This window comes from Pristiophorus japonicus, chromosome 13 (genome assembly GCF_044704955.1).
Source record: "Pristiophorus japonicus isolate sPriJap1 chromosome 13, sPriJap1.hap1, whole genome shotgun sequence".
Taxonomy (NCBI): domain Eukaryota; kingdom Metazoa; phylum Chordata; class Chondrichthyes; family Pristiophoridae; genus Pristiophorus; species Pristiophorus japonicus.
Window position 1 is genome coordinate 10,194,899 of NC_091989.1, and position 72,089 is coordinate 10,266,987.

Here is a 72,089-nt window from a genome sequence, read left to right on the forward strand (position 1 = left end):
GCATTCTCCGTCGTTTTAAATGAGTTTCGATTTTAGACATTTGCTTTTTTGGGGGATTTGTGTCTCTGCTTTAACGGGGGCCAGGTGTTAGTTTCGTCTAAAGTAATCTTCGATTTCTTTCCCTTTTCCTCCTGCTGCACAGGTGTATGAGAAAACAGTCGCCAAGGATCACTTTGTGGATTCTGTAATTTAAAGACCAAATCTTGAACTTTTAAAATATATATATATAAATATATATTCTTTTTTTTAATATAAAAAAACAAGTTCGTTCGAAAAGTCTGATCGCGATGGAAGTTGATCAGCCTCGCTGGATGACCCACCATCACCCCGCCGTGTTAAATGGACAACATCCCGACTCTCACCACCCCGGGCTCAGCCATGGCTACGTGGACTCCGCGCCCTATCTCCCGTCCGAAGAAGTGGATGTACTTTTCAACATCGACAGCCAAGCTAACCACGTTGCATCCTACTATGGGAACTCGGTGCGAGCCGTGCAGAGATACCCCCCACCCCACCACGGTAAGATTCAGGCGTCGGCAGCTTTAACACTCCGGCTGCATTCTCAGCCTCGGATATTGTATCACCTCTCCACACAGAAAACCCTTTCACAAAAATCAACCACACAGTGATAAGAAATAATGCTTTTATGGTGAGATTTTCATTTTTTGTTTTAAGAAACTAGAGGCCTATATTGACAACTTTCCTGGGAAGGTGGGGAAATGCAAGTTGACTTACTTTTTAAAATGCCTTTAAAACTGTTGTTCCAAGAAGGCAACTTTTTATTACTAACCCGGGCCTCAAACTCCAGGGACGCAAAAAAAAAATGCTTCCTCGTGCAATTTCTGATCTGAAATTGACATATTGTTCGAGACCTTCAGAAAACAAGGGAGTACTTGGGCCATTTAGTGCAAGCACTTCCCGGATGTACTCGAGTAGTGCTATTTTCTGTGTCACGAAACTATTAAGTTAAAAAAAAAGTAAATTTTGATGTCAATTGAAACCAGTTTTTCTAATCCGTTAGGGATTATTATATTCGCTGTTGCCTATCGCAAAGTTTGACATTTCAAAGCTTGACTGGACACTTGGTACATAATGTTCTCGTTTTTTTGTGTGTGTGACCATTAGCAGCGTGGGCGTTCATTTTGTAACCTATTGAATGCGTTTAAAAGCTGTCATTGGCGGTGCTTGTCCGTGACAGGTTTAGTAGCTGGCGGAGAAAGCTATATATTTTATAAACTGAAAGTACCTTTGTAGACTTGTATTTGACCCTGCCGCTTAGCCTTTTGTGCCACATGCACCGTAAAAACAATTCTTACCTTTTCTACAAAAAAACTGACAATTTGTATCTAAAAGGATGTATCTGGATTCCACTCAGCACGGACCTTCCCATTTGTCTAATACACCAAATCGATCGCAGTGCACGTTATGCATAAAGGACGATTAGTTGAGGGAATTGAATACTTTACAAGCGTTTAATATTGTCTAAAAGGCAGAGCAAAAACGCCTCTTAGCGTCAGCACATGATCCTTGTTGAAAGTTTGGGAATATGGATAAAGCTGAGCGTAAATAATTAAAACAGGCAGCGTCACTACCAAAAGGGGTTCATTTTAAGTTAAAAACTCAGTATCAGACTGTGAGCCGTAAGCATTTATATGATTTAAAATTAAAAAAAATAAAAGTTTTACTGGGTCTGGAATTGCAGCATCTCTGACAGGTCCATTTGAAGAAACATTTCAGTAGGGATTCTGATGAACTGCTATGTTATATACTGATCCATACCTTTATTTTATCATTCTAGGGGGTCAGGTGTGCCGCCCTCCTCTACTTCATGGCTCTCTGTCCTGGCTTGATGGAGGAAAAGCTCTTGCCTCTCATCACAATGCTTCTCCTTGGAATCTGAGTGCATTCAGCAAAGCTCCTCTCCACCACAGCTCCCCGGGAGCTCTTTCTGTCTACCCTCCGTCCTCGTCAGCATCCCTCTCGGCGGGACACTCCAGCCCTCACCTCTTCACCTTTCCCCCTACCCCGCCCAAGGATGTCTCCCCAGACCCTACCATCTCCACCTCTGGGCCCAACAGCTCCAGCCGCCAGGAGGACAAGGAGTGCATCAAGTACCAGGTGTCCCTGGCTGAGGGCATGAAGTTGGAGACGGGATCCTCTCACGCCAGAAGCAGCATGGCATTAGGAGGGTGCTCGTCCTCAGCCCACCACCCTCTGGCCTCTTACCCACCTTATGTCCCCGAGTACAGCTCCAGCCTCTTCCCATCCGGCAGCCTGCTAGGAGGATCTCCCCCTGGCTTTCCTTCCAAAGCAAGACCAAAAGCACGCTCCAGTACAGGTAAGCATCACTCCATTCCTTACCAAACAAGGCATCCAGCACCAACCATGGTGCTGCTCACTGAAACACTTGGCGACACTGTGAAATCAAGGTTACACTATGAAATTGATAATCTTCCCTGTATGTTTATCATCTAGAAATTAGAAAGTAGACACACTTAAAAGTCAGAATTATGAAAGGCATTGTGAACTCATGATAGCTCTTTGGTTTGAACAAATATGTACCAGTGCACAAATAAACACAAACAGAACTCAAATCATTTAGAAAGATTTACATTAAATTAGTAATTAAGACATTCTAGCCTGTATCCAGTACATACATGCAGTTCAGGCAATGGGCGGCACATTGAGTGCCTTAAATGTCCCGATCCAACTTACTTTCGCATTAAAACCATTTTTTTTACCCACTGCGAATTCTTTTTGAATTCAAATTTGTAATAAGTAAAACACATATACTCACCAATAGGGGTTAGTGTTAGCTTATAATTAGAAAAGAAGAACTGGGGCATATTTGCAATAATACATGCATCCTGTGATTATATCACTATTAGTAATAAAGCCTCGAAAGGGACATACGTGTTCTGAATCTGACTAGAAGTCAACTCCAAACACACACAAACTGTGATGCATGTCCTTCAAAAGTACTTCATTGGCTGTAAAGCGCTTTGGAACGTCCTGAGTTTGAAAGGCGCCATTTAAATGCACGTCTTTGTTTCTATGTAAAAACACTAAACTAAACTCTATTACAAAGCAGTACAGTATTACGAATTTACTGCAAACCTATATTATATTGACACAGACTTCAAACCTAAACACTGGAAATCACCTATCTTGTCTTAATATCAAACCACCCCTCCCATTTCCTCATTGAGCCGCACAGGTACAGTACAGGCTGCTTATCAACTGTGCTAGTAGTTTAGGTGTCAGTTTATAGCTCCAACAACCCGAAGGCCTTTAAACAGAGGGAAATAGCAAATGTCTTTCCCTTTAAATATTACATTAAATATGCTTTGAAATGTAAAAGCATAGCTGGTGATTTGTAATCGCGGTTATTGTGTGCCTTTTATTGTTGCATATGAACTCGATTTAATCAAGTGCCTGTTTCCCGGTGAGAGCGATCCGGTGAATCTGCTCAGATTTCTGGAGCTGTGTCGGCGGGAGCAGTTAATGGGGCTGGGACATAGCAGACTGGCCCTTTTCGGGTCTCTGTGTTTTAGTTAATCCAATTATTTTCAGACTGATGCACGCGACAGTTACATTGTTTATCCAGCGCCGTGAACTTTAATAGATTCCGGATGCGGCAAGATACAGGCCAAACAGCAGAGCAGTCGAGAGTGGGGGGGGGGGGGGGGGGGCGGGTGCTGTCGGCTTCACAAATGGAACTGCTGCGCTATCGGTGACTGAGTAAGGCAGCGAGCTACAAATTAGCCATTCCGACACTTGGTAACATTGATCTAATTAATGCAAGTATCAGACATTGACAGTGCAACAGCAAATGCAGGCATGCACATTTATTTGCAACTAGAACACCACCAGGAAATACATTCCTTCATTAAATCCTCAATTATATATATTAAGTAATAACAGGTTAGGTAATATGGATAAAGACACCGCAACATTACCCACAAAATAACATAGAAGTGAGTTCTCCTCGCTCAGCAATATTTATTTTGCAGTTATTCCTTTAATGTTTGATCATGATTTTTTTTTGTTGGAGCTATGCATTTGCATGTTGCATGAATGGCGTTTCGAAAATATTCTGCCACAGTCATATTACGCATGTTGGTGGGATTACTGTGAGATTAATAGCTATTTGTATGGCAGATCAGGTCCTAGGGCTAATTTATTGAAAATGACTTGCATCAGTTGGATTTCTACAAAGCTGTTCTTGTAGTGTGTTGTATGTGGCAGCAGACTAGGCGTAAGTTGATACATGCTAGGGGAAAAAAATGTTTAAAAATAGGTCACTTTTGTCGCTCTGCGTGTATTTTTTTTTACACTATTTATGAGAGACTTTTTAATGTACAAGTTAGGTATTTGCGGTTTCGAAAAGCCCGAACCAACATAAGATTATGCGCAACATTATCCTCTCTTCCACTTATTTAAAAAAATAAAAATGGATGCGGACATTTAAAGGTGAAATAGTGGGAACGTGTTCTGGTTCAAAGGACGCCTTGCCCTCGAGTCTGTTCTTTTCTATAGAGAGCATGTCAAGCTGCAAATTTTGGAAAAAAAACGGTTAGAGCTTGTGGTTAGGGTGCGGATGCCTCCTCACAACGTACGTATTCAATACCCTTTGCTCTTTACAGATTCGCCGTAGTTCTGAAGGGCGACCAGGCTAGAAAAAGAAACATGCAAGGGGAGGGGAAAAAAAGCAGTTGAGGAGGGGGTGGGGGGGGGGGGGGAGTGGTTGTAACTTAATAGTTAAAAGTGGTAATGCAGAAAAAAAATGAAAGGATGAAAAGATCAATAGTGATGCTACCAGCTAACTATTATTTTAACTTGCGGTTCTCACCGCGCACACGCACCAAACTGAATATACAAGAGTTCTGCTGAGGCAACGGGACCTGTTAGTTTCATCATCAACCGCCCCCCCCCCCCCCCCCCGCTTCAGAAAATACACATCTCCAACACTGTCCCTTAAAGCTGCAGTACTCCCCTTTCAAGCTCACTTTATTTTCAGTTGGACAGTGTTTCATGAGCAGCGAGTTTTTGCCTTGTTCTTTTGACGTTTAGCTCAGTTCCAAGTAGATCTCTGGGCTGGGGCGAACTTTGGATTTGTGAAACTGATATTACTTTGAATTTGAAGACAGCACGAGGCTCAGAATCAGTCAGGATTGATCACCATACCCCCTCTGCCCCCACACCCTCCTTTTTTTTGAATGTTTATTAAAAAATCTAATGCACAAAAAAGTCCCTTTTAATGTGTCCTGAGTCTTCTTCAGACTGGCATACAGAATAAATAAGCAATGCATTGACCCTTCCCCTTCTGTTTTTTCAGGGGATCGCGAAAAAATACTTCGTGACTGTAAATTGCACCATTTGGAAGTTGACCGGTCAAGCTGTAGTGAACTGGGGATATGTGCATTCGACATTTTAATAGGTGTGCAACTTTATGTAGGTCAGGACATTGTCCAGTGTGTGGCATATGATTGTCAAAAAAAAGATGTCAACTGTGAACAGCTAGGAGTGCTCACGTAGTGGTTACCAATAGATGGTGTGCATGTTTTTTGCTCTACTGATGGAGACAGCCAGCGTTAGCACAGTTGACACTTTTGCGTCTAGAAATTAAGATTTTTTGCAGTATCCATGGCCATTTATTGACTTGCAATTTTTTGAAAACTGTAAAATGTACAATTATTCATTGTTTAAGTTTGTGTGTGTGCATGTGTGTGTTGGTGTGTGCATCCGTCCTATTTTATAAAGTTATGCATTAATCTGTTTACCTTGCCAGTACACAGAAGGTTGACTCTTGCGGAGTTCACCCGAAGTTGGCAAATATATAACTGGGAAATTGTTTTACAAAACTTGTTTTTGTCCCATTATGTGAACCCATCAGTGCATGTAAATTACTCATTTAGTTATCTATTGGCCCTCCAATGAACATCGACCATTAAAGTTTTGTAATAACCTTTGGCTAGCGTTTACAAATAGCTTTAACAAGATATCCTAACCTACAAGTTAAAGACTGCACTCAGCCTAATGTAATTGTGTCCCCATTGCACTGCAAATAGTTGCCTAAAAAGTGAGTTAGACCACACTTTTCATACTTTGATGTCCTCTGTGGCGCCACTCACATTATGTAGAAATTAAATAAAGGATCGTTTTAAAGAGCATTGCAACGTACTAACCATCATCAGTAATGCTAAACATTTCACATGTACTTTTACAATGTGATGTACTGAAAGATAAAGGAAAACAAAGGGCCCTGCATAAATATAGAAGAAAAGCCAGTGTGATTATGATGGTGTAGCAGAAACACATTGTATACCAGTAACATGTGCCAAAGCATTCTAACTACCTCAGCTTGGCTCACAGAGATAACTTTGAGAGTGGACTAGTCCACTTCCGGCTTCCAATATTATAACACAACCTTTAATGTTTTACAACTCTAATCCTCAAAATCGCTCATTCTGCCTACCCAACTGCGTCCGTGTGTATTGTCCATATTTGTAAAGTTAAACATACTTGCACTTTATGTAGGCCTATAGACAGGCCCAATAGTAAGACTACACACAATATCTATTCTATCATATAAATTCATACAGTCAGCTATACACTCAGAAATAGTACTTAGGCAATTGTTGATGCTGTTTTACCGGCGTGTACATACCTAGATATACTAATATAGACAATATACCTGCTTAGAAATAATAACCATACTTGTTTTCTGAATGCAGACACCTGAGTCTCTGTAGGCACACTGTAAACCAGTGTTGTCCAATAGAAATTGTTGACCAGGTGTGCCATAGCCACATGCACTCATTTTAGTGGAAAACACCTTAATGCACTCACACAATACAGGTAATTGCATCTCACATGTGTATATTGACTTAACAAACATCTGCCAGAAATCAGTAACCAAGGCAATAACGCAGTAACAACTATAAAAAAAACACTCTTTTAACCAACAAACGCTCAGAAAGATTAAAACATAATGAGTAGTGAGATCACACGGCCCAAGAACGGTGTCTTATTATTCACGTTTTTATTTACTGATCAAAAAGGCAATTAGCCACATCTTGATTTCCAATCAGCCACATGTGGCTAGTGGTTACTGCATTTGGACAATTGCTGCAGAGCGGCACCAATGCAGAGTACACAGCGATGCATTGCCCGACCTCTGCCTCGCGCGTGCGATCATTCATCTCCTGAAGTGAGGTGCCTGGAAGTGACTGGCTTGTGATTTGGTTTCAGAAGGTCGAGAATGCGTGAACTGTGGAGCCACCTCGACCCCCCTGTGGAGGAGGGACGGCACTGGGCACTATCTGTGCAATGCTTGTGGTCTGTACCACAAAATGAACGGCCAGAACCGACCTCTCATCAAACCCAAGAGGAGACTGGTACGTAGCACGGGGATCGAATGATCAAACGGCAGTTTTTCATTTCCTGATCTGAGTTAAGATTTTTTTTGGAAGAGGGTGGGAGGGGGGATGGCGGAAATTGACACGACACCTCGACACACCAGCTCTTCGAAGGTCTTGGGGGGAAAAAAAGCGGCTGCGAATCGGCTCGGGTATTTCTAGTGTTTTTCTATCACATATAACGGAGAAATGAACATTATAACCCGTCTCGATTCCGAAGCATTCAAGGTCTTGCCCCCTTTCATTGACAATCTTCAGCTTATTGATGGAGATATCTCAAGTTCAAATGGAAATTACATTGCAGTAAATTAATTTTAAAAATCCCTCTGATATCTTAGCAAGTAATACGTTCCTTAAGTGACATTTTTAATCGCACTCTTGACTTCCTGAATAGCTGACAGAAAATGTACTTATTGGTTTTCCGTTGTCAGTGTTGGAGGTTGGCTATTTTATTTTACACATTGTATCTACGTCATTGAGTGGGACCCAGCAAGATTATATATTGTACAACACACCCAGGCACACAATGTCCTGATTCCATTTTAAACAGATAGAATGCAAGTGTACAAGAATGACAGGCCTCTGTGGGGTTGAACAAACCATTCCATGTGACAGACCTTCTCCCCAGCTTGTTATTGCGGGCACCTCGACCATCAGTATCTGTGGAAAAAGTCATTAGTGAGAGATCCGCCGCCTCTCCAGTGCCCTGGTCATTGGAACCTGGCTGATTCTGGCTTTAATATGTCACTAGTTTGCCAGATACCCATTTCAGACCGTGGTCCACTCCCCCCCACCCACCAAAGGATACACAAAAAAATAAAGTTGATTACAATTTGTTGGGAATCAATCAAGCGTGCATTTCATGTTGTCTCAATTGTATTCCCTTGTCCAAACCATCCCGCTCCCAGGGCACTCTTTTGTCCTCTTGTGAAAATGTTGATTCTAATGACTGACCCCTAATGGAATTCCAATCTTTCACAGCCTCGTTAGGATCGGAAAACTTTCGAGGGAGGGAAATGTTTGCACTGCACTTATTTGGCAGCGGGTCTCCCCTTTCTTCATACTCTCTCCCCCCCACCACCCCGCCTCTCCTGCTCTCTAATGTAAAAAGCTGACTTCCTATCCAAAGGCTGCCGGATATCTGCCGGCTCCAGATAACTGCTTTCTGCAACAATATCGCTTCCCGACCTCCTAACACAAAGGTGTTTGAACAAGAAATCAGGAGGAGGAGGGGGGAATGGAACGATTAAAGTGGGAAGTTTCGGGTGACTTGTCCAAACAGGATCAGCTCGAAGTCTATGTCATCAGGAGAAAAATATGTGGCACCCTATTAGTCCCGACTGTTCTCTGTATCCCTCCTACAATAACACGGATTGAGAATTATTCAATCCAGGCGGCTTTTGAATTGTGTTGATTGCATTTTTTTTAAATGATCAGTGCAGTTCCTAAAACAAATACTTTCACATTCTGTTCCCGGGAAAAGGAAACGGGGAAATCACACCAGGAAAATCACGGCTTAAACTAACGAAACTTTCTATTAAAGCTGAACTCATTAGAAAGATAAGACGAATTTTATGCCCACCCCAGGCTCGCTTCCCAAAGAAATACGAACAATTCTCCTGTCTGAACCTTTACCGGGAAACTCATTTTCCTGTAATGTAGCCCCGTTTTTCTTTTTGAAGACGTTTTATACAATGAACCGCTTGCCAAAGAACCCAAGATTTGTTTAGAAAGTGTTTTTTTTTAAATCCTCGTTGACACTGCAGGGATATGGGAAAGAGCGGGGACTGGGACTAACTGGATTACTCTTGGAAGGAGCCGGCATAGACTCGATGGCCTTCTTCTGAGCTGTACTATTCTATGATTCATAAATTAAACATATAATTCAAAAGCGAACATCTAAGCAGGGTGACATTCTTTTCATATATATCTATAAAAAAACGAAAGGTAAACAGAAATTATAGCATTTACAAACCAGCCCTCGCCCTGCAATTGTTTAATGATTTGTGGGACATTTGACAGGCCTCCTTTAAGAAGTTGCCGTTCACTTGCCTGGCTGTTACTCATCCATTTCAGGGGGGTTTGTAAGACCATCCAAGTCAGTACAGGTAATACTTGCGCTGATTTCGTTTTCGAAGGGTTTAGGCTTCAAGGAGCAGATCCTTATCCAACTATCTAATAACCATGTACAGTAAATACAGCGGGCTTACAGTCAACCATCGCTTGTGTCTGCATTCCCAAGACAGTCACGATCTTTTTTTTAAAGCCTCCAGCATAATACATTAATTTAGAAAAATAGAATTGAAAAGTACTGGAAATAACTTGCATTTATATAGCGTATTTGATGACCTCTAGAGGATTTACAGCCAATCGTCTGTTGCAATGTAGGAAACACGAAAATTAGGTATACATATCGAGTTTAAAAATATATTTTTTTCAGGATTAGATTTATAAATTGGCGAGAGGAAGCACAATATATATATATTTTTTATCAGATAGAGCTGCCTGCACTCAACCCTTGTGACTTTGCTTGTATAGACAGATTTCATGTGTGTGTGTGTGTGTGTGTGTTTTAAAATTCCCTTTGTGTTGTGTTATTTCAGTCTGCTGCCAGGCGAGCAGGGACATCCTGTGCGAATTGTCAGACCACAACCACCACGCTGTGGAGACGGAATGCCAACGGAGACCCTGTCTGCAACGCATGCGGGCTCTACTATAAACTCCACAACGTGAGTACATGCAACCGTGTTGGTCGCAGCCGATCTGTGAAGGTGCCCGTTGGCTCCCTTCCTTCTGCAAACCTGTGTCCCGCATCTTTTGGGGGAAACATTCCAATGTTCCCAAAGGACTGCATGTTAATACCCTGCACCGGCACGATGGGCGGAATGGCCTCCTGTGCTACTACCATCCTAATGACAAAAAGTTGCAATTTTAAGAGGAAGGGATAGAGCGGATGGATTGTGGAGTAAGATATTCCACTGTTTAAAAAAAAATAGCTGCACCTATATCATCACCTCGCACGTATTCTGACTGCAGATAACGCGCAAAACTGATTCTAATCGGAATTGTTAAGAGAAAAAATAATTATCATGAAGGGTTACTTGAAATATAGCGATCCCAGAATAGAGAAATGTTGGAGAGAAATGGACTCCCCGCCCCCACAGATTCCAGGCCAGCAGTGTGTTAATGCCCGAAAAGAATACCGTGAGACAACATTTGAAATTAACAAGTTAACCAACAAAAAAAACCCAGGAGATTGTCGAGATAATTTCGAGTTAATGCAACAAAAATGGAATGGGCGTAGCGACGGGCATTTGTGCTTGTAAACCTGAAAACTAAAGGCGTAGGAATATTGACAGGGCAAAAAGGTTTGATCTATGGAGCTGTCGGGCTAACGAATCAACATTCCCATGTAGAGGGTGAAGTGAGTGTCAATTCAAGTCAAACAACACCCGGAGTTTCGGTATGACAGCGTCATTCATTGAAAGAGGCGAGCTGCGGACCAGGGGGGGTAATGACCCCAGCAAAACGATAATAAATACATCATCTTTAAATCTATTAATATGTAAATTAATCGGCATGGGCGGGGAGACAATTGATGTGTGTTTGGTAAAACTTTGCCTGGTATGATTGCAGAAAGTGCGCACATTAATGTTATGAAATAAATTGAGCGAGTCAAAGTAGGTAACCGATTATAAAAGTGAAATTGAAGGCAATTCAGTTGTAGATTAGATGGAATTTGAAGTGCAGCTAATGTAATTGACTTGGATTGGTTAACGTGTTAATATGTGCGCCCGGGCACTTTTAATCAAATTCTATGGAGTGAAGGTTGACAAAAGGACGAAAGCATAAAAGTGCACGGTTTAAATTGGAAGCGATACCTTTTAGATTGTGCCGAGGAGGTGGGGCGGACGGACGATATAGGAGACCACCTCTGTTGCCAGTTTATTGGGACGGATTTAGTGCCTGTAGTAATTGTCACGTGAGTGGCGCCAGACTCATTCAATCAATTAATCCTCACGGTGCATCAGTATGGACAGACTTCATCTGGTGTGCATTTCTCTGGCAGCTGCCAATAAACTTTAGCCTGCGGGCTCTTGAGTCTTGTTTGTTGATTTAGGCTCTGCCCATCTCTGTCCAGTCTTATTATTAGCAAGTTTACAAGAATGTCTCCAAGTGTTACATTGAAAAAAAAGATAATGACTAGCCTCTAGAACTCGTAAGAGTTCAAATAGTTGCATTGAGGGGGTTGCATCTCTCTAGATCTTTGAAGTATTTGCCAGCCATTTTAAACATTTTCTAACAGACTATTCTCACGTCAGCAACCTATGTTGAATCAACCTTTGCTTTGAAGCCCAACAATATGCAGTAACACTAGATTTGAGCGACAGATATTGGCCTGATGTACACTAACCATCACCTAGTTCTTTAGGAGTCACTTAAGAACTCACTTTTAGAGTGGAAGCAAGTCTTCCTCGATTTCGAGGGACTGCCTATGATGATGACGATTTTTTTATCGAATCAATTTGATGATATGCTCAATAACTCTACATTTCCTCTCCCTTGTCCATCTTTGCATTGTTAATACAATCTAGGTAATCCCTCATTAAATCTGTACTACCCCCTTGTCTATGTCCAACTGCTTAGCCTAAGGGCAACATATATATTAAGGCAACCTAAAGAAAGAAAGACTTGGATTTATATAGCGCCTTTCATGTCCACTGGATGTCTCAAAGTGCTTTACAGTCAATGAAGTACTTTTGGAGTGTAATCATTGTAATGTGGGAACCTACTGTGGGCTGGGAGTATTTGGACCATATTTTAATGTACTTTCCTTACCATTATGCCTCCATTACAGACTTATAAGTTGTAGAAAATATTACAATGTTATGCTGTAATGGCTTGTTTAGCAAGAACAGTTGAATGTGCAAGAACTGTAAGAAAGGACTAGAAAGATATGCTGCGCTGTAAATTTCTAAAGACTTGAATTTATATAGCGCCTTCATGACCACCGGACGTTTCAAAACTCTTTACAGCCAATGAAGTACTTTTGGAGTGTAGTCACTGTTGTAATTTAGGAAACGCGGCAGCCATTTTGCGCACAGCAAGCTCCCACAGACAACAATGTAATTCAATAGATTTGAATAGTTACTGTGGTAACTACAGAGGTGGCTGATTTTCCATGCGTTAATATACATTTTGCTTAAATAGCACATTTGTGCAGTTGCTGATTTATAGTTAAAATCTGAGTTAAAATACTTAGAACTGATAAGTGTTTAGTCATTAATAAATGAGGCGAATGGCATTAACTAGCGTCGAGTGAGACAGCCTCAGTACAGAGATGCCGGCTGGAAGTGAACTTGCCTCAGTAGGAATGGATGAGGCACTGGCCTGGATAGCATTACTTATTCAGGTAGATGAGAGCCAGATTAGCCAGGGAATGCAGAGAGCATCATAGCATGTGCAGTGTCTCGAGAGAAATGATGCTGAAGTGGAATGACGGCAGCATTTTAGCAATGATAAACAAAATAAAATTACTCGCCTAGTTTTAAAATGACTCAGCGATTTCTTGTGACAATTGCCTTTAATTCTGAGCTCATCAAAGCCATAAGTTCAAGTGCATCCACACCATAGTCATCTGTTCACTGTATAATTTTGGAAAATCATCATTTTAACATACGTTCTAGACACTTCAAAGCACTTTGTGCAATTAATTACTTTGGAGTACAGTAACTGGTTCTGTAGGCATTGTTCATTTGGATCTGCAGTCAAGGATCCATTGGACATAGTTAGTTTGATGACAGTATTAAAGTAAACCATTAAGTAGTATAGCAGATTTATGACTACGGAAGAGCTAAAAGAGCTATTTTTGGTTTTGCCATTGGAACTGCACTTTCTTTTCAGTTAGGAAAGGGTTCACTATCATTCTTTTGGGCTGGTTTGGTGGATTGTCTCCCACTTATAATGTATAGAATGACATAGCATTTACAGCGCAGATCCATGCTGGCGTTTATGCTCCACACCGGCCTCTTTCCACCCTTCTATATCTCACCCTATCAGCATATCCTTCTATTCCTTTCTCCCGCATACATTTATCCAGCTTCCCCTTGAATGCATCTGCGCTATTCTCCTCAACTACTCCTGTTGCTGTGAGTTCACATTCCAACCACTCTCTGGGTGAAGAAGTTTTTCCTGAATTCCCCATTGGATTTATTAGTGACTCTCTTAGAATCAGAGAATGACACAGCCCAGAAGGAGATCATTCGGCCCGTTTTGCCTGTGCCGACTCTTCGATAGAGCTCTCCAATTAGTACACGAGAGGAATTCACTCCTTGCTCTGATTTATTATGACAATCTTCCTGATTCGCATCCTGGTATAGTGGGATTGGGGAGGGGGGGGAGATGGGATCCAACCTGTAAGAGGGAAAAAGAGAATCAGAAACTTTCTGGGCAGGCTGCAAGGTCAAAACCACCAGCTGAAGGTTTGTTCTCGGCTGTGCTGGCACTGTGGACAACTTGTTTTCGGCTCCAGATCAAGACCTAGTTTAGAAAAGTGAATTCTCTTCAGCAGCAGTTGCAATCTGGGGGTTGGAAAGCAGGCAGCTGCTATAGCCTTACTCTTTGAAGACGCACACCTTGAGCAGAGATGGAGTTGAAGTCATGGGGCACAATTTGTCTATATACACTGAAGAACAATTTGTGTTGCGAAAGTAGATGGTGGAGGTGGGGAAATTTAACACCTGAGAAAGCCATAGATTGGGGAAACGGTTTAAGATGGAAAGGACTTGGATTTTCTTGATCTGAAACAGTAAGCCAGCAAGTGAGAATGAGATAAAAAATGTTTCAGTTGTCCTGAGGGGTTATGAAATCCATTCTCCAACCTAAATAAGGAACTTATTCAAAATCTATTGATTGAGCCTCCGTTTCTTCGCCAGGTAGATGTTGTAGTTGGAGGTGATCACGGATCAAGGTGACATGTTTATTCATTGGCTCACATGTAGCAAGTACAAATACTATACACCGAAAACAGGCGATCGATCAGAAACAATAGTTTAACGTGTCTAACAGTCAGAGAGAAATATGTACATTTATGTCGCCTTTCAGTTTCTTAACAATAAAAAGGTTTTTTTCCAGGAAGCTCTGTGGTTTCAGCCATGGGCTGTGCTGAGTTAGCAGTTTTCAACTAGAGCAGTGGTTAGGTGGTGCAGTTGGGTTTAGCAGCCCTGGGCTGAGGAGGGAAACAATCAACAAAGGTTCTTGCTTGTAATCACTATCCAGTCATCGTCCCGCCCACCCCCCTCAATGGAAAGTGCCTGTGTTTTAGCATTGGATAAGCCCAGGATTACGCTTGGCTGCCATGTTCATATAGTCGAATAGCTGGTAACACCGTCGAACATAAGACATAGGAGCAGGGGCAGGCCATTCGGCCCTTCGAGCCTGCTCTGCCAATCATTAAGATCTTGGCTGATCTTCGATCTCAACTGCACTTTCCTGCACTATCCCCATATCTCTTGGTTTCCTTAATGTCCAAAAAATATTAAAGTCGAGGCCTACATTTGGCCACTCGTGTGAGGTGCCAGAGGATGTCTAGCACCCAGCATGTACTAGTACCTTTAGGAATGGAGGGGAAGAAATGGAAGAGGAATAGGATTTTGGGAAGGGGAAAAAGGAACTTTGGTTGATTGAATGGATTTCATTGGGTTTAATTTTCTCTTAACCGTAATTTTCTGTATGCAACGAAAAGATTAACACAATCCCACTATGTAAGCACTTTACTTATTTCGTTTGTGAGAAAAAATAACTTGGAAGTAAAATGCTTTGAAGGCACAATTGTAAATTTAACAACCAGGGCTGTTTTAGCCATTTAGCAGTCATCTAGTGAGCAGTGTACATAATGTTTTACATCCACGCTGGATATAATGCAAGAAGAACTGCAGACATGGCCTAAGGGTGTGAAACAAAAAAAACTGTTCTTGGATCTGTGCAGAACAATGCTAGAGGCAGTGTTCTGATAAGCCCTTTCACCCATCCATTGGGTGACACCACATGTACTTGGGTGTGATCACAGTGTCTTCATGTATCCAATTTTGTGGCAGCAGTTTCTTTTTCTGAAACCTTACTTTTAAGCGTGAAGAAAATGAAGCTATTTAAAGGGATTGAAAAAAAACCCTAACCGATCAAAGATCTTTTACATGTGTTAAGTGTACAATGTACAGTGCGAGTTTCTAATGGCAACGTAGAAACATAGAAATTTACAGCGCAGAAGGGGCCCATCGTGTCCGCGCTGGCCAACAAAGAGCCGCACGGGAGTTGGAATTCTCCCACTATACAGTATATAACTAGAGATCCATTGCATGGAACAGAGGAGGATGAGGGGAGACCTTATTGAGGTTTATAAAATTATGAGGGGTCTGGATAGAGTGGATAGGAAGGACATGTTTCCCTCAGCAGAGTGGTCAACAACCAGGGGGCATAGCTTTAAAATAATTGGTAGCAGGTTTAGAGGGGATTTGAGGGGACATTTTTTCCACCCAGAGGGAGAGGGAGGGGGTTCTGGAATCACTGCCTGAAAGGGTGGTAGAGGCAGAAATCTTCACCACATTAAAAAAGTACTTGGATGTGCACTTTACGTGCCGTAACCTACCAGGCTATGGACTAAGAGCTGGAAAGTGGGATTAGGCTGGGTAGCTCTTTGTTGGCCGGCAGAGACATGATGGGCCGAAATGGCCTCCTTCCGCGCTGTAAATTTCAATGATTCTATGAAATGCAGTGCACACATAAGAGCAAGACTCTTGGTGGCAGTGGTCAGGGAAATGAGTCTGTCTATTAATTCTGTACATTCGCATGACACATCATTTGTGATGGCCAAATTCAGTTGTCAGAACAGGGTTGGGACCAAAAAAGGGGGAGTCAACTCTTGATGAAGTGGGTGGAAAAGTTGCATTTTGTGTGCATTTCTTTTTGATGCTGCACCATTGTTGTCAAGGGAAGTGTTTCGAATGTGCAATCGTTTCCTGGCATTTACCACACAAACTATTATTGTTTTAGATTTGGCGCTGTAAAATTTCTTAAGATTGCGGCACTTTTTAAACTCTGTACTTAAAGGCTCATCTGCCTGAAAATCCGCCGTGCCGATCCCTGCTGTGTGATGTCTTGAAGGTGTTAGTTTTCCACTTAAAACCTGATTGACAGCTGTTGAAGTGCGTCTGAAGACTGGAATCGAGTAATGGAATTGTAAATGAGAATGAGCTAGATAGTACTCACAGAAAATTGAGAACATTCCTTTTCTCGTGTTCTGGTATCGTAGCATTTTCTGCATCTGCGCTGCGTAAAAGGATCAAGACAGGCAAAAATAAGGAGCACCTCAGGTTTAGACAGTAAATGTTTCTGTTTTGATTGCAAATAGCAGAGGAGCTATTTTCTAGCTACTTGTTCATATGTACAATACATAGAATGTATTATTGAAAAATATTGTCACAAGCAAAATTCAGATAGCTGTACTTTTTTGTAGTAAACATTGTAGTAATTTTTTAAAGACCAAGAGGTTACACACAGTTCAGTTCCCAGCCTGTGTTGAATTAGCTCAACTTCGCTAAGATAGCAGTTGGGTTGTTAGAATTAGCCTCAGCGACCTTGCGTTAGGAAGGGTGAAAGCTGAGCTGCAGTTCTCACTTCTGATTACTATTTAGTGAATCCTACTGGAAGCTCTGTGTGTGAGTGTGTGAATGTGTGTGCATGAGTGCATATGTATGTGTGTGTAAGTGCATGTGTGTGTGTATGTCTGTGTGCATATGTATGTGCATGTTTGTGTGTGTGTGTGCATGTGTGCGTGCGTGCGCGCGCATGTCGGCACAGCACAGGATTGGGTTCGGCACTCTGTAGTCGAATAGCCTGCCAATACTCACTGTCTAGACTCACATGTGGCTTCTTCATTGAGGTTCTGAAGAGCTGCCCGTGCCCATCGAACCATACCTCAGCAAACGTCAGCACCTACAAGAGAAGAAATTGTAGGTTTGAGGAGGAGGAGAGGCAGAATAAAATATAATATTTTAAAAGTATCTTTTCTTTTCTGCATCCACAGATTAACCGGCCATTGACCATGAAGAAAGAGGGAATCCAGACCCGGAACAGGAAAATGTCCAGTAAATCCAAGAAGTGCAAAAAGACCCACGATGGTCTGGATGAGTTTTCAAAGAGCCTCATGGACAAGGCTAGTTCTTTCAGCTCCACAGCTCTCACGAGACACATGTCCCCGATTCACCATATTCCACCCTTCAGCCACTCGGGCCACATGCTGACGACGCCAACACCGATGCATCCATCTTCCGGTCTGTCCTTCGGGCCTCACCATCCGTCTAGTATGGTCACCGCGATGGGCTAAGAGGTCTCCCACTCGGAAGCTTGGGACCGCAGAGCAAGCCTGCTTTGCATTAACATTTTCCAAACGAGAAGAGAGAGAAAAGTATAAAAGCGAGCAATGCCAGCCGTCTTCAGATGGTAGGAAGCCTCTGAGACAGGACGACCATAAACTATTACTTCCTGTTAGTAAGCTTCGCTTCAGATAAGAGTTTCCCTAGACATCACCTATAAAGGAGCTCAGTATGCTGTGTATGTACGCTCCACCACTGAATCCTCAACCACCATTTGTGAATACGTCATTGTAGAGTCATCACCTGTTTATTTGTGAGACAGGATCTTGTTGCTGTGAAATATAATTTTAAACAAGATGCCACCTGCCCTCCCTTCTTCCTCCACACACCTCCCTTACCCTCCCCCCGACCCCTGCCCCCCCCCAAATCCTGCAAATAACCTGTAAAATATACAAGGAAGAAATGGGTCAACTGTGAGACCGTGTGGGGGGGGCTTCTCGTGTGTGTACCATGATCAGCCGCGGATGGTTTGGAGAAGACCCTCGGACTGAGGGGGAGACGCACAGAGTTTAAAAGAGGAGACAACAAACTGACAAGAGGAGAGACAGACTACTCCTCTCTGCTCATAAAACTGCCGGAAACAAACTCCCAGATCTACTGCCTCACACCAGCGGAAGTTGTTTGATGCATTACCTTGTAGACAGACCATTTATCTGGGCTTCAGCCTCCACATAGGAAGTGCTATCAGTTGCAGGCAATCAGTGTTATACACGGATATTGCCAATGAGGACTCTGGACAGCTATTGTCCCTAGCTGCAATGCATTGTGAACAAGTTCCTGTAACTGTTGTTTGTATGTAAGTAATTCAGACTACCAGAAGAAGATGTAGAAGAATTATTTCATTACACGCTATTACAAACTGAATGGTTGTATACATTTAACAGAATTATAATTGCTAGTGGAAAAAAAAAAGACTGCTACAGTTTTTGTTGGATAATATTTTTTTCTTTAAAAAAAAAATAAACTAGATTTAATTTTGTTGATCTAATGCGGTTATGCTTGAGAGGGTTTTTAAAATTTTGTTTTGGTTTGCTGATGTTTGGATGGTTTCCTGGCACCACAGCGTCTGTCTTTGCTTGTCCCTCTCACCACAATTTTTGTGGGTGTACAGGAAATATGAAAATTGCATGTTAGCACTATTGGCCTCAAAGCCTAAGGCCTAGTGACAAAATACTGTGGTTCTGGTAATGTGTACCTCCTGTGATCTTCAGGTCCTGCTCTGAGGGTCTCTGTAGCTTTGAGAGTCAAGTACTGTAACTGTCGTCTCCTTAACTTCACGTAAAACATTTAAAAAAATTATTAAAAAAAAACTTAGCTCCATGTACAACTTTTAACTGCTACAGTCTATTTTATTTTCTAAAAAAAAATTGTGAATAAAGCATTTACAGCTTCTTTAGTCTATTTACAAGCCCTTTCTTTAAAAAAAATCTCTTTTTTTGCTTTCAACTTGTCCAATCTCTTCTACCTCAACCACATGAAGTTAATAAAGGACTAAATAACTGTAAGAACTCATTAAATTCAGCACATCTGGGAGTTAACAAGCAAGTTATGGTCAGTCCTTTTAACAGTGCAGTGTCGGAAAACCACCCAAAATCAATGTTGGTGCTGTGCACCTTACCCATGGCGCAGAGCATACCTATAATATAATAACCACTTGTGCATCTTTTTAGTGGCTGGTTTTAAGCACGTCACCCATTACACCTCTTGTTTCTCTTTATTTTTCATTGTAAAATAATTCCTGTCTTGTTCTTATTTCGAGGTACTGACAAAGCCAAACAAAGATGTGCAATATGACATAGAAAACTGGCAGCGTAGACAAATATAACAGGTTCTAAGTTATTTGTACATTATGCAGTACCTTTCAGATGTGGAGCTTTTAAGGATACAGTATTTCTCTTTTTTTCTAGTAAAGTAAGTTATTGGTGAATAGATATTACCTGACCTGTTCCTATCCCTTGTAAAGAATGGAATACCTATGCTACTTGTATTAATAAATCAACAGAGAAGTGTACGAGTTTGAATCCGTTGTCTTATGTAGTGATCTGGCCTTTCAAGTTGTAAGCTCTGGCGTTTGGGCTGGGTAAATCTGTTAAGTATCCATTGTGAGTGAGTAGGATGTAACTTTGAGACTGATTTACATACTTCGGTTGAGGGAGAGCTGGCTGGTCAGCATTTAAGACTTGGTTCTCTGCCATATGTGCACACGTATGTACAGGTACAACGTCCGGAATCCGGAATCAAATCCGTGCCGGTTTTTTGGGGTTTTTCCTGATTTCAGACAAGAAAATCAATAGTCTGAAATCCGGAATCCTCGGGACCGAATCCATGCCGTATTTTGGGTTTTGCTGGATTTCGGTAAATCCTCCTCTCCTCGCCACTCGCCGAAATGTCCGGTTTTCGGCCAATTACAGTTTTCAGAGTTCTGGATTCGGGACGTTGCACCTGTATCTTAAAATGGGCAAAGAGCAATATGTCAATAATATATTGCCTACAGCATTGGTTTTCAAACTCTTCTGTGTGGAGGATCCCCCTGCAATATTGACACACTCCTGGAGATTGCACGCAAATATTGACACGCTCCCAGGGACTCCTTATCCTATGCTGTCAAAGATGGTGTCAAAGCTACTCGGAGGAAAAATAATGCTATCATTACAGAAATATTATTAATACACAGCAACCTAAATAATGTGCTAGAAAGTCATCAAAAATAGAAAATTCTGATGAGCCTTTGTGGATTCACTAGAGTGCAGACACCCCTATTTGGAAGCCAACGGGGATAAAGTACTAACCACTAGATTAAATTCAATTACAACTTCATTGGCTGTAAAGCGCTTTGGAAGGTTCTGAGGTCATGAAAGGCACTATATAAATGCAAGTTCTTTATCTGAAGATGGAGTATTAGGGAATTTAAACTTCCAAGGTAAAATTTAAGATTTACATCACGGACTTATCTGGGAACTCGTGAGTTCAGCTGAGAAAATTCTGGGAGGGGAACCATTATGACATTATTGACTTAGCAACTGAAAATTGACATGTGCAATATTATCAGTTTAATAACACGGGAGCGCCACTGTTATCTCAGCAGCCACATCGACCTTCACAAGAGTGGCTCCTTGTTTAACTTTTGACAGATGTTAAATGGGGAGTTTCGTTCGAACAGTTAGGAGGCAGGTTGGCGCTCTCTGCGATGACCTCTGCCAGGCAATGATGCAAGCTGGTGACTGACACACGCCCAGCAATGGAGCCCGCAGCAAAAGGCAACAGTGCACTCATTCCTCTGGATAGCCTCTATTTATGTGGGGAGGGGTTTAGGATCTGTAGACGAGGCACCATCACACATGCAGAGCTATGCCCGACTCCAGTACAGTATTCTGGTGATGCTGCATCATCATCAACGGCAATCCCTCAAATCGAGGATGACTTTCTTCCACGTCAAAAAGTTCACATGTATTTCAATGAAGGATCTAAGTTCCAGGTCCTGAACTAAATCTTGAAGGGTGGAAGATGCCTGTGTGTGGATTTTTTTTAACGTGTGGTGGCCGTTGCACACCAGCCACCGCACGGGCTTGACAGAGCGAGGTCTCGGTCCAGTGGCAAGGATTAACCAAGACGAACTGGAGACCAGCTCTGCTGCAGGGACCTAGTGCGCGCACATGTCGCAGTGTGGGCTGGGCCCGTGCTGCCCCTGGGCCCACGCCTCTTCTGGGAACCCGAACTCGCGCCTCTCCTGGGCCCCGATCACGTCCCTCTGCAATCTCTCGCAGCTCCTTCGCCCCGGCCTCGCCGCTCCTGCTGTGCCTGCCCATGCTCCAATCACCGACCTGGATCTTGGTGAAGTCCCTCTTCACTGCCGTTGCTCCCCTGCTCCAGCACGTGCGGCTCCCTGGAGTGGTACGCTGCCACGCTGCTCCTTCCGCTCCCCGGCCTGCTCCGATGGTGCGAGCACAGTTCATATATTTACAGTCTTGTGCAGTGGTTGGCATCTTGCTGCATAGATTGCAGACACAGTATAAATGGAAGCAAACCACTGATCTGAAATGTCCCCAATCTTTCCATTTGTCACTGAAGATCATCATTCCTGCGAATCTGCCTTTGCCGCAGGTTGATTCCCCTCTGTGATGGGTAATGCCAATTATGCTTGCTCTGCAGGAGGCCTAGGTGGTGGGAACAGAGATAATTACAGATGGCTTTCATCTGAGAGTTAACATGCTGCTCTACACCTTAGACACCACTGCAAATTTCAGCATGCTAATAGCACGTTGATGTAAATGACACATGCTCAACAGAGCTCTTCAACTGGTATATTACGGTCTGAACATATTTTAGCATTAATACTCAATTTAGCATTTGCCCTCCCACTGCTAGTGCTGGGGCAACATGAAGCCAAGGCTCCTGCTCTTGATCACTATCCAGTGGTTCCTGGTGTGTGGGCTTGGCTGTGAAGCCCTGTCAACCAATACTGTCCAGATGTGTATCCAGAAGAACCATTTGGGTATGATATTAGAGGGCTGTCATTGGATGTGGATCCATGCCCCAAACAAGGGCCACTATTTTCAATGGAGAATGGGGAGAAATCTGGAAATGTAAAAGGAAATTATCTTTACATTCATAATCGGTAATCATAACCACAACCATACCGTAATCACAAGATTGCTATGCAATCTGCTTTGAAAGGCCCTACAGTGCCATCACTCACAGGAGTATTATGCATTTTATTCATTGTGATGAATTGTACGTTTAATCAGTCACTGAAAGTGGGCACGCAGGTACAGCAGGCGGTGAAGAAGGCAAATGGTATGTTGGCCTTAATAGCTAGGGGATTTGAGTATAGGAGCAGGGAGGTCTTACTGCAGTTGTACAGGGCCTTAGTGAGGCCTCACCTGGAATATTGTGTTCCGTTTTGGTCTCCTAATCTGAGGAAGGACATTCTTGCTATTGAGGGAGTGCAGCGAAGGTTCACCAGACTGATTCCAGGGATGGCTGGGCTGTCATATGAGGAGAGACTGGATCAACTGGGCCTTTATTCACTGGAGTTTAGAAGGATGAGAGGGGATCTCATAGAAACGTATAAGATTCTGACGGGACAGGACAGGTTAGATGCGGGAAGAATGTTCCCGATGTTGGGGAACTCTAGAACCAGGGGACATAGTCTTAGGATAAGGGGTAGGCCATTTAGGACTGAGCTGAGGAGAAACTTCTTCACTCAGAGAGTTGTTAACCTATAGAATTCCCTGCTGCAGAGAGTTGTTGATGCCAGTTCATTGGATATAATCAAGAGTTAGATATGGCCCTTACGTCTAAGGGGATCAAGGGATATGGTGAAAAAGCAGGAAAGGGGTACTGAGGTGAATGATCAGCCATGATCTTATTGAATGGTGGTGCAGGCTCAAAGGGCCGAATGGCCTACTCCTGCACCTATTTTCTATGTTTCTATATTTCTATGTAATGCAACTGCCCAATGTAAAGTTGATCAAAAGTGATTTTCATATTTAATCTTTTTAATAATTAGCATTTAATAGTTTGAGATAAACATTGGCGAATTGGAACTTAGGAACAGGAGGAGACCATTCAGCCCCTTGAGCCTGTTCCGCCATTCAAAGAGATAATGGCAGGTTTGTGACCCAACTCCATATAAATGCCTTTGCCCCAATTCCCTTAATACCTCTGGTTAACAAAAATCTATCTGTTGGCTGTTGTGAATCATCAAAGGTGCATTGGTATTGTTTGAAAACCATTGGCAACTGCATTTATTAAAGTGATGCAATGACGTAATTAGTACAGGACTGATGTGACCTTTCACTACATCGTGAAAGTGTAATTGTGTGGCTTGTTCCACTAGGTGACATAGGACTCTTGTATCGCTCGGTCCTCAATTTTCCTTTTCCTAAAAGACACTGTTGTGTAGGATTGGGTAATTGAATGTGCCAGATTTGATCTATGGGCCGAACATCGTGCTTGCTAATCCAGTGTTGTCAGAAAAAGCTCACTTCAGACAACCCAAGAAACTGCTCTTGAGCAATGTAGCTTGCGTTGGTATAGACACCAACAAGAGGGACATGCTGCCATTTGTGGATTGGAATACATGGCTGGCAAACAGAAACCCTTTTCAGAGCTAACACTTTGAATTTCACCCTGAGCTTTAGTCCTTGATGTTTATGTGAACAATTCCCTTTTTGCCTCATTAAGAATTTTTAGGAATAGGAAAAGGCCTTTAGACCCAGCAGGCAGTACTCGTATATTGAGCCTGAGATTGATCCTACTAATTCAGCTTTTCATCAACCCTTCCTTCTCCAGCAATATATCTGATTGTCTCTTAATCCTATTCGTGCCAGCAAGAATTTTGTGAGCTTTTATTCTTCCCTCATCTACGCAAATAAATTCGATTCAACGTTTGCATTCAAATTTGTGGAACTGATGCAGAGCGATGACTCCCTGCCCTCAGAATTATTGGCTGCCTCTGCTCTGCCATAGGGCAAGGCTGTCTGATCCATTCAAGGAAGTCGAATGATTACTATTTTGGTCACCTTCACCGTGCAACCCCGCACGGCTGCCGAACTGGACAGTCCATTTGGCCTCAGTGCACTTTTACCTCCCACTAACTTGTTTCCTCCATGCACCGTGTAGATCACTCTAGGGCCACCAGTATGCTGCTAGATCAGCCATGATCTTATTGAATGGCAGAGCAGGCTCGAGGGGCCGAATGGCCGACTCCTGCTCCTAATTCTTATGTTCTTACGTTCTTTTGGCCAAGCCTTATTCCTGCAAAGATCTGAGGTGGACCTCGTGTTTTGTGGCTAGGCCTCCCTCCAAGAAGCGAAACCATTTCCTGACACCAGACACCCAAGTAAGTAGGGCCTCGGATCAAGTGCGCTGTTGAAATGGTAGCTGGGCGCCTGTGTAAATATGAGCACATTCTGAAACTCCTGCAAGTCAATACAGGCCATTCCGGAATCTCTCCCGTTTCAACAGGCTGCTGGCTCTGCGGGGATAGTCACTTCAACAAGCTCATAAGTCAAAAAAATTGTGTCGGAAGGTAAAGGCGAAAAAAGATCTTTCTAAACCTCGAGGATAAGAGCATAAGAATTAGGTGCAGGAGTCGGCCATTCGGCCCCTCGAGCCTACTCCGCCATTCAGTAAGATCATGGCTGATCTTCGACCTCAACTCCACTTTCCTGCACTATTCCCATATCCATTGATTCCCTTAATGTTCAAAAATCTATCGATCGCAATCTTGAATATACTCAAAGACTAAGCCCTCTGGAGTAGAGAATTGCAAATATTCACTACCCTCTGAGTGAAAATGTTTCGCCTCATCTTAGTCCTAGTGGAAGGAAAAGGGCAGCTGCTCAGGAGATTATTTAATTCGTACAAAAAACTCGCAAATCCCAATCCATGAACCAAACGGATGGAAATCTCAGTGGTCTGATTTTACTATTCCCTGGCACTGGCTCAAACTGGGACCGAGTGGTACCAACTTGTGTCATGCTGTGTTATTTTATTTGGGACTTTAGCATGCCACAGAATGATCTGGTTACTATGTGCAAATATGACACCGTGGCATTTAAAAGAAGATCTTATCAACATTAGGCATTTTACAGCCTCTAGACTCAACACTGAGTTCAACAATTTCAGATCATAGCCTCTGCCCCCATTTTTTTCGGATGGTAACCGTTGCTGATTTTGCTACTTCCATTCTCCACCTCCTCTAGATCCATCTTTGTTCCTTTACTTGTCCCATTACCATCTCCTTTCGCCTTGCACCATCATCCCTTTTGTCATTTAATCTCTCATTCCTTCACAGAACTTATTTTTGTTCTGTCCACTCCTCCCCCTCCTTTCCCTGCCTCTGTGCTTGCTTACATTTCTAACTTTTTCCAAATCTGACAAAGGGTCATCGACCCGAAACGTTAACTCTGATTCTCCCTCCACAGATGCTGCCTGACCCGCTGAGTGTTTACAGCCTTTTCCATTTTTATTTTTTCTATCAACATTGCAGCTCATTTACTAACCTAGGAACAGGAGTAGGCCACTCAGCCCCTCGAACCTGTTCTGCCATTCAGTTAGATCATGGCTGATCAGTCTATTTACCTGCCTTTGTCCAATATCCCTTAATACCCTACAGCCGTGCCTCAGTGGGCAGCACTCTCACCTCTGAGTGAGAAGGTTGTGGGTTAAAGCCCCACTCCAGGGACTTAAGCACAAAAATCTAGGCTGACACTCCCAGTGCAATGCTGAGGGTGTGCTGCACTGTCGGAGGTGCCGTCTTTCAGATGAGACTTTAAACCGAGGCCCCGTCTGCTCTCTCAGGTGGACGTAAAAGATCCCATGGCTCTATTTTGAAGAAGAGCAGGGGAGTTAGCCCCGGTGTCCTGGCCAATATTTATTCCTCAATCAGTATTACATAAACAGATTTACCGGATCATTATCACATTGCTGTTTGTGGGAGCTTGCTGTGCGCAGGTTGGCTGCCGTGTTTTTCACATTACAACAGTGACTGCACTCCAAAGATACTTCATTGGATGTAAAGTGCTTTGAGTCGTCCTGTGTTTCTGAAATGTGCTATATAAATGCAAGCCTTTCTTTCTACCTAACAAAAATCTATTCATCTCTCAGTCTTGAAAATTTCAATTGACTGTCAGCTTCCACAGTCTTTTGGAGTTGCGAGTTTCAGATTTCTTTGTGTGAAAAAGTACTTCTTATTTTGACTCCTAAATGGCCTAACTCTAATTTCAAGATTATGCCTTCTTGTTCTGGTTTCACCCATCAGAGAAAATCGTTTAATTGTATAAACTCAATCCCTTAATCATCTTAAACACCTCGATTCGATCGCCCCTCAATCTTCGAAACTCAAAGAAATACAAGTCAAGTTTATGCGATGTCCCCATAATTCAACATCTTAAGCCATGGTGTGATTCTGGTGAATCTGCGCTGTACCCCCGCCATGGCCAATCCCTGAGGTGCGGTGCCCAAAGCTGAACACAGCACTCCAGGTGGAGTCTGACCAAAGTTCTGTACAACTGAAGCATCACTTCTTCACTTTTCAATTGCAATCCTCTTGAGTTAAAGGCCAACATTCCATTAGACATTTTGATTCCTTTTTGTACCCGTGCACTTTGTGTACACGGATATCCAAATCTCTTTGCTCCTCCAGAGATCCGAGTCTCTTCTCATTAAGAAAATATTCAGAGGGAATGGGCTGGCAGTAATGAGGCAGGAGGGGAGGCTGAGACCAGCCTTGGAATTTTCCTTCCTTCCCTGTGTGGAAAAAAATTGGCCGTTTCTACAGCAGTAACATATTAATGGGCTAGACTTTCCACTTTGCTGGCTATCGCCCAAACAATGGGTGATGTTCCAGCCTTGCCAATGTGTCAGTCTTCATGATTGCTGGAACAGTGCCCATTTTTTGGATCACGACTTTCGGCTCAGCGATAGCCCAGCGATGCGAAACAGACCCAGCAGTAGTCCAGCGATGTGGAAGGCAAAGCTTCCCGAGCAACGGTCTTCTGCGCAAGTGTTTTTTTGGGGTAAACATGTTTTCCTGCATTTCTGGAGGTCAGAGGTCATCCATACATGCGCAGATGGCAAAGGGAGGGGTAGAGAGAGAGAGAAAGAGAGAGAGAGAATAGAGAGAGGAGAGGAAAGCAGAGACAGAGAGGAGTGAGCAAAGAGAGAGAAAGAATATTACTGGCTATTTCTGGCAATGTCTGATACTGATCAAAGTGTACAAGATGTGGAGAGGGGGAGGAGGAGGGCCAAACCCTTCTCCAATGTGGCGTCCGTAGTACTGAGATTCTGTGAGGAAGGCCAGGTAAAAGCAGCTTTTCTCCAGCGATGTCCAGAGATGTTCTTGGCGAGCGAGCAGCCCAGCGATGTGTGGGCCATGTGCCAAGGTTGTGCTGGGCGATGTGTGGGTGATCACCACCTCGATCAGCTCGACGCTATGAGCCAAAAGTTGGGCCGGCAATTTTCCACTTTTGAGGCAAAAAGGGCGATAGCCTGCCTTTTTGGGCGATATATGGGCACTAACCAAGCGATCTCAAGTGGAAAGCCTAGTGTTTTGGTGTGTGCGCTCTACCTCACCACCTCTTCTCTTGACCCCTCCACGGTCTCTAAGTTGTCAGGCTGTTTGTCCGACATCCAGTTCTGGCTGAGCAGAAATTTTCTCCAATTAAATATTGGGAAGACCAAAGCCATTGTTTTTGGTCCCAGCCACAAACTCCGTTCCCTGGCCACCAACTCCAATCCTCTCCCTAACATCTGTCTGAGGCTGAACCACACTGTCTGCAACCTTGGTGTCGTATTTGACCCTGAAATGAACTTCTGACCACATATCCGCAGCATAACTAAGACTGCCTATTTTCACATCCGTAACATCACCCATCCCCGCCCCGCCTCAGCTCATCCGCTGCTGAAGTCCTCATCTATGCCTTTGTTACCTTTAGACTTGACTATTCCAACGCACTCCTGGCTGGCCTCCCACATTCTACCCTACGTAAAGTAGAGGTGATCCAAAACTTGGCTGCCCATGTCCTAACTCGCATCAAGTCCCGCTCACCCATCACCCCTGACCTACATTGGCTCCCGGTTAAGCAACGCCTTGATTTCAAAATTATCATCCTTGTTTTCAAATGCCTCCATGGCCTCTCCCCTCCCTATCTCTGTAATCTCCTCCAACCCCACAATCTCCCGCGATATCTCCGCTCCTCTAATTCTGCTCTTTTGAGCATCCCTGATTATAATCACTCAACCATTGGTGGCTGTGCCTTCTGTTGCCTAGGCCCTAAGATCTTGAATTCCCTCCCTAAACCTCTCTGTCTCTCTATCGTTCTTTAATCCTTTAAGATGCTCCTTAAAACCTACGCCTTTGACCAACTTTTTGGTCATCTGCCCTAATTCCTCCTTATGTGGCTTGGTGTCAAATTTTTTGTCTTATAATTTTATGTCTATTTAAAAAAGAAGGCAGACAAAAAGCAGGAAACTATTGACCAGTTAGCTTAACATCTGTCATTGGGAAAATGCTGGAATCCATTATTAAAGAAGTAGTAGCAGGACATTTGGAACAGCAAAATTCAATGAAGCAGAGTCAGCACGGTTTTATGAAGGGGAGATCATGTTTGACAAATTTGCTGGAGTTCTTTGAGGATGTAACGAACAGAATGGATAAGGGGGAACCAGTCGATGTGGTGTATTTGGATTTCCAAAAGGCATTTGATAAGATGCCACATAGGAGATTAATGCACGATAAAAGCTCACGGGGTTGGGGGTAATACATTAGCATGGATAGAGGATTAGCTAACTAACAGAAAACAGAGAGTCAGGATAAATGGGTCATTTTCCGGTTGGCAAAGAGTGACTAGTGGGGTGCCACAGGGATCGGTGCTGGGTCCTCAAATATTTACAATCTTATTGACTTGGATGAAGGGACTGAGTATAATGTAGTCAAGTTTGCTGATGATACAAAGATGGGTGGGAAAGCAAATTGTGAAGACACAAAAATCTGCAAAGGGATATAGACAGGCTAAGTGAGTGGGCAAAAAATTGGCAGATGGAGTATAATGTGGGAAAACGTGAGGTTATTCACTTTGGCAGAAATAATAGAAAAGCAAATTATAATTTAAATGGAGAAACATTGCAAAGTGCTGCAGTACAGAGAGACCTGGGGGTCCTTGCGCATGAAACACAAAAAGTTAGTATGCAGGTAAAGCAAGTAATCAGGAAGGTATAAGGAATGTTGGCCTTTATTGCAAGGGGGATAGAGTATAAAAGCAGAGAAGTCCTGCTACAACTGTACAGGGTATTGGTGAGGCCACACCTGGAGTACTGCGTACAGTTTTGGTCTCTGTATTAAAAGAAGGATATACTTGCATTGGAGGCTGTTCAGAGAAGGTTCACTCGGTTGATTCCGGAGATGAGGGAGCTGACTTATGAGGATAGGTTGAGTAAGTTGGGCCTATACACATTGGAGTTCAGAAGAATGAGAGGTGATATTATTGAAACTTGTAAGATAATGAGGGGGCTCGACAAGGTGGATGCAGAGAGGATATTTCCACTCATAGGGGAAACTAAAACTAGGGGACATAGTCTCAGAATAAGTGGCCGTCCATTTAAAACTGAGATGAGGAGAAATTTCTTCTCTCAGAGGTTTTTAAATCTATGGAATTCTCTGCCCCAGAGAGCTGTGGAGGCTGGGTCATTGAATATATTTAAGGCAGAGTTAGACAGATTTTTGAGAGGTAAGGGAGCAAAGGGTTATGGGGAGCGGGCGGGGAAGTGGAGCTGAGCCCAAGATCAGATCAGCCATGATCTTATTGAATGGCGGAGCAGGCTCGAGGGGCCGTATGGCCGACTCCTGCTCCTATTTCTTATGTTCTTATGTTCTTATAGTACTCCCGTGAAGCACCTTGGGACAATTTACTACGTTAAAGGCGCTTTATAAATACAAGTTGTTGTGGTTGCTATGTGTGTGGGAGGTGAGGTGGGAGGGAAGAGGGATGGTGAGGACACAGGCGTGAATCGCAATCCTGCCATCAGTGACAATTGCAAACATTAGTGCAATACAGCAGCATTTTACATCAATGTAAGAATTAGTAAAACATAGACCAATGCATTACAGTAGCATTTCACAACTGTGTAGTATGTCATTTTAAGCCAACAGGATTAAAAGAAAGAGGTTTAACCTGTAAAAACAGTCTACTTTATTGGTATTTCATTTAAATTTTATTCAACAAAATAAAAGACACGAGGATCAAATCTTTAAACACTCCTGTACTGTGAAAGATAAAGGAAGGGAATTAACTGAATCATTAAGAAATCAAACTCTCCATGAAGGTGTCACACATACTTCGTTGTAAACATTCACAGGTTGATTTAAAGTAAGTAGTAAGAGGTTTAGAGGGGATCTGAGGGGAAATATTTCACCCAGAGGGCGGTGGGGGTCTGGAACTCACGGCCTGAAAGGGTGGTAGAGGCAGAAACCCTCACCACATTTAAAAAGTACTTGGATGTGCACTTGAAATGCCGTAACCTACAGGGCTACGCACCCAGAGCTGGAAAGTGGGATTAGGCTGGATAGCTCTTTGTCGGCCGGCATGGACACGATGGGCCGAATGGCCTCCTTCCGTATTGTAAATTTCTATGATTCTATGAGGTTGTCCCGTGTCTAGTGCTTGTATATCCAGATGGAAATACAGTGGTGGCAAGATGGCGGATGGGATAGCAGCTCCCTCGGGAACTCTCCCCCGAACAAACCTTCCTCTGGCCATCTGCTGCCATCCTTCCCCTCTCGTTCCTTCAATCGCACCCCCCCACCCCATCTCACAGTTTAAGCCCCATCTGTCCCTAACAGTGGGTGCACTTCGACCTGCCAAAGTATTTTCCTACCCCTAAAACCCATGCTGCAAGGGCCCACTGGCCATCCTCCATCCTCCAATCAAGACTTACCTTCCAGTTTGACCTCCCTGCAAATCCCTCCAACTGGCCGACTCAGCTGCTCCAACTGACCCCCGGCGATCTCAACGGCGGTCAGCCTCCGACCAGCTCCAACCACAGGTTTGGGCTGTACCTTCACTCTTCGCCCTCATGCACAAGCGTTCCTCCCTTTGGGCCTTCGCTCCACCAGCGACGTTCGGGCCTTCACTCCACCAGCGACGTTCGGGCCTTCCTCCCACAGGCAACGTTCGGGCCTTCACTCCACCAGCGACGTTCGGGCCTTCACTCCACCAGCGACGTTCGGGCCTTCACTCCACCAGCGACGTTCGGGCCTTCACTCCACCAGCGACGTTCGGGCCTTCACTCCACCAGCGACGTTCGGGCCTTCACTCCACCAGCGACGTTCGGGCCTTCCTCCCACAGGCAACGTTCGGGCCTTCCTCCCACAGGCGACGTTCGGGCCTTCACTCCACCAGCGACGTTCGGGCCTTCCTCCCACAGGCGACGTTCGGGCCTTCCTCCCACAGGCGACGTTCGGGCCTTCCTCCCACAGGCAACGTTCGGGCCTTCACTCCACCAGCGACGTTCGGGCCTTCACTCCACCAGCGACGTTCGGGCCTTCACTCCACCAGCGACGTTCGGGCCTTCACTCCACCAGCGACGTTCGGGCCTTCACTCCACCAGCGACGTTCGGGCCTTCCTCCCACAGGCAACGTTCGGGCCTTCACTCCACCAGCGACGTTCGGGCCTTCACTCCACCAGCGACGTTCGGGCCTTCACTCCACCAGCGACGTTCGGGCCTTCACTCCACCAGCGACGTTCGGGCCTTCACTCCACCAGCGACGTTCGGGCCTTCACTCCACCAGCGACGTTAGGGCCTTCACTCCACCAGCGACGTTCGGGCCTTCCTCCTACAGGCGACGTTCGGGCCTTCCTCCCACAGGCAACGTTCGGGCCTTCACTCCACCAGCGACGTTCGGGCCTTCCTCCTACAGGCAACGTTCGGGCCTTCACTCCACCAGCGACGTTCGGGCCTTCACTCCACCGGCGACGTTCGGGCCTTCACTCCACCGGCGACGTTCGGGCCTTCACTCCACCAGCGACGTTCGGGCCTTCACTCCACCAGTGACGTTCAGGCCTTCACTCCACCAGCGACGTTCGGGCCTTCACTCCACCAGCGACGTTCGGGCCTTCACTCCACCAGTGACATTCAGGCCTTCACTCCACCGGCGACGTTCGGGCCTTCACTCCACCGGCGACGTTCGGGCCTTCACTCCACCAGCGACGTTCGGGCCTTCCTCCCACAGGCAACGTTCGGGCCTTCACTCCACCAGCGATGTTCGGGCCTTCACTCCACCAGCGATGTTCGGGCCTTCCTCCCACAGGCGATGTTCGGGCCTTCACTCCACCAGCGATGTTCGGGCCTTCACTCCACCGGCGACGTTCGGGCCTTCACTGCATCGGCGACATTCGGGCCTTCACTCCACCAGCGACGTTCGGGCCTTCACTGCATCGGCAACGTTCGGGCCTTCCGCCCATCGGCGACTTTCGGGCCAACATCCCTCTGGCAACGTCCCAGCCTCCTCCCGGCCGCTGGCCCCACTCAACGGCAGAGCCTCTGTCGAGTACTTGGCGAGCACAATTCTTGTGGTCACTCTGACCTCCCGGACCTCTCCTCCTTCCACAAAGTGGATCTCTGACCATCCCAATGCCTGCCCTCAGCCAGGCCTCGGTTTTCTCACCACCTCACTGAAGGATGCTGCTCAGTGCCGAGCTTACGGCTCGCATCCCGCCGTGGGCAATTAGACCAATCCGGAAGTGCCTGGTCTCCAGTCGTCTTGGACCCCCTTTCCACTGGACCAAGACCTTGCTCTGCTAAGCCCGTGCAGTAGCCGGTGTGCAACGGCCACCCCACGTTAAAAGAACTCACGCACAGGCATCTTCCACCCTTCAAAATGAAGTTCTGGACCTGGAATGTCAAGACACTCATGGAAACTCCAATAGCGACAGACCGGAACGCCACACCGCTATCGCTGCCCGGGAACTTAGACGCTTCGATGTCGATATTGCCGCCCTAAGTGAGACCCGGCGGGCAGGGGAAGGCCAGCTCAAGGAACAAGGTGGAGGTTACACCTTCTTCTGGAACGGTAAACCAGAGGAAGAACACTGCCTCCATATAGTTGGTTTCGCCATCGAGAACGAGCTGGTCGGCCGCCGCAGAGACTCCCCATGCGGGATTAGCGATCGTCTCATGACTCTCCGACTCACCCTATCCCGGAACCAGTGCGCCACAGTCATCAGTGTGTACGCCCCAACACTGGACACAACAGATGAGGCTAAAGAGGAATTCTACTCCAGCCTCGAATCCCTGTCCCTGTCCCTACGGATGACAAACTGATACTCTTCGACGACTTCAACGCCAGAGTTGGTAAGGACACAGACTTAAGAACATAAGAATTAGGAACAGGAGTAGGCCATCTAGCCCCTCGAGCCTGCTCCGCCATTCAACAAGATCATGGCTGATCTGGCCGTGGACTCAGCTCCACTTACCCGCCCACTCCCCATAACCCTTAATTCCCTTATTGGTTAAAAATCTATCTATCTGTGACTTGAATACATTCAATGAGCTAGCCTAAACTGCTTCCTTGGACAGAGAATTCCACAGATTCACAACCATCTCGGAGAAGAAATTCCTTCTCAACTCAGTTTTAGATTAGCTCCCCCGTATTTTGAGGCTGTGCCCCCTAGTTCTAGTCTCCCCGACCAGTGGAAACAACCTCTCTGCCTCTATCTTGTCTATCCCTTTCATTATTTTAAATGTTTCTATTACATCACCCGTCATCCTTCTGAACTCCAACGAGTAAAGACCCAGTCTACTCAATCTATCATCATAAGTTAACCCCCTCATCTCCGGTATCATCCTAGTGAATCGTCTCTGTACCCCCTCCAAAGCTAGTATATCCTTCCTTAAGTAATGTGACCAAAACTGCACACAGTACTCCAGGTATGGCCTCACCAATACCCTGTACAGTTGCAGCAGGACCTCCCTGCTTTTGTACTCCATCCCTCTCGCAATGAAGGCCAACATTCCATTCGCCTTCCTGATTACCTGCTGCACCTGCAAACTAGCTTTTTGGGATTCATGCACAAGGACCCCCAGGTCCCTCTGCACCGCAGCATGTTGTAATTTCTCCCCATTCAAATAATATTCCTTTTACTGTTTTACACACCTCTGAGGAGGCGTGATCGGCAGAGAGGGGCAAGGGAAAACCAACTCCAGCGGTACCCTGCTCCTGACAAAATGCCTAGAACACAACCTTGTCATCACCAACACCTTGTTCCGCCAGAGGGACAAGTACAAGGCATCGTGGCAACACCCTCGCTCCAAACACTGGCACCTGCTCGACTATGTCATCGTTCAAGCGAGGGACTGCAAGGACGTGCACATCACCCAAGCTATGACAGGAGCCGATGACTGCTGGATGGACCACTGCCTAATCCATTCCGTTATCAGCATTAATATAGCCCCAAAGCAACAACGGCAACAGAAGCAATGTCGCAGAAAAATCAACGCCGGGGCACTCAAAGACCCAGCTAAAGGAGCCCTATACAACCAGCGCCTCACTGCCAACCTGGCGACCCTCGATGACCCCGAGACGCAGAGTGCCCACAGCGCTTGGTCTGGCCTCCAGGCCACCATAACCAGTGCCTGCGAAGAGACGCTCGGTCACTTAACCAGGAAACACCAGGACTGGTTTGATGAGAATGACCAGGAGATCCAGGAGCTAGTAAACCTCAAACGCAGGCCATTTCTGAACTTAAAGCAACAACTCACTCGATAGCAGCAAAGCAGCTCTACAGACGGCTGAAGGCCGAGGTCTAACAAAAAACCCGTGACCTAAAGAATAGATGGTGGGTGGAGAAAGCACAAGAGATTCAGCAGCTGGCCGACAATCATGACGTGCGAGGATTCTTCACCGCAGTCAAGTCCACCTATGCCCCAAGCACCCAAGGCCCCACCCCACTGCTGGCCAAGAACGGAAAGACACTCATTAAGGACACCGAGACAGTCAGGGCTCGCTGGAAGGAGCACTTAGAAAATCTCCTTAATCGAGACTCTGTCTTTGAGAAGAGTGTCCTCGACTCCATCCTGCAGCATGCTACCAACCACCATCTCAGCAAAACCCCAGCCCTGCACGAGATAGAAAAGGCCATCCGTCAGCTCAAGGACAAAAAGACATCAGAAGCAGATGGAATCCCCGTTGAGGCATTAAAGTATGGTGGAGAGGCACTGTTGGTGCGAATGCATGACCTCAGCTCTCTCATCTGGAAGGAGGAGTGAATACCTGGAGATCTCAGAGTAACCATCTTTAAAAAAAGGGGACAAGTCCGACTGCGGCAACTAGAGAGGAGTCTCCATGGGAACTGGGAAAGTCATCGCTAGAATCCTCCTCAACTGTCTTCTCCCTGTGGCTGAAGAGCTCCTCCCAGAGTCACAATGCGGATTCTGTCCACTACAGGGTACAATGGACATGATCTTCACAGTGCGACAACTGCAAAAGAAATGAAGAGAACAGCAACAACCCTTGTACATGGCCGCCTTTGACCTCACAAAGGCCTTTGACACTATTAACTGCGAGGGATTATGGAGCGTCCTCCTCTGTTTTGGCTGACCCCCAAAAGTTTGTCATCATCCTCCACTGCTCCATGATGACATGCAAGCCTTGATCCTGACCAACGGATCCACCACAGACCCAATCCACGTCCGGACTGGGGTCAAGCAGGGCTGCGTCATCGCACCAACCCTCTTCTCGATCTTCCTCGCTGCAATGCTCCATCTCACACTCAACAAGCTCCCCGCTGGAGTGGAACTAAACTATAGAACCAATTGGAACCTGTTCAACCTTCATCGCGTCCAGGCTAGATCCAAGACCGTCCCATCCTCTGTCATCGAACTACAGTTCGCGGATGATGCCTGTGTCTGCGCACATTCAGAGGCTGGACTCCAAGCCATCATCAACATCTTCACCGAGCCGTATGAAAGCATGGGCCTTACAATAAACATCCGTAGACAAAGATCCTCCATCAACCTGACCGTGCCACACAGCACTGTCCCCCAGTCATCAAAATCCACGGCGCGGCCTTGGACAACGTGGACCACTTTCCATACCTCGGGAGCCTACTATCAGCAAGGGCAGACATCGATGACGAGGTCCAACACAGCCTCCAGTGCGCCAGCGCAGCCTTCCGTCGCCTAAAGAAGAGAGTAGTCGAAGACCAGTCCCTCAAATCTGGCACCAAGTTTATGGTCTACAGGAGTGATACCCACCCTCCTGTATGGCTCAGAGATGTGGACCATATAGAGTAGACATTTCAAATTGCTGGAGAAATACTGCCAACGATGTCTCTGCAAGATCCTGCAAATCCTTTGGTACACCGATGCACCAATGTTAGTGTTCTTGATCAGGCCAACATCCCCAGCATCGAAGCACTGACGACACTCGACTGACTCCATTGGGCGGGCCACATTGCCCGAATGCTCGACACGAGACTCCCAAAGCAAGCGCTCTACTCGGAACTCCTACACGGCCAGCAATCCCCAGGTGGGCAGAGGAAACATTTCAAGGACATCCTCAAAGCCTCCTTGATAAAGTACAACATCCCCACCGACACCTGGGAATCCCTGGCCAAAGACCGCCCTAAGAGCATCCGGGAGGGCGCTGAGCACCTCGAGTCTCGTTGCCGGGAGCATGCAGAAACCAAGCGCAGACAGCGGAAGGAGCGTGTGGCAAACCAGACTCCCCACCCACCCTTTCCTTCAACCACTGTCTGTCCCACCTGTGATAGAGACTGTAATTCCCATATTGGTCTGTTCAGACACCTGAGAACTCACTTTTAGAGTGGAAGCAAGTCTTCCTCGATTTCGAGGGACTGCCTATGATGACGCAGATGGAGTTGCTGAACAGGGCAGTTGGGTATAACTTCTAATTATGAGAACCTTATTCTAGAGAGAAAGAGAGAGACAACGGGAGAGATGCTTAGCAGCAGTGTGTTGAGGGGATGCAGTTTTATTCTGTCGTGAAAGTGAAACACATTTTGCTTAGTTTCCTTTTGAGGTTGCAAAGACAATTAAAAAAATTGCAGGCTGAAACATTATTTCCACACTGCGGTGTTTCAACCAAATGATATTTTTAAGTCTTCCAACGTTCTAATCATAGAATACAGCAAAGGCTGTGGGCCCCGACAATATCCCAGCCGTCGTGCTGAAGGCGTGCTCCAGAACTAGCCACACCTCTAGCCAAGCTGTTCCAGTACAGCTAAAACATTGGCATCTATCCGGCAATGTGGAAAACTGCCCAGGTATGTCCTGTCCACAAAAAGCAGGACAAGTCCAATTCCAGCCAATTACTGCCCCATCAGTCTACTCTCAATCATCAGCAAAGTGATGGAAGGTGTCGTCGACAGTGCTATCAAGCGGTACTCACTCACCTATAACCTGCTCAACGATGCTCAGTTTGGGTTCTGCCAGAACCACTCGGCGCTAGACCTCATTAAAACCATTGGTCCAATATGGACAAGAGAGCTGAATTCCAGAGGTGAGGTGAGAGTGACTGCCCTTGACATCAGGGCAGCATTTGACTGAGTGAGGCGTCATGGTCCCGAGTAAAACTGAAGTCAACCTAGATTTATGTGCTCCAATTCCTGGAGTAGAATTTGAATCCATAGTCCCTGGAGTGGGATTTGAACCCACAATGTTGTGACCCACAGCTGACACACAGTTGCACTTGCATTGTGTGCAATGCAGGTGTGAAATTTTTTCTAGGTCCCTGGGGCTCAGTTGAGTCTGCGACTGGGGAGGGAGGTGTCCTGCCTAATATAGAATCATAGAATAGTACAGCACTGAACGAGGCCATTCGGCCCATCGAGTCTGCGCCGGCTCTTTCAAAGAGTGATCCTTTTGGTTGAGCTTGCTATCATGATCAGTCCACCAGGTGGTTTGCTGCTGGCTTGTTTACACTCTTGCGTTGGTCTGCTTTATCTTCCTGGAAGATGGTTTGAATCTGTTCCAGGTTGGCCTCCAAGACTGCCTGGTCTTTCCTTAGTTCCAGGTGGAGGCCAAACATGATGCCTTCAGATTGGGCTAATCCCCAGATTGCTCCATCCAAATGTTTATCACATTCTGCTACAGTGAGGGGGCTGTATCCTTCTGTCAGCTGTGGCTCAGCATACTCGCCTCTCAGTCAGAAGGTTGTGGGTTCAACTCCCACTCCCAGTCATTGAAAGTTGGCATGCAGGTACAGCAGGTGGTGAAGAAGGCAAATGGTATGTTGGCCTTCATAGCTCGGAGACTTGAGTATAGGAGCATGGAGGTCTTACTGCAGTTGTACAGGGCCTTAGTGAGGCCTCACCTGGAATATTGTGTTCAGTTTTGGTCTCCTAATCTGAGGAAGGATGTTCTTGCTATTGAGGGAGTGCAGCGAAGGTTCACCAGACTGATTCCAGGGATGGCTGGATTGACATATAAGGAGAGAGTGGATCAATTGGGCCTTTAGACACTGGAGTTTAGAAGGATGAGAGGGGATCTCATAGAAATGTATAAGATTCTGACGGAACTGGACAGGTTAGATGCGGGAAGAATGTTCCCGATGTTGGGGAAGTCCAGAACCAGGGGACACAGTCTTAGAATAAGGGGTAGGCCATTTAGGACTGAGATGAGGAGAAACTTCTTCACCCAGAGAGTTGTTAACCTGTGGAATTCCCTACCGCAGAGAGTTGTTGATGCCAGTTCATTGGATATATTCAAAAGGGAGTTAGATATGGCCCTTATGGCTAAAGGGATCAAGAGGTATGGAGAGAAAGCGGGAAAGGGGTACTGAGGGAATGATCAGCCATGATCTTATTGAATGGTGGTGCAGGCTCGAAGGGTCGAATGGCCTATTCCTGCACCTATTTTCTATATTTCTATGTTTCCACAAACCTGAGCACATAAATCTAGGCTGACACTCCCAGTGCAGTGCTGAGGGAGTGCTGCACTGTTGGAGGTGACGTCTTTTGGATGAGACGTTAAACTGTGGCCCCGTCTGTTCCCTCAGGTGAACGTAAAAGTTCCCATGGCACTATTTCGAAAAAGAGCAGGGGAGTTATCCCCAGTGTCTTGGCCAATATTTATCCCTCAATCAACAAAAAAATGGATTATCTGGTCATTATCACATTGCTGTTTGTGGGACCTTGCTGTGAGTGACTGCACTCCAAAAGTACTTAATTGGCTGTAAAGCGCTTTGAGATTCCGGTGGTCGTGAAAGGCGCTATATAAATCCAAGTCTTTCTTTTTTTCCTGCAGCCAACAGTGAGAACTGAACAAGGCGACATACAGCAGGGAACTCCACCTCTTCAGCCAAATGCATCCTATCAGAATTGTGCTATGTCCAGCTGAGTTGCCAGGCTAGTTACGGCCCTTGTGTTCTCCTGGTCCGTTGTCCAGAGTGACTGAATGACCAGAATAGGAGGGTGTCCTGTTAACCGCAGCCCCACCAAGATTTATCTGATGTAGAGGGGTGACATTTTGTATATATAGAAACATAGAAACATAGAAAATAGGTGCAGGAATAGGCCATTTGGCCCTTCGAGCCTGCACCGCCATTCAATGAGTTCATGGCTGAACATGCAACTTCAGTACCTCATTCCTGCTTTCACGTCTTGATCCCCCTAGTAGTAAGGACTACATCTAACTCCTTTTTGAATATACTTAGTAAATTGGCCTCAACAACTTTCTGTGGTTACTATATGTAGAATGTACGATCCTGGTGTCGAGGGGTGTAGTATATATGTATAATGTACGATTCTGAGTCAAGGCTTTTTAATTTCTGATCCAGTCCCGTATAGATCACCAGTGAATTAAAAACAAAATGACTTGAATAATATAGTTTACACTTCGTTGGGAAATAATACACCTTTATTGCAAGAATGCATATCATAAAGTGCAAGAACATATTTGCTTGAAGAACGTATAACTCAGCTTTATCAGGCATAATGGATGAGTAAATACATAGTCCTGCGCTAGACATGATCAGTAGGTAATGAAGAGGAAATGTGCTGTGTTCACTGCCTGTTCTCTCATCTTTCCTTTTATTATGTAGCATCTTGGTTTAACCAAACTTATGCAATAAGAGAACTGCAATATTGGGCACTAATATCGGGTACTGCAACATTACAGGGGAACATAAGAACATAAGAAATAAGAGCAGGAGTAGACCATTTGGCCCATCGAGCCTGCTCCGCCATTCAATAAGATCATAGCTGATCTGATCATGGATTCAGTTCCACTTCCCTGCCCGCTCCCCACAACACCTTTACTCCCTTATCGCTCAAAAATCTGACTATCTCCGCCTTAAATATATTCAATGACCCAGCCTCCACAGTTCTCCAGGGCAGTGAATTCCACAGATTTACAACCCTCTGAGAGAAAAAAATTCTCATCTCAGTTTTAAATGGGCGGTCCCTTATTCTAAGACTATGTCCCCTAGTTTTAGTTTCCCCCATGAGTAGAAATATCCTCTCTGCATCCACCTTGTCGAGCCCCCTCATTATCTTATGTTTCAATAAGCTCAGCTCTCATTGGGCTCAACTTTCCCCAACCCCTTTTTTCGGCGCACTTACCCAGATGCGGCAAGTTTGTGCGCTGGAAACGGTGCGGAAAAAATGTGCCCCCATCCTGGTCGCTCTGCCGAGTGTCCTGGGTCCTGGCGCGGTGTATATAGTGCAGTGGGGGGGGGCGGAGCTACAGCCCTGCACCGAAAACAGTACCGCCAGCTGCGCACATGCGCAGTGATGTCAGGTCCGATGTGCGCGCATGCTCAGTAGCGCCGAAACTTGGCACTCGGGCAGCATCTCTCTCTCTCTACTCTCCCCCCCAGCCCCCCCACCCCCATCCCACTGATGCCGCGTCCAGTCGCTCTGCTTCCGCACCTCCCCCGTTCATTTGCAGCCGCCACTAGCCCTGGACGACTGGACTCCCGGTGTGCGTCTTGCTGCCCCTATCCCAGGCCGAATGGTCTCACGTACAGGCCGGCCCGCTGCCTTCCCGGGCAGACTTTAAAGATTAAAGTAGGATTTACTTGATTTCTATTAGTATTTTAATGGTTTGAGCTTTTCCTTGCAATGTTTGGTGCTTGGTTGTTTAGTTTCAGGTCCTCTTGGGTTCCCTTCCCTCCCCTATCCCAGGCCTAATGTCCGCTGATGTATTAATGCGCGCCGTGTTCTTCATTGCCCGCAATGTTTTTCAGAGCTGGCCACACACGCTGACCTAAGTCGATTTGGAGTAAGTTTTAGCTGGCCAAAGTGGCATAAACGGCCAAAACTGGCGTAAGTATCTGGGAACGTCCCCTTTTGAAAAAAAAACTCAACTAAAAAAAAATCATACCTAACTGATTTACTCTGGAGCAAGTTTATTGGGGAAAGTGGCATTTTTTAACTTACGCCAGAAAAACCAACTTACTCCAAAAAAATTGGAGCAAGTCATGGCCAAAATTGAGCCCATTCTTCTGAACTCCAATGTCTATAGGCCCAACCTACTCAACCTATCCTCATAAGTCAGCCCCCTTATCTCCCGAATCAACCTATGAACCTTCTCTGAACAGCCTCCAATGCAAGTATATCCTTGCTTCATGAGGCTCCATGCAAATTTACAGCTTTTTGTACTTCAAAAAAAAAATCCTTGGATTATCGATTATCCTTACTTTTATTTTCCTGCTTTATAATATTTACTGGCTACATCCTGCACCAATATTAAAACAGTCAGCAGTTCCTTAATTCTGGGCCTTTTCGTAAGGAAACTCAGGGGTAGAAATTTGTCTTGTGTGGTAGCACGGGATGGGTGCTGCATATGGGTTGCCTGTGCTTGGGGGCAAAGTTCCCTCTAAGCTGCGGCCGTGCAGTAATCCGGAAGGTTCCGCGTAGGCCGCTCAGAAGCATTTCCATCTGAAATACCGCGTGCATGTGCAGGAAATTTAAAGGGACAGCGCATTGAAATAAACAGACCGGGAACAACCAAGACAATTTAGAGTGAACATTGCACATCAAGTGTCGACTTGGGCGGAGATGCTAAACGTCTAGCATCGCACCTGCTACCTATTGTGCACAGCCCGACAATCAGCGCCACTGACCTCAATGACTATCGAATGGGGAGCACAATAGGTAGCAGGTGCGATGCTAGACATTTAGCATCTCCGCCCAAGTCGACACTTGATATGCAATGTTCACTCTAAATTGTCTTGGTTGTTCCCGGTCTGTTTATTTCAATGCGCTGTCCCTTTAAATTTCCTGCACATGCACGCGGTATTTCAGATGGAAATGCTTCTGAGCGGCCTGCGCGGAACCTTCCGGATTACTGCGCGGCCGCATCTTAGAGGGAACTTTGCCCCCAAGCGTTGTTGGGGTGGATAAAGCTTCATAGGTGCTGGGAGTCCTCTAGTACCTCAGCCAAGCAACCATTCTTTGGTGTGAACCTGGACACTGAGTGTCAACTGGCGAATGTAGCACGAGGATGTCACAGTGGAACCGAATGCAACCCTCACATGATAACTTATGTCATAAGAACATAAGAACATAAGAATTAGGAACAGGAGTAGACCATCTAGCCCCTCGAGCCTGCTCCGCCATTCAACAAGATCATGGCTGATCTGGCCGTGGACTCAGCTCCACTTACCCGCCCGCTCCCCGTAACCCTTAATTCCCTTATTGGTTAAAAATCTATCTATCTGTGACTTGAATACATTCAATGAGCTAGCCTCAACTGCTTCCTTGGGCAGAGAATTCCACAGATTCACAACCCTCTGGGAGAAGAAATTCCTTCTCAACTCTGTTTTAAATTGGTTCCCCTGTATTTTGAGGTTGTGCCCCCTAGTTCTAGTCTCCCCGACCAGTGGAAACAACCTCTCTGCCTCTATCTTGTCTATCCCTTTCATTATTTTAAATGTTTCTATAAGATTCCCCCCTCATCCTTCTGAACTCCAACGAATAAAGACCCAGTCTACTCAATCTATCATCATAAGGTAACCCCCTCATCTCCGGAATCAGCCTAGTGAATCGTCTCTGTACCCCCTCCAAAGCTAGTATATCCTTCCTTAAGTAAGGTGACCAAAACTGCACGCAGTACTCCAGGTGCGGCCTCACCAATACCCTATCCAGTTGTAGAAGGACCTCCCTGCTTTTGTACTCCATTCCTCTCGCAATGAAGGCCAACATTCCATTCGCCTTCCTGATTGCCTGCTTCACCTGCAAACTATCCTTCTGTGATTCATGCACAAGGACCAATTGTGGAGCAGTGGAGGCGTGTCCTGCACAGTTGGAGCTGAGCTGCAGAGAGAGGAGCAGCTATCAACCTTAGCTCCTGCCTGGAGAGCCCTGAGAACAGCCCAAGAAGAGAAGGAAGGAAGGGGCTTCACCACCAACTTTCACCCAGGGGGAGAGGAGGAAGGCAGAAAACTTTTAACAACTTTTTACCATTTCTGCAAAGAGTTGGAGAGAGGGGGAAAGACCAACAACAACATCCAGTGTGGAAGGAGGGAGACTCTACCATTCTACAGGTGGGTGTGGGTGCATTTCCCAAAAAGACTTTGTTGTATCGGTGGGGGGAGGAAAGAAGACCACTGAGGGCCGGAACATCGCGGGGGGTGTGTGTGTGTGGAAGTGTGTGTGGGGGCCTTGCTTACAACTAGGCCCCCCCGACAATTGGACCACGCCCCCATTGCCTAGCCTGGGTTAGCTGGAGCTACCAGGCTGAAGATTTCTTTAAATCACCGATTGAACATCGTTAGGAGTGTGTGCCTGGTGGCTCGAGCTGCCCCAGGTGAAGACATCTTCTCCCCCCACCCGAAGACCAACCCAAAGACTGTGTTTTGTTTTTGTTTTGCCATCTGGGGAGTGCACCCCAAGAAAAACACCCACCTATCGCTGTGAGGGGAGACCTGCCCTCGCAGCCTCCCTCTTTCCCGCACCCCCCTTTCTCTATCTCTCTCTCTCTGTCTCTCCCCTCTCTCTCTGAGAGCCCTTTCCTCCAAATTTTAACAAAAAAACCCCAAAAAATAACACAACTGAGCAGAGGGAGCAAGGCCCCTCCCCAATTGCCAACTAGGGGAGAGGTGTGCCTCGTTAAGAGCTCCTCTGCTCAGTCTTACTATAAGAGGCCAATTAAGATCATTAAGGCCTGTGACTTTGGGGTGGGTGTAGCCCTTAAAGGGACCCCGTGATGGCGACCCCATCCATGCCGGTGGCAGGGCCAGCGAAGACATATGCGCAGGTGGCAACCGCTTCCACGGCACCTCCTGCGCCACCCGCTGCCCTGCCACCATTCAGACTTATAACAAAGAAACACGGGGTCAAGAGCTACACTCACCCCACAATGAGCATCGAGGAGTGCGTGCGGGCGATGGCTGGGGTAGTCGGCCCCTCGGCCGTTGTCGCAGCCTCCAAGATGTCTGGGAAGGCCGTGTTCTTCCTGGGGTCGGAGCGGGCGGTGTCCCTGGCCCTCGAAAAGGGGCTCACGGCGGGTGGGACGTTCCTGCCGGTGGACCCTCTCGAGGCCACCGCGCAGAGGGTCATCATTTCAAACGTCCCGCCCTTTGTTCCCGCTGAGCTCCTCCTCCCTCACCTACACCAACTGGGGGAGGTAAGGTCGGGGATCAACCCCATACCGCTCGGCCTCAGGGAGAACAGCCTGCGCCACGTGTTCTCCTTCCGCCGCCAGCTCTTTGTCCGGCTGGCGCGGGAGGAGACGACGGAGGGAAGTTTCAATGTGGTGCACGAGGGGACTGCCTACCGCGTCTTCTGGACGTCGGACGGCGTGCGGTGCCATGCCTGTAGGGAGGTGGGGCATGTTCGTAAGAACTGCCCCGCCTCCAAGGCCGCCAAATCACCGAGGGCGGCCAAGGCTGGCGCCGCCGCCACCCCTCCCCCTAGTTGCGTCCGCGTGCCGGGAGCCGTAGGTGCGCGGGCATCGTCGGGGGCCTTTGTTTTCACGGCCTCCGGCGGGGGGGAGGGAGAGCGTCCGATCGAAAAGAAGGCGCGGAAGAAGACGCATGAGCCACCTCACCGCCATTTCTAGTGGGGTGGCCATCTTGCTGGGCCCGCATTTTCAGCCGGAGATCTTGGGGGTCGAGGAGCCCGTGCCAGGCCGCTTGCTGCACGTCACGGTTCGCCTGGGGGACGTGCCGCTCCATCTCGTGAACGTGTACGCCCCTCAGCCCGGCCCGCAGCAAACGCGCTTCTTTGAAGAGGTGTCCGCTCTTCTTGGCTCCGTCGACGTCGGCGACTGCATTGTCCTCGGGGGGGATTTTAACTGCACCCTCGAGGCGAGGGACCGTTCCGGTGCCCCGCAGAGCATGACGGCGATGGAGAAGTTGAGGGACCTGGTCGGGTCCTTCGACTTGGTGGACGTCTGGCGAAATCTCCACCCCGACTCCAGCGCCTTTACTTGGGTGAGGCCTGGAGTTGGATGGTCTAGAGTCGACCGCCTTTACGTGTCTCGGGCGTACGTTTCCTGCGTCCCGGCGGCCTCCATGCGGCCGGTGCCGTGTTCGGACCACCACCTGGTGTGGGCGGAGCTCGCTTCGCTCCGCGCGAGGACGGGGTCCGCGTACTGGCATTTTAACAACCGGCTGCTGGAGGACGTGCGGTTCCAGGACTCGTTCCGTCGATTCTGGTCCGACTGGAGAAGGAAGCAGGAGGGCTTCCCCTCCTTGAGGCTATGGTGGGACGTGGGCAAGGCTCACGTCCGCGTCTTCTGTCAAGAGTACGCGAGGGGGTCGACCAAGAGGCGGGCGGCCAGAGTCGGGCGCCTAAAAAAAGAGGTGCTCGACCTGGAAGCTCGTCTCGGTCAAGTCGTCCAGGACCCGGCCCTGCGGACGGTGTACGAAGCGAAGAAGGCCGCGCTGAAGGACCTGCAGCTCGTCGGGTCCCGAGGCGCGTTCGTGAGGTCGCGGATCCGGTTCCTGCGGGATCTGGACCGCGGCTCCCCCTTCTTCTACTCGCTGCAAAAAAGGCAGAGTGTCCGTAAGCAGCTCTTGACGCTGCTGGCCGACGACGGCTCTCTCGTCTCAGATCCGGAGGGCGTCAACAACAGGGCCCGTGAATATTACGGGGCTCTGTTCTCTCCGGATCCGTCCAGCGAGGAAGCGCGTGGAGTTTTGTGGGAGGACCTGCCGAAGGTCAGCCCGGAGGGCGCCGAAAATCTGGAAGCTCCGCTAAGCCTGGCGGAGCTGACCGGTGCCCTCGACCGGCTCTCGAGGGGAAAATCCCCGGGGCTGGACGGGCTGACCATGGAGTTCCACAGGGCGTTCTGGGACGTCCTGGGGAGCGACTAAGCGCGGGTCCTGGGGGAAAGTCTGGCGACCGGGGAGATGCCCCTCTCTTGGCGCAGGGCAGTCATCGTCCTGCTGCCTAAGAAGGGCGATCTCCGCCTCCTTAAGAACTGGCGCCCGGTCTCCCTCCTCAGCACGGACTACAAAATCTTCGCCAGGGCGATGTCTGCTCGCCTTGGTGCCGTGCTGGACCACATGATCCACCCCGACCAGTCCTACACGGTCCCGGGCCGGACAATCCACGATAACATCCATCTGGTCCGGGACCTCATCCATTGTTCCCAGGAGGCTGGTCTGTCGGTCGCCTTCCTATCCCTCGACCAAGAGAAGGCGTTCGACAGGGTGGATCACAACTATCTGCTCGGAACTCTGCGCGCTTTCGGGTTCGGGACGCATTTCGTCGCCCGGATCCGACTTTTGTACACCGCCGCGGAGTGTCTGATTAAGGTTAACGGGTCCTTGACGGCGCCCCTTCGCTTTAGGAGAGGGGTGCGCCAGGGATGCCCCATGTCCGGCCAGTTATACGCCGTTTGCGTGGAGCCTTTCCTGCGCCTCTTGCGGACGAGGTTGACGGGACTGGCTCTGCAAGGGCCGGGCGTGGGGGTCGTCCTCTCGGCTTACGCCGATGACGTGCTCCTCGCGGTAGAGGATCCCGCTGACCTGCGGAGGATGCGTGAGTGCCAGGAGATTTACTCGGCCGCGTCCTCCGCCAGGATCAACTGGGAGAAATGTTCCGGACTCCTGGTGGGTCAGTGGCATGTGGACTCCCTGCCGGAGGAGCTCAGGCCTTTTGCCTGGAGCACGACCCATCTCCTCTATCTGTAGTCTACCTTAGCCCCGACGAGGGAGCCTGGCCAGCGAACTGGCAGGAGCTGGAGGCCAAGGTCGCCGCTCGCCTAGGACGCTGGACAGGACTGCTCCGAGTGCTGTCCTACAGGGGTTGAGCGCTAGTCATAAACCAGCTGGTGGCCGCAATGTTGTGGTACCGGCTGGTCACTTTGACCGCTCCCCCTGCGTTTGTCGCCAAGATACAGAAGAAGCTGGTGGACTTCTTCTGGAACAACAGGAAGCACTGGGTCTCTGCTGCGGTCTTGAGTCTCCCGCTTGAGGAGGGCGGTCAGTCGTTGGTGTGCGTCAGCGCCCAGCTTGCGACTTTCCGTCTTCAGACCCTGCAGAGATACCTTTACGTCGAGCCCCCTCCTAGGTGGTGCGCTCTGGCGACGTATTTCTTCCGCCAGCAGCGCGACCTCAACTCCGACACGCAGCTCCTGTTTGTGAACTTGGGGGGTGTCAGGACCGCCCTCCGGGAGCTGCCTGTCTTTTACAGGGACCTCATCAGGGTCTGGAACAAAGTCTCCACCAAGCGCAGCTCTCCGCCGGCTGGAGTGGCGGCTGTCCTGCAGGAGCCGCTGCTCGGGAATCCGTACCTCCACGACCGAGGTTTTATGTGGCGGTCGGAAGAGAGGGCTGTGGCTGGTGAGGTGACCAGGGTCAGGGACCTGCTCGATGGCGGAGGAGCGGGCTGGATGCCGCCAGACACGCTGGCGCGGCGCCTAAATTCTGCCAACGTCCTCCACGCGGCCGATGCCATCGAGTCGCTAAAAACAGCTCTGGGCCCTGACTCCGTTAGGTGCATCGAGGAGGCTCAAGCACGTGGGGAGATCCCGTCCGAACTGACCCCCGTCCGGACGGAATTCCTCATTGGCGCCAAACCCCGGAACATCCCTCGGGGGCCGGCGCCTCACAACTTGATCCGCCTCGGGGAAATCCCCTCCGTGCCTTTCAGTTCCGCGCGGAGGGGTTTCTTATACGGGCTGCTCCTGCACACTCTCAACTTTGCCATCCTCGCCTGTCGTCCGGACACGCCATGGCGTACCATCTTGCCGTCCGGAGGAGGCGGGGGTCCCCGATGGAGGGCACTCTACGCAGGGGTCCTCCCACTATGCATCGGGGACTTGGCCTGGAGGTTGGTACACGGAGCAGTGCCGTGCAACAAATTTTTAAGCCGGTTCACGGACTCCCAGGCCGCCTGCAATTTCTGCGGTCTGGAGGAGTCCGTGTAACATGTTTTTATTGAGTGCACGAGGTTGCAGCCCCTGTTCCATTATTTGAAGGGGCTGCTCCTGAAATTCTGGCTGCACTTCAGTCCCACTCTCCTGATCTTTGGGCACCCTGCGCGGAGGGGAGCGGGTCGGTCCGTGGACCTCCTCGTAGGACTGCTCCTGGGCACGGCCAAGGGTGCCATCAGCCGGTCCAGGCAGCGGGCGGTCGAGGGGGTCGTTCAACCTGACTGCCTGCCTCTCTTCCGCTCTTACATCCGGTCCAGGGTGTCCTTGGAGATGGAGCACGCGGTGTCCACCGGTACGCTCGCGGCCTTCCGCGAGAGGTGGGCACCGGAGGGACTGGAGTGCATCATCACGCCCGGCAACCAAATTTTAATTTGATTTTACGTTTTAAAGTTTAATTTGTTTTAATTGCCAGTACTTTTAGTGTCCCCTTCCCTTTTATAGGGGGCACTGGGGAAAAATTGTGATTTTAGTGCCCAAAAAAAAACCAAAAACAAAAAAAAAGGAATAAAAGGGCCTTGTAAATGTCTGGTGTGTCACCCAGGTCGGGTGGCATGGTTTAATATTTTATGTTTTGCAGGTAGACTCTTTAAAAAAAAAGAGTTTCATGCACAAGGACCCCCAGGTACCTCTGCACCACAGCATGTTGTAATTTCTCCCATTCAATAATATTCCCTTTTACTGTTTTTTCCCCAAGGTGGATGACCTCACACTTTCCGACATTGTATTCCATCTGCCAAACCTTAGCCCATTCGCTTAACCTATCTAAATCTCTTTGCAGCCTTTCTGTGTCCTCTACACAACCCGCTTTCCCACTAATCTTTGTGTCATCTGCAAATTTTGTTACACTACACTCTGTCCCCTCTTCCAGGTCATCTATGTATATTGTAAACAGTTGTGGTCCCAGCACCGATCCCTGTGGCACACCACTAACCACCGATTTCCAACCCGAAAAGGATCCATTTATCCCGACTCTCTGCTTTCTGTTCGCCAGCCAATTCTCTATCCATGCTAATATATTTCCTCTGATTCCGCATACCCTTATCTTCTGCAGTAACCTTTTGTCTGGCACCTTATCAAATGCCTTTTGAAAATCTAAATACACCACATCCATCGGGACACCTCTATCCACCATGCTCGTTATATCCTCAAAGAATTCCAGTAAATTAGTTAAACATGATTTCCCCTTCATGAATCCATATTGTGTATGCTTGATTGCACTATTCCTATCAAGATGTCCCGCTATTTCTTCCTTAATGATAGCTTCAAGCATTTTCCCTACTACAGATGTTAAACTAACCGGCCTATAGTTACCTGCCTTTTGTCTGCCCCCTTTTTTAAACAGAGGCGTTACATTAGCTGTTTTCCAATCCGCTGGTACCTCCCCAGAGTCCAGAGACTTTTGGTAGATTATAACGAATGCTATAACTTCCGCCATCTCTTTTAATACCCTGGGATGCATTTCATCAGGATCAGGGGACTTGTCTACCTTGAGTCCCATTAGCCTGTCCAGCACTACACCTCTAGTGATAGTGATTGTCTCAAGTTCCTCCCTTCCCACATTCCTGTGACCAACAATTTTTGGCATGGTTTTTGTGTCTTCCACTGTGAAGACCGAAGCAAAATAATTGTTTAAGGTCTCAGCCATTTCCACATTTCCCATTATTAAATCCCCCTTCTCATCTTCTAAGGGACCAACATTTACTTTAGTCACTCTTTTCCATTTTATATATCTGTAAAAGCTTTTACTATCCGTTTTTATGTTTTGCGCAAGTTTACCTTCGTAATCTATGTTTCCTTTCTTTATTGCCTTCTTAGTCATTCTTTGCTGTCGTTTAAAATTTTCCCAATCTTCTATTTTCCCACTAACCTTGGCCACCTTATACGCATTGGTTTTTAATTTGATACTCTCCTTTATTTCCTTGGTTATCCACGGCTGGTAATCCCTTCTCTTCCCGCTCTTCCTTTTCACTGGAATATATTTTTGTTGAGCACTATGAAAGAGCTCCTTAAAAGTCCTCCACTGTTCCTCAATTGTGCCACCATTTAGTCTGTGTTTCCAGTCTACTTTAGCTTACTCTGCCCTCATCCCACTGTCGTCCCCTTTGTTTAAGCATAGTACGCTCGTTTGAGACACTACTTCCTCATCCTCAATCTGTATTACAAATTCAACCATACTGTGATCACTCATTCTGAGAGAATCTTTTACTAGGAGATTGTTTATTATTCCTGCCTCATTACACAGGACCAGATCTAAGATAGCTTGCACCCTTGTAGGTTCTGTAACATACTGTTCTAAGAAACAATCCCGTATGCATTCTATGAATTCCTCCTCCAGGCTACCCCATGCGATTTGATTTGACCAATCGATATGTAGGTTAAAATCCCCCATGATTACTGCCGTTCCCTTTTCACATGCCTCCATTATTCCCTTGATTATTGCCCGCCCCACCGTGAAGTTAATATTTGGGGGCCTATAAACTACACCCACCAGTGACTTTTTCCCCTTACTATCTCTAATCTCCACCCACAGTGATTCAACATTTTGTTCATTAGAGCCAATATCGTCTCTCACAACTGCCCTGATATCATCCTTTATTAACAGAGCTACCCCAACTCCTTTCCCTTCTTGTCTATCTTTCCGAATCGTCAGATACCCCTGTAAGTTTAATTCCCAGCCTTGGCCACCCTGCAACCACGTTTCTGTAATGGCCACCAAATCATACCCATTTGTAATGATTTGTGCCATCAACTCATTTACTTTATTTCGAATGCTGCGTGCGTTTAGGTAGAGTGTTTTAATACTAGTTTTTAAACCATGATTTTTAGTTTTGACCCCTCCTGCAGCCCTTTTATATTCAGTGGCCCTTTTTGTTTTTTTGCCTTGGTTTTCTCTGCCATCCACTTTTCCTCATCTCCTTTCTGTCTTTTGCTTTTGTCTCCTTTTTGTTTCCCTCTGTCTCGCTGCATTGGTTCCCATCCCCCTGCCATATTAGTTTAACTCCTCCCCAACAGCACTAGCAAACACTCCTCCAAGGATATCGGTTCCGGTCCTGCCCAGGTGCAGACCGTCCGGTTTGTACTGGTCCCACCTCCCCCAGAACCGGTTCCAATGCCCCAGAAATTTGAATCCCTCCCTGCTGCACCACTGCTCAAGCCACGTATTCATCTGAGCTATCCTGCGATTCCTACTCTGACTAGCACGTGGCACTGGTAGCAATCCTGAGATTACTACTTTTGAGGTCCTACGTTTTAATTTAGCTCCTAGCTCCTTAAATTTGTCTTGTAGGACTTCATCCCTTTTTTTTACCTATATCGTTGGTACCAATGTGCACCACGACAACTGGCTGTTCACCCTCCCTTTTCAGAATGTCCTGCACCCGCTCCAAAACATCCTTGACCCTTGCACCAGGGAGGCAACATACCATCCTGGAGTCTCGGTTGCGGCCGCAGAAACGCTTATCTATTCCCCTTACAATTGAATCCCCTATCACTATCGGTCTCCCACTCTTTTTCCTGCCCTCCTGTGCAGCAGAGCCAGCCACGGTGCCATGAACTTGGCTGCTGCTGCCCTCCCCTGATGAGTCATCCCCCTCAACACTACTCAAAATGGTGTATCTGTTTTGCAGGGGGATGACCGCAGGGGACCCCTGCACTACCTTCCTTGCACTGCTCTTCCTGTTGGTCTTCCATTCCCTAGCTGGCTGTGGATCCTTCACCTGTGGTAAGACCAGCTTGCTACTCACGTCATTCTCAGCATCGTGGATGCTCCAGAGTGAATCCACCCTCAGCTCCAATTCCGCAACGCGGACCATCAGGAGCTGGAGGCGGACACACTTCCCGCACACGTAGTCATCAGGGACACCGGAAGTGTCCCTGAGTTCCCACATGGTACAGGAGGAGCATATCACGTGACCGAGCTCTCCTGCCATGACTTAACCCTTAGATACACTTAAATTGGCAACAACAATGTTAAAGTTTACTCACTGTGATCGAAGAGAAAAAAGAAAAACTACTCACCAATCACCAGCCAATCACTTACCCCCTTGGCTGTGACGTCACCTTTCTGTTTCTTTCTACTTCTTTTTTGCCTTCTCCCTGTAGCTGCACAAGCCACACCTCTCCAACGAATTCCCGACGCTGCTCCCGACTGCCGCCGACGCTGGGCCCCGGACTCCCTGCTGTGCCTTTTATAGGCCTCTCCAACGGACCTCCTCGACGCTGCTCCCGACTGCCGCCGACGTTCAGTCAAGGTTCACAACTGAAAAAGACAGTCACTTGGGTGATACTGGAAGGCAGGTGGAGTCCATAGAGCTAGACTTGCCTTTGTTATCTCTAGACTTGACTATTCCAATGTACTCCTGGCTGGCCTCCCACATTCTACCCTACGTAAACTTGAGGTCATCCAAAATTCGGCTGCTCGTGTCCTAACTCGCACCAAGTCCCGCTCACCCATCACACCCTGTGCTCGCTGACCTACATTGGCTTCCGGTTAAGCAACGCCTCAATTTCAAAATTCTCATCTTCCATGGCCTCGCCCCTCCCTATCTCTGTAATCTCCTCCAGCCCCACAACCCCCCGAGATATCTGTGCTCCTCTAACTCTGCCGTTTTGAGCATCCCTGATTATAATCGCTCAACCATTGGTGGCCGTGCCTTCTGTTGCCTTAGCCCTAAGGTCTGGAATTCCCTGCCTAAACCTCTCCGCCTCTCTATCTCTTTTTCCACCTTTAAGGCGCTCCTTAAAACCTACCTCTTTGACCAAACTTTTGGTCATCTATCCTAATTTCTCCTTATAAGACTCGGTGTCAAATTCTTTGTCTGATAATACACCTCCTCCAGCCCACAACCCCCCGTGATATCTGCGCTCCTCAATTTCTGCCCTCTTGAGCATCCCTGATTATAATTGCTCAACCATTGGTGGCCGTGTCTTCAGCAGCCTAGGCCCTAAGGTCTGGAACTCCCTCGCTAAACCTCTCCCGCTCTTTTCTCCTTGAAGGCAGTCCTTAAAACTTACTTCTTTGATCTGCCCTAATTTCTTTTTAGTTGGCTCGGTCTCAAATTTTTGGTCTCTGTGAAGCACCTTGGGACGTCTTACTATGTTAAAGGTGCTATATAAATACAAGTTGTTGTTGTAGACTTCAGCACCTTCAGCAGCAGAGAAGGAGGAGAGGAGAAAACTGGAAAGAAAAATCCCAGGCCAGCATTTCACACGAATATCACATTTCTGCTTTGAATTTGTAACTGCAGGTGTTGAAAATGTTATTTTGGTTATAAAATCATTTTTAAAAGATACGCAGTCATCACAAGGTCCTTTGTTGCAGCAATATGGTTAGAGAATATGTATCTTGCCCCTTTGCAGGATGACATACACATTGAACGTACATATGCCAGTCACCCCTGTGACTTACCCAACCGAGAAATACTCACAAAAGATTTTTAAAAATAGATCATGATGGGGGAAATTGCATCTGTCAATTAATTTTTGTTGCAAAGTTGGCTTAGCTCATGCTGGGTTCTTTTTGCTGAAGAAGATTTCTCGTTCTAGTTCCTACTCGAACAAGTGAACTGTGGGCGAATCACTCTGGGGCTTTCTCTCGGTTTGTAATGGGTAACGGCATGCACAGGCTGTCCTTGGATAGGTGAGAGTGCAGCCAAGTAAGGGACCTTTATCTCTGTCATCTCCTCCAGCCTCACAACCCTCCGACATATCTGCGCACCTCTAATGCTGGCCTCTTGAGCATCCGCGATTTGAATCGCTCCACCATTACAACAGTGACTACACTCCAAAAGTACTTACTTGGCTGTAAAGCGCTTCGGGACGTCCAGTGGTCATGAAAGGCACCATATAAATGCAAGTCTTTCTTTTTTGTAGCCGTGCCTTCAGCAGCCGTGGTTCTCAGCTCTGGATCGCCCTCCCTAAACCTCTCCTCCTCTCTATCTCTTTTTCCTCCTTCAAGACGCTTCTTAAAACCTACCTCTTTGACCAATCTTTTGGTTATCTGCCCTAACATCCCCTGATGTGGCTCGGTGTCAAATTCTGTTCGACAACACTCCTGTGAAGTGCCTTGGGAGATTTTACTATGTTAATGGTGCTATATGAATAAGTTGTTGTTGTTGTTGAGTTCCGCTCACCTATTCATCAAGAGAGAGTCCTTGGAAGAGGATGGTGAGGTCGACTATGTCAAATAGAACAGCGAGATCAAGCAGCATGAGGAGTCGCAGTCACAGAGAATGTCATCTGTGACTTTGATTTGGGCTTTTTCAGTGCTGTGGCAGGGGAACTAACCCGTTTAGTGAGATTCAAACATGGAGTTGTAGGAAAGATGGGACAGGTTTGGAAGGACATAGAAGCATAGAAACATAGAAAATAGGACAGGAGTAGGCCATTCGGCCCTTCGAGCCTGCACCGCCATTCAATATCATGGCTGATCATTCCCTCAGTACTCCTTTCCAGCTTTCTCTCCATACCCCTTGATCCCTTTGGCCGTAAGGGCCATATCTATCTCCCTCTTGAATATAACCAATGAACTGACATCAACAACTTTCTGCGGCAGGGAATTCCACAGGTTCATAACTCTCTGAGTGAAGAAGTTTCTCCTCATTTCGGTCCTAAATGGCCTACCCCTTATCCTAAGACTGTGTCCCCTGGTTCTGGACTTCCCCAACATCGGGAACATTCTTCCCGCATCTAACTTGTCCAGTCCCGTCAGAATTTTATATGTTTCTATGAGATCCCCTCTCATCCTTCTAAACTCCAATGTATAAAGGCCCAGTTGATCCACTTCCTCCTCATATGTCAGTCCTGCCATCCTGAGAATCAGTCTGGTGAACCTTCACTGCACTCCCTCAATAGCAAGAACGTCCTTCCTCAGATTAGGAGACCAAAGCTGAACACAATATTCCAGATGTGGCCTCCCCAAGCCCTGTACAACTGCAGTAAGACCTCCCTGCTCCTATACTCAAATCCTCTAGCTATGAAGACCAACATGCCATTTGTCTTCTTCACCGCCTGCTGTACTTGTATGCCAACTTTCAATGACTGATGAACCATGACATCCAGGTCTCGTTGCACCTCCCCTTTTCCTAATCTGCCGTCATTCAGATAATATTCTGTCTTCGCGTTTTTGCCCCCAAAGTGGATAACCTCACATTTATCCACATTATACTGCATCTGCCATGCATTTGCCCACTCACCTAACCTGTCCAAGTCAACCTGCAGCCTCCTAATGTCCCCCTCACAGCTCACACCGCCACCCAGTTTAGTGTCATCTGCAAACTTCATCCAAATCATTGATGTATATTGTAAAGAGCTGGGGTCCCAGCACTGAGCCCTACAGCACCCCACTAGTCACTGCCTGCCATTTTGAAAAGGACCCGTTTATCTGACTCTCTGCTTCCTGTCTGCCAACCAGTTCTCTATCCATGTCAGTATATTACCCCCAATACCATGTGTTTTGATTTTTCACACCAATCTCTTGTGTGGGACCTTGTCAAAAGCCTTTTGAAAGTCCAAATACACCACATCCACTGGTTTTTCCTTGTCCACTCTACAAGTTACATCCTCAAAAAATTCCAGAAGATTTGTCAAGCATGATTTCCCCTTCCTAAATCCATGTTGACTTGAACCGATCCTGTCACTGCTTTCCAAATGCGCTGCTATTTCATCCTTAATAATTGATTCCAACATTTTCCCCACTACTGATGGCAGGCTAACTGGTCTATAATTACCCGCTTTCTCTCTCGCTTCCTTTTTTAAAAGTGGTGTTACATTAGCTACCCTCCAGTCCATAGGAATTGATCCAGAATCGATAGACTGTTGGAAAATGATCACCAATGCATCCACTATTTCTATGGCCACTTCCTTAAGTACTCTGGGATGCAGACCATCAGGCCCCGGGGATTTAGCGGCCTTCAATCCCATCAATTTCCCTAACACAATTTCCCGCCTAATAAGGATATCCTTCAGTTCCTCCTTCTCACTAGACACTCGGTTCCTAGTACTTCCAGAAGATAATTTGTGTCTTCCTTCGTGAAGACAGAACCAAAGTATTTATTCAATTGGTCTGCCATTTCTTTGTTCCCCATTATAAATTCACCTGAATCCGACTGTAAGGGACCTACATTTGTCTTCACTAATCTTTTTCTCTTCACATATCTATAGAAGCTTTTGCAGTCAGTTTTTATGTTCCCGGCAAGCTACTTCTTGTACTCTATTTTCTCCCTCTGAATTAAACCCTTTGTCCTCCTCTGCTGAATTCTACATTTCTCCTAGGTTTGTTGCTTTTTATGGTCAATTTATATGCCTCTTCCTTGGATTTAACACTATCCTTAATTTCCCTTGTTAGCCACGGTTGAGCCACCTTCCCCGTTTTATTTTTACTCCAGACAGGGATGTACAATTGCTGAAGTTCATCCATGTGATCTTTAAATGTTTGCCGTTGCCTTTCCACCGTCAACCTTTTAAATATAATTTGCCAGTCTATTCTAGCCAATTCACGCCTCAAACCATCGAAGTTACCTTTCCTTAAGTTCAGGACCCTAGTTTCTGAATTAACTTACTTAACTAAGGTCACCTTACTTAAGGAAGGATATACTAGCTTTGGAGGGGGTACAGAGACGATTCACTAGGCTGATTCCGGAGATGAGGGGGTTACCTTATGATGATAGATTGAGCAGACTGGGTCTTTACTCGTTGGAGTTCAGAAGGATGAGGAGTGATCTTATAGAAACATTTAAAATAATGAAAGGGATAGACAAGATAGAGGCAGATAGGTTGTTTCCACTGGTCGGGGAGACTAGAACTAGGGGGCACAGCCTCAAAATACGGGGGAGCCAATTTAAAACCGAGTTGAGAAGGAATTTCTTCTCCCAGAGGGTTGTGAATCTGTGGAATTCTCTGTCCAAGGAAGCAGTTGAGGCTAGCTCATTGAATGTATTCAAATCACAGATAGATAGATTTTTAACCAATAAGGGAATTAAGGGTTACGGGGAGCGGGCGGGTAAGTGGAGCTGAGTCCACGGGCCAGATCAGCCATGATCTTGTTGAATTGCGGAGCAGGCTCGAGGGGCTAGATGGCCTACTCCTGTTCCTAATTCTTATGTTCTTATGTTTTTAACTATGTCACTCTCCATCTTAATAAAGAATTCTACCATGTTATGGTCACTCTTCCCCAAGGGGCCTCGCACAACAAGATTGCTAATTAGTCCTTTCTCATTACACATCACACAGTCTAGGATGGCCAGCTCCCTAGTTGGTTCCTCGACATATTGGCCTAGAAAACCATCTCTAATACACTCCAGGAAATCCTCCTCCACCGCATTGCTACCAGTTTGGTTAACCCAATCAATATGTAGATTAAAGTCACCCATGAAACTGCTGTACCTTTATTGTATGCATCCCTACTTTCTTGTTTGATGCTGTCCCCAACCTTACTACTACTGTTTGGTGGTCTGTACACAACTCCCACTAGCGTTTTCTGCCCCTTGGTATTCCGTAGCTCCACCCTTACCAATTCCACATCATCCAAGCTAATGTCCTTTCTTACTATTGCATTAATTTCCTTTTTAACTAGCAATGCCATCCCACCTCCTTTTCCTTTCTGTCTATCCTTCCTAAATGTTGAATACCCCTGGATATTGAGTTCCCAGCCTTGGTCACCCTGGAGCCATGTCTCCGTGATGTCAATTACATCATAACCGTTAACTGCTATCTGCGCAGTTAATTCGTCCACCTTATTCCGAATACTCCTCGCATTGAGGCACAAAGCCTTCAGGCTTGTCTTTCTAACACACTTTTCCCCTTTAGAATTTTGCTGTAATGTGGACCTTTTTGCTTTTTGCCTTAGGTTTTTCTGCCCTCCACTTTTACTTTTCTTCTTTCTATCTTTTGCTTCTGCCCCCATTCTACTTCCCTCTGTCTCCCTGCATAGGTTCCCATCCCCCTGCCATATTAGTTTAACTCCTCCCCAACAGCACTAGCAAACACTCCCCCTAGGACATTGGTTCCAGTCCTGTCCAGGTGCAGACCATCCGGTTTGTACTGGTCCCACCTCCCCCAGAACCGGTTCCAATGTCACAGGAATTTGAATCCCTCCCTTCTGCACCACTCCTCAAGCCACGTATCCATCTGAGCTATCCTGCGATTCCTACTCTGACTAGCACGTGGCACTGGTAGCAATCCTGGGATTACTACTACACTGTTCAAGAACCTTGGAGAGAAAAGGGAGATGGGAAATGGGGAGGCTACTTGCGAGGACAGAGTAGTTGAGAGTGGGCTTTTTTGAAGGGGGTAATGAGCGATGGTTTTAAAAGGGAGTGGGACAGTACCTGAGGAGTCGGAATCATGTACAATGTCTTGACTTACTTTAGCCTGTTTGTCTCGCAGTTTAAATCACAATACTTTGGGGGCAGAAATTGGTATGCGTTGCGCCTGTTTATCGGGTGTAAAATGTGCACAAAGCTGACCAATTTAGTAATAGGAGTGCCTTGACACAATTTGTGCAGGTGTTGGTATCGCTGCTGAATTCATGTCGACTATTTTTTGAGGCATCCCGGGCGGAAGCTTAAAACATGTTAATCAGCGGCGTAACACCCGTTGAAGGAGACCCTCTAGAAAAAACATGTCCCGATGTGCGGGTCCTGCTCTGGATCCTTCAGCTGCCTCCGCGGCCACCAAATAAAGAGAAGTATAAAGATGCTTAACTTTCCAAAGACCTATCGATCGTTGCCCGATCCCAACAATCCACTCCCACAACTTACCTCAGGGCCACTAAAATTGTTTTCCTTGAGGGACGAGCTGTCTATGGCAGTGTGGGCATAGCTTGCCCCAAAGATGTCGTTGAGGCACGAGGCCCAAACCTGGAACGGCTCCGGAACTGTCCGTTTGGGTGATCATCAAGGTTCCCACTAATTTCGTTTTGAGTGCGTGGCCCCTTTAACGGGCCGTACAGCCCGTTAAGATTTACGTGCGTGCGCGTTTTTTCCCCTTTGTAAAGCCAGTGAACGGTTTGCGCGGGAACATTGGTGGTCGCTGCTCACGCAACACCAAGACTACAACAACAACACCAACTTGTATTTATATAGCGCGTTTAAAATAGTGAAACGTCCCAAGGCGCTTCACAGGAGTATTATGCGATAAAAATTTGATACCGATAAGGAGAAATTAGAACATGTGACCAAAAGCTTGATCAAAGAGGTAAGTTTTAAGGAGCGCCTTGAAGGAGGAAAGAGAGGTAGAAAGGCGGAGGAGAGGTTTAGGGAGGGAGTTCCAGAGCTTGGGGCCTAGGCAACAGAAGGTAAGGCCACCAATGATTGAGCGACTATAATCAGGGATGCTCAAAAGGGCAGAATTAGAGGAGTGCAGACATCTCGGGGGGTTATGGGGCTGGAGGTGATTTCACAGATAGGGAGGGGCGAAGCCATGGAGGAATTTGTAAATAAGCAGAATTTGGGAATGAGACTAGGCCAGGAAACGCACCGAGACTAATTCCGACCCCGTTAAGTTCTGGCACTGAATTTGGGGCTGCGGGATATGACACTTTGACAGGCCTCAATTTTAACTCACCCCGGCTGATGGAAACCAGGTGGTCGAGGAGCAGTTAAAATGGAGCAGGGCCCAGCAAGGTAAGTTTACACACTGGCCAGACAGTCAGTTCTTCTAGCTGCGGGCAGGTTGGGGCCTGAATATTAAAAATGAGGCCCATTGGTTAAAACTTCTCCAGGCTACGACATGCCAGCCTAATGTTTGCCCAGCGCCCCGGCATATCACATAAATACCGTGGCAACAAGAGCAGGTCAGAGGCTGGGTATTCTGAGTCACCTCCTGACTCCCTAAAGCCTTTCCACCATCCACAAGGAACCAGTCAGAAGTGTGATGGAATACTCTCCACTTGCCTGGATGAGTGCAGCTCCAACAACATTCAAGAAGCTCGACACCATCCAGGACAAAGCAGCCCGCTTGATCGGCTCCCCATCCACCACCTTCAACATTCACTCCCTCCACCACCGGCGCACCGTGGCTGCAGTGTGTACCATCTACAAGATGCAATGCAGCAACTCGCCAAGGCTTCTTCTGCAGCATCTCCCAAACCCGTGACCTCTACCACCTAGAAGGACAAGGGCAGCAGGCGCATGGGAACATCACCACCTCCACGTTCCCCTCCCAGTCACACACCATCCTGACTTGGAAATATATCGGCCGTTCCTTCATCGTGGCTGGGTCAAAATCCTGGAACTCCCTCCCTAACAGCACTGTGGGAGCACCTTCACCACACGGACTGCAGCGGTTCAAGAAGGCGGCTCACCACCACCTTCTCAAGGGGCAATTAGGGATGGGCAATAAATGCTGGCATTGCCAGCGACGCCCACATCCTATGGATGAATAAAAGAAAATCCTGACCCGTGATAAAAATCAAACTGCACCCAGCTAATTCAGTGCCAGCACCTAAACAAAGCAGATTCATCCTCTACCGGCACGGACCCTCCCCAGAAACAGTTTCATTGTGGACTGTGCAGTAGACGGTTCTCCCATAAAATGACATTGAAATTACAATACGGAAATTGTCCATTCGGCCAATCACTCCATGTTTGTATTTATACTCTGCATAATTAGCCGTAATCCCACGCACACATCCTATTTCCATATCCCTTTATCCCTTTTGCCTGCCTATTTTTAAATGTTGAAGTGGGCTCTGTTTTAATCACTAACTCCAGCTACAAAGAACTTCTATTTCTGTAGCACCTTTTGCAACCTCAAGATGTCCCAAAGCGCTTTACAGCCAATTAAGTACTTTTGTAGTTACTGTTGTGATGTGGGAAATAATTTGCACTCAGCAAGTTCCCACCCACCACAATGAGATAATGAGCAGATGATCTGTGTTTTTTTTTATGATATTGGTCGAGGGTTAAAAATTGACTAAGACACCAGGAAAACTCCCCTGCTCTTCTGCAATGGGATCTTCAACGTCCACCTGAGAGAGCAGACGGGGCCTCAGGTTAACGTCTCATCTGAAAGACGGCACCTCCGACATTCCTTCAATACTGCACTTGTCTGTCAGCCTTGATTATGAGTTTAAGTCTCTGGAGTAGGATTTGAAGCCATAACCTTCTGACTCAGAGGCGAGATTGTCAGTAGTGCATTCCAGAGCGTCACAACCATCTGGGTACAACAAATTCTGCAGCTCTTTTATCGTGAATCTCTTATATTGAATTTTATATCTCTGTCCCCTTATTCTAGAATCCTTAGTCATTGGAATCAATCTGTTTCCATCCACTGTAGTCCTGCTACAACTGTACAGGGTATTGGTGAGGCCACACCTAGAGTACTGCATAAAGTTTTGATCTCAATATTTAAGGAGCGATATATTTGCATTGGAGGCTGTTCAGAGAAGATTCACCAGGTTGATTCTGGAGATGAGGGGATGACTTATGAAGATAGGTTGAGTAGGTTGGGCCTATGCACATTGGCATTCAGAAAAATGAGAGGTGATCTTATTGAAACTTATAAGATAATGAGGGGGCTCGACAAGGTGGATGCAGAAAGGATATTTCCACTCATAGGGGAAACTAAAACTAGGGGACATAGTCTCAGAATAAGGGGCCACCCATTTAAAACTGAGATGGGGAGGAATTTCTTCTCTCAGAGGGTTGTAAATCTATGGAATTCTCTGTCCCAGAGAGCTGTGGAGGCTGGGTCATTGAATATATTTAAGGCGGAGATAGACAGATTTTTGAGCGATAAGGGAATAAAGCGTCATGGGGAACGGGCAGGGAAGTGGATCTGAGTCTATGATCAGATCAGCCATGATCTTATTGAATGGCGGAGCAGCTCGAGGGGCCAAATGGCCGACTCCTGCTCCTATTTTCTTATGTTCTTATGTTCACTGTGTCACTTCATAATTTTACTCCATTATATAGTGATGCAACAATCAGAGATTTTACCATCTGTTGGTTGAATCGAGACCATTCGCTACTCTGTAGTACAGCAAAAATCACAACAAAACATTGGCTTACCATTGGTACAAGGGTGCACTGGTCTCCATTGAACAATGAAAACACCTGATGAAGGACCTCACCCTAAAGCCCTGAATGACTTGTGTGACTCGATTTCCCTTCAGAAGTACTTCATTGGCAGTAAAACTCTTTGGGACACCCTGAGGTCGTGAAAGGCACTATATAAATGGAAGTTAATCTTTCTTTATGTTCTTTCTTCTGTGAAATATTCCCCACAATTAATGGATTCTGATCATCTATTTATATACGTCATTTGCTGGCCCCCTTACCAATAGGGTCGGTTAGAGAATCTTTGCAATGAAAGTAAACAATGATAATTTAACTTAACGCAGTTAAGAAAAATACACGTATTCTCAAGGGGAGGGGGGGCGTACACGCCTTAAAAAAAAAAGAAAAAATAATCAGGGTGACGTGACTGCAAAAACTCAAACAATTAACTTTGTTTCAGCTCTGCAATCCGACATGGGCTTGTGCAACGAGCGAAAGAAAAATAGACATTACAAGCGTAAACCATGTCCGTACAGCCCTTTTAAACACACACATACGGAAGAAGTTGGAAAGTAAACATTATGATTGCTCAGTAGCTAGAGCAGAGCTTTGGAATTTTGTTTCCTGCCCTTCTGTAGGCTGCAAATTCCTGAACTCTTTTGATTGCTGCAATTAAGACGGAGGGGAAGCCGCCTAAAACTGCAGGCACCGAGTCTTCGAAGGGCTTCTTTACCTCTTGGTGACCTTTCTTGGCACAGGACGCTGAGTATCAAGGCTGGAAGGCAGGTAGGGTGCCTCAGCCAGGCTTGTTGACAGATGGGGTGATAAATTGTGGCAGACTGTATTTTTCTCTGGTGCTGGAGAGGCCTCAGGTAGTGGCTGCAGAGTATGTGATTCATTCATTGCTGGCTGCCATTCACTTCAAGGCTGTTGCTATAATCAGGTACTGTAGGGCTTTGTGGAGGGAGAGGGATGCACAACCTGAGGACAGGTGCGGAGTGAAAAATAAAATGACTCAAGCATTGCCTCTAGTCAGCTATAGTTTCAAATGACATGTTTTCAGCAGTACGAGTCTCTGCATCCATGCATTTAAAGGTGCCATGCCTTCATTTCTTCGCATGCACAAGCTAGGCTCATATCAAAAATAAAATCTTTGGCAGCATTACATTTAATGTATGCTTTCTTTCCAAGTGACACATGTAGAAAAGGACTAATTTGTATCGTCTGACAATGCTAAACTGTGTGCAATGTGCCCATCGTGTAGATCTCCCGGATGATAATTGTCTGATTCCGATACATGTAGTTGCAGAGATGGCAACCATTTTGCAACTCAACCCATAACTTTAGGCCTGTCAAGACATAGTGAAATGGAGAAATGTTTAGTTCCTGGCTTAGTCATACAGGCCAGAGGGTCCCAGCTTTGATTTCCAGTCTGCGCCTCCCTATCTCTGCAATCTCCTCCAGCCCCACAACCCACCGTGAACTCTGGCCTCTCGTGCACCCCCACTTCCTTCGTCCCACCATTGGAGGCCGTGCCTTCAGCCACCTCGGCTCCGGAATTCCCGACTCAAACCTCTCCGCCTCTCTCTCCTCCTTTAAGACTCTGTTTAAACCCAACCTCTTTGACTAGGCGTTTGGTCACTTGTCCTGATGTCTGCTTCTTTGGCTCGGTGTTAATTTTTGTCGATATGCTCTTGTGAAGCACCTTGCGATGTTTTACAATGTTAAAGGCACTATATAAATGCAAGTTGTTGTTGCTGAGTTTGCTTTTCTCAGGCAGACTCACTCATTCACTCATAGGCAGTACCTTGGAATTGAGGAAGACTTGCTTTCACTCCTGAAGTGAGTTCTTTGGTGGCTGAACAGTCCAATACGAGAGCCACAGACCCTGTCACAGGTGAGATAGACAGTCGTTGAGGGAAGGAGTGGGTGGGGAATCTGGTTTGCCGCACGCTCCTTCCGCTGCCTGCGCTTGTTTTCGGCATGCTCTCGGCGACGAGACTCGAGGTGCTCGTAAGTACGTTGAGTCTCAGGCAGAACAGCATCAGGGTCAATACATTTTGCCTTACATTGCTGTTTGTGGGAGCTTGCTGTGCACAAACTGGATGCTGCGTTCGCACATTACAACAGTGACTACAGTCCAAAGTACTTCATTGGCTGCAAAGCGCTTTGATCTTTCTTTCTTTCTTTCGTTCTTTCGTTCTTTCGTTCTTTCGTTCTTTCGTTCTTTCGTTCTTTCGTTCTTTCGTTCTTTTGTTCTTTCTTTCGTTCTTTCGTTCTTTCGTTCTCACGATCGGCCAGGTTGTGATGCCATTATGCTGGTGTAGTTTAGCAGCACTCAGCATCCAGACTCGTATATGAAGAATGACCACTTGTGTAAGGTTTCGGGGGGACACTGGTACCTGTATAACTGCTATCACTCCAGGGACTTGAGCACATAAATCTCGGCTGACCCTCCAGTGCAGTGCTGAGGGAGTGCTGCACTGTCGGAGGTGCCGTCTTTCTGATGAGACGTCAAACCGCAACATCCCAAAGCACTTTAGAGAGAATGAAGTACATTTTGAAGTGTTGTCGCCAACTCTCCCTTTAAGGTGCACGGCTGTGCAGTGATCTCGAGGCCCCACCCAGCCGATGAGGTGGCTTCCCAGTGTAAAAAAACGCGCATGCACCGAAGTCTGAATGGGCCCTTTTAAAGGAACCGCATGGAGCAAAAGAAAAATTGGGAGAACATTGGTTGTCACTGTGGTAATGTAGGAAACATGGCAGCCAATTTTCGCACAGCAAGCTCCCACAAACATCACTGTGACAACGGCTAGATCATCTGGGTTTTTTTGTGATGGTGAGTGAGGGATAAATATTGGCCGGGACAAATTAGAAACAAACCCCTTCAATCAGTGGCAGCGAGCCCCACTTGGCAACCCAGCAGGGTTTGGGCTATCTTCCAGAATAGGTGCACAAGATGCTTTTAGATTGTGCATCATCATCATAGGCAGTCCCTCGAAATGAGGAAGACTTGCTTCCACGCCAAAAAAGGATGAGTTCACGGATGTTTCAATGAAGGACCTAATAGGGTTTGATGAGGGCAGGGAAAATAGAGTACGAGAGGAAGCTTGCAGGGAACATTAAGGCAAAAGCTTCTATAGATATGTAAAGAGAAAAAGATTAGAAAAGACAAACGTAGGTCCCCTGCAGTCAGAATCAGGGGAAGTCATAACGGGGAACAAAGAAATGGCAGACCAATTGAACAAGTACTTTGGTTCGGTATTCACTAAGGAGGACACAAACAACCTTCCGGATATAAAAGGGGTCAGAAGGTCTAGCAAGAAGGAGGAACTGAGGGAAATTGTGTTGGGGAAATTGATGGGATTGAAGGCCGATAAATCCCCAGGGCCTGATAGACTGCATCCCAGAGTACTTAAGGGGGTGGCCTTGGAAATAGCGGATGCATTGACAGTCATTTTCCAACATTCCATAGACTCTGGATCAGTTCCTATGGAGTGGAGGGTAGCCAATGCAACCCCACTTTTTAAAAAAGGAGGGAGAGAGAAAACAGGGAATTATAGACCGGTCAGCCTGACATCGGTAGTGGGTAAAATGATGGAATCAATTATTAAGGATGTCATAGCAGCGCATTTGGAAAGAGGTGACATGATAGGTCCAAGTCAGCATGGATTTGTGAAAGGGAAATCATGCTTGACAAATCTTCTGGAATTTTTTGAGGATGTTTCCAGTAAAGTGGACAAGGGAGAACCAGTTGATGTGGTGTATTTGGACTTTCAGAAGGCTTTCGACAAGGTCCCACATAAGAGATTAATGTGCAAAGTTATAGCACATGGGATTGGGGGTAGTGTGCTGACGTGGATTGAGAATGGTTGGCAGACAGGAAGCAAAGAGTAGGAGTAAATGGGTACTTTTCAGAATGGCAGGCAGTGACTAGTGGGATACCGCAAGGTTCTGTGCTGGGGCCCCAGCTGTTTACATTGTACATTAATGATTTAGACGAGGGGATTAAATGTAGTATCTCAAAATTTGTGGATGACACTAAGTTGGGTGGCAGTGTGAGCTGCGAGGAGGATGCTATGAGGCTGCAGAGTGACTTGGATAGGTTAGGTGAGTGGGCAAATGCATGGCAGATGAAGTATAATATGGATAAATGTGAGGTTATCCACTTTGGTGGTAAAAACAGAGAGACAGACTATTATCTGAATGGTGGCAGATTAGGAAAAGGAGAGGTGCAACGAGACCTGGGTGTCATGGTACATCAGTCATTGAAGGTTGGCATGCAGGTACAGCAGGCAGTTAAGAAAGCAAATGGCATGTTGGCCTTCATAGCAAGGGGATTTGAGTACAGGGGCAGGAAGGTGTTACTACAGTTGTACAGGACCTTGGTGAGGCCACACCTGGAGTATTGTGTACAGTTTTGGTCTCCTAACTTGAGGAAGGGCATTCTTGCTATTGAGGGAGTGCAGCGAAGGTTCACCAGACTGATTCCCGGGATGGCGGGACTGACATATCAAGAAAGACTGGATCAACTGGGCTTGTATTCACCGGAGTTCAGAAGAATGAGAGGGGACCTCATAGAAACGTTTAAAATTATGACGGGGTTGGACAGGTTAGATGCAGGAAGAATGTTCCCAATGTTGGGGAAGTCCAGAACCAGGGGTCACAGTCTAAGGATAAGGGGTAAACCATTTAGGACCGAGATGAGGAGAAACTTCTTCACCCAGAGAGTGGTGAACCTGTGGAATTCTTCACCACAGAAAGTTGTTGAGGCCAATTCACTAAATATATTCAAAAAGGAGTTAGATGTAGTCCTTACTACTCGGGGGATCAAGGGGTATGGCGAGAAAGCAGGAATGGGGTACTGAAGTTGCCTGTTCAGCCATGAACTCGTTGAATGGCGGTGCAGGCTCGAAGGGCTGAATGGCCTACTCCTGCACCTATTTTCTATGTTTCTATTCCAGGTCCCGATCTACATCCTGAAGGGTGCAAGATGCTTGTGCGTGGATTTTTTTAACATGTGGTGGCCATTGCACACCAGCCACTACACGGGCTTGACAGAACTAGGTCTTCGTCTGGTGGTTAGGATTAACCAAGACGACTGGAGACCTGCTCTGCTGCATGGGCCTAGTACGCACACATATCGCAGTGTGGACTGGCCTGTGCTGCCCTGGGCCCCTGGCCCCAAACTCATGCCTCTCCCCTGGGCCCCATCACAACCCTCCACAGACTCTCGCCGCTCCTGCTGTACCTGCCCACGCTCCAATCACCGACCTGCACCTTGATGATGTCTCTCTTCGCTGCCGTCACCCTCCTGCACCAGCTCACACTGCTCCCTGAAGTGGTATGCCTCCACGCTGCTCCCCGGGCCTCCACGCTGCTCCCAGGCCGCCACACCTCCGCACCTTTTATGGCCCCGACCTGCCGCTGGTGTTCTCACACAGGTGCAAGATTTACTTTGTGCAAGACCCTGATGGGTACCACTGTGTTACCAAGTTGCTGACCTCAGGCAGACCCCCGTGAACCAGGTGCAGAACTGCCAGCGCCTCCGAAGAGCAGCTGCCGGCATTAACCTTTGGGCCTTCCCTTTGGGACTTAGCAACTCCGAAAGCAATTTTCCATTTACCTTCCAGTCCACTGCACGAGGTCCATGCTTGGAGAGCCAGGCAGCGCCAGCACCATACACAAACATTTAACCACACGAATCCTTGTGGGCACGATTTTCACGCAATCCATTTCCACATGGGCAGTTTCACCTCTGCTGCGCAAAATTGAGCGCAGCTGAAAAATTCTGGATCCCAAAACTGGTCTCATTTCTTCCCATGCCAATTTAGCATTTTTAACCCCGGCATGTGGTGAGTGCCTCAACCAATCTGAATGGGCTTGTGTGAACCCTTTGTGCGTACAGGGACTGAAACCTATTTGATCGAAGATGCCTTTTTTTTCTTGCTTGTTATTGACCTAAAAAAGTGGAGGGAACAGGTGAGACCTGGAAGACATCCAAGGCCTGTAATTGGCTGTACAGTCGGAGGTGCTGTCTTTCGGTTGCAATGTTAAACCCAGGCCCCATTTGCCCTCGCACTAATTCAACTGAGAGCAGGGGAGTTCATAATCTGGTCAATATCACACTGCTGCTTGAGAAAATTATCATCCCTGTTTTCAAATGCGTCGATGGCCTCACCCCTCCCTATCTCTGAAACCTCCCCGAGCCCCACAATCCTCCGAGATCTCTGCACTCCTCTAATTCTGGCCTCTTGAACAACCCAATTTGAATCGCTCCATCATTGGCGGCCGTGCCTTCAGCAGCCAAGGCCCTAAGTTCTGGAATTCCCTCCCTCAACCTCTCCGCCTCTCTCTCCTCCTTTAAAATGCTCCTTACAGCCTACCTCTCATCCACCCTAATTTTTCCTTATGTGGCTTGGTGTCAAATTTTGTTTTATAATGTTCCTGTCAAGTGCCATGGGACGTTTGACTATTTTAAATGCGCTACATAAATGTAAGTTGTTGTAGTTGGTACCTTGCAGCGTGTAAATTGGCTGCCGCATTTCCTACATTTGGAGTACTTCATTGGCTGTAAAGCACTTGGGGACATCCTGAGGTCGTGAAAAGGCGCGATATAAATGCTCGTCTTTTTCCTTTTTGGCCACATGATGAGTCGAGGGAATTTTACTGTCCTTGCAATGCTAATGTGTTTGCTCAGAATATTTCCCAGTTTCCTTTGCTTGTTATTTGCATTACAATCAATGCAGGCTGGTGAGGTTGTAAGCTGCTTTTTAACATAGAAACATAGAAAATAGGTGCAGGAGTAGGCCATTCGGCCCTTTGAACCTGCACCACCATTCAATATAATCGTGGCTGATCATGCACTTCAGTACCTTATTCTTGCTTTCTCTCCCTATCCCTTGATCCCTTTAGCCATAAGGGCCACACCTAACTCTCTTTTGACTATATCTAACAGACTGGCCTCAACAACTTTCTGTGGTAGAGAATTGATGTCTTCTTCTTAGGCGGTCCCTCGGATCGAAGATGACTTGCTTCCATGCTAAAAAGGATGAGTTCACAGGTGTTTCGATGTAGGACCCAATATTCCAGGTCCCAAACTACATGTTGAAGGGTGGACGATGCCCGTGCGTGGATTGTTTTAACGTGGGGTGGCCGTTGTACACCAGCCACCATACGGGCTTGACAGAGCTAGGTCTTGGTCCAGTGGCAAGGGTTAACCAAGACGACTGGAAACCTGCTCTGCTGCACGGACCCAATGCGCACACATATCGCAGTGTGGGCTGGCCCGTGCTGCCACGCCTCTCCTGGGCCTCGATCTTTCCTGCCACGTTCCCAACATTTTGACTAGAATGAACTAGGGCATGAGAACAAATATAGGCCCCAGCTAACAGTGAGCAATTTTCATAAACAATCTTTGGGAATGGAAGAATATCTGAAAAGTAATGCACTGTGACCAAGCTCTGTGTCAGACCAAGTAGAAGGAGATGTGACTGACAGTGGTGACGCCAAGCGTCTCTCCAATGGAATATTCCGCGTTGGTTGATGCGATTTCCCTCTTGTGGTCTCAGTGATTTCTTGGCCGCCTTGATGTATCTCTGTACTCACCATTGTGCAGCACACTCACAAAGCAGTGAACCAGCCTTCCAGCAATAGCAAAATGTGTCGCGGTCCAATGCAAAGAAGTTCTAACTCTCACACTATCTCCCCATTTTGAAATCAATTTAATGGGACCGGTGTGTAGAGAATGACCAATAGAAGGGTACAGTTGGAAATTGGACCTACATAAATCCACACTAGAAAAACGTTGCTTTATTACATTTTCCAACAACAAGGTTTAGTTCAGAAACACTGTTGTCCTCAGTTAGTGCAAAGGAGGACACGCGAGTAAGCTCCAAGAAGTCACCAAGGATTGTACATGGATGGCGTCTTTCAATTTTATCCTTGAGCAGAAGCTGAACAGATACTGAAACCACCTGTCAACACGATGGAAAACCCTATTAAAATCTACCTTCTTCTTCTTCGGCAGTCTCGCGGGGTCGAGGATGACTTGCTTCCACACTAACATGAGTTCTAAGCTGATTGATGAGACCAATGCAAGACCCACAGTCTCTGTCACAGGTGGGGCAGACGTTGAAGGAATGGGTGGGTGGGGGGGGCTTGGGTTGTCGTGCGCTCCTCCGCTGTTTACGTTTGGTTTCTGCGTGCTCCCGGCGAAGAGACCCGAGGTGTTCGGCGCCTTCCCGGATGCTTCTCCTCCACTGTGTGTGGTCTTGGGCCAGGGACTCCCAGATGCCAGTGGGGATGTTGCTCTTTTTCAAGGAGGCTTTGAGGATGTCCTTGAAGCGTTTCCTCTGCCCACCTGGGGCTCACTTACCGTGTTGGAGCTCTACCATTGCATTGGCTACAGGTGGTCCGTGGTCTGGGCCAAGGTTTCTGAGGTTCTGGATGGATACTTACCCCTTGGTGCTGCTGCTCACTCGTCCCCTGCTACTTTACCTTAAGTTGTGGGCCTGGCACACATCCACTGCCATCACTACTGCCAGTGACACGGCCATCATCCTTCGTGTGCCCAATGTGTATTACCTCACATTTTTTTATATTAAACTGCGCCTGTTATCATTGCACCTACTTGCTAATCCATCCATGTCGTTCTGCAATTTTCCATTAATCTTTTTCACAATTCGTTATTACACTTCCTGCCTTAGTGTCGTCAGCCAACTTGGATATACTCCTGTCTACCCTGAAATCTAGGCCATTTATACACAAATGCTATGTGCATTATATAGTATAAGGTTTCTGACATTTAAAAAAAATTCATTCATGGGATGTGGGCATCGCTGGCAAAGCCAGCATTTATTGCCCATCCCTAATTGCCCTTGAGAAGGTGGCTGCCTTCTTGAACCTCTGCAGTCCGTGTGGTGAAGGTACTCCCACAGTGCTGTTAGGGAGGGAGTTCCAGGATTTTGACCCAGCGGCGACGAAAGAACGGCCGATATATTTCCAAGTCAGGATGGTATGTGACTTGGAGGGGAACTTAGAGGTGGTGATGCTCCCATGCGCCTGCTGCCCTTGTCCTTCTAGGTGGTAGAGGTCGCAGGTTTAAATAAAATTGCAATTCCTCAAATACTTTTAGACAAGACATTTCTGACCTATTGAACCATAATTTTCTGTAAATGGCTACTGCTTTACTGCATCTTAGCCAATTCAGTTGACATTTTGCTAAGGTGTCCATGACTTATTATTGGGCTTACCATGACCACAGGAGAACCTCTAGTATTAAGATATGAACTCATAATTCAAATAAAAAATGCATGATTAAGACAACATCTTGTTTCCAACAATATTTCCTTTTCAGAGTCAGCACTACAGACCCTGGGAATATAAA

At 46.8% G+C, this 72,089-nt stretch overlaps 1 protein-coding gene across 4 annotated transcripts; it reads left to right on the plus strand.

Moving 5' to 3' along the window:
* Positions 1-237: 237 nt before the first annotated feature.
* gata3 (GATA binding protein 3) lies at positions 238-19,860 on the plus strand. 4 transcript variants are annotated; one of them, XM_070897126.1, is made up of 6 exons: positions 238-519; positions 1,799-2,338; positions 5,339-5,440; positions 7,255-7,400; positions 10,025-10,150; positions 17,503-19,860. In XM_070897126.1, exons 1-6 carry the CDS (start codon positions 288-290, stop codon positions 17,800-17,802), a joined length of 1,446 nt encoding a protein of 481 aa, XP_070753227.1. In that variant the 5' UTR covers positions 238-287; the 3' UTR covers positions 17,803-19,860. The 4 variants fall into 4 exon arrangements, with proteins under 4 accessions (XP_070753227.1, XP_070753228.1, XP_070753229.1 ...); XM_070897127.1 differs by having other exon boundaries at positions 7,258-7,400; XM_070897128.1 differs by lacking the exon at positions 5,339-5,440.
* The last annotated feature ends 52,229 nt before the right edge of the window (positions 19,861-72,089 follow it).

What these genes read in the sequence shown, in the direction of transcription:
- gata3 (XM_070897126.1), top strand. Translation starts at nt 288, where the DNA reads ATGGAAGTTGATCAGCCTCGCTGGATGACCCACCATCACCCCGCCGTG. An exon ending in TCAAACCCAAGAGGAGACTG is followed by an intron (nt 7,401 to 10,024) that starts GTACGTAGCACG and finishes GTGTTATTTCAG; the next exon opens with TCTGCTGCCAGGCGAGCAGG. An exon ending in TCTACTATAAACTCCACAAC is followed by an intron (nt 10,151 to 17,502) that starts GTGAGTACATGC and finishes CTGCATCCACAG; the next exon opens with ATTAACCGGCCATTGACCAT.